This window comes from Peromyscus leucopus, chromosome X (assembly GCF_004664715.2).
Source record: "Peromyscus leucopus breed LL Stock chromosome X, UCI_PerLeu_2.1, whole genome shotgun sequence".
Lineage (NCBI taxonomy): Eukaryota > Metazoa > Chordata > Mammalia > Rodentia > Cricetidae > Peromyscus > Peromyscus leucopus.
The window spans coordinates 115,022,714-115,094,802 of record NC_051083.1 but is presented as its reverse complement, the minus strand read 5'-3'; the positions used below and the strand labels follow the sequence as shown (position 1 = coordinate 115,094,802).

Here is a 72,089-nt window from a genome sequence, read left to right as displayed (position 1 = left end):
AACCCAGGCTGTTGCCAAGACTATGGGTTGTTCTCCATGAACTGATGGCAAGGTCTCATTGCTGAAGACAACACCTACACAACTCATTTGAACATGGAGATGTCGAGCTGGTGTCTACATAGAGCCTTCATCCCTATGTTCTGTGCCTTTGGTACATGAAGGTACTCTGCAAGCTGCCAAAGGGGAAACATAAACACCAACCCAGGCACAAACCCTTTGATCTATATACTGATGTCCCGACTGCAAGATATTCATTCTAGTGCAATGGTGGCACAAAACTTTGGGGCATAACCAAACAATGTCTGATTTGACTTGAGTCCCACTTACTATGTTGGAACCCATACCCAAGCTTGCTTGGGTGATCAAAAGTCTGAGACTACATAGCCTAGGAACCTAGACCAAAACCAAATATACGGTGTAGCTAGAGTTTTCCTGCCTTGCCCACAGTCAGGAGAAATATTTGACACCCGCCAGTCCCACAGCCGCTCAGACCCAACCAAGTAAACACAGAGACTTATATTGCTTACAAACTGTATGGCCGTGGCAGGCTTCTTGCTAACTGTTCTTATAGCTTAAATTAATTCATTTCTATAAATCTATACCTTGCCACGTGGCTGGTGGCTTACTGGTGTCTTCACAAGCTGCTGGTCATGGCAGTAGCTGGCAGTGTCTCTCTGCCTCAGCCTTCTGCTTCCCAGAATTCTCCTCTCTCCTTGTCCCACCTACTTCCTGCCTGGCCACTGGCCAATCAGTGTTTTATTTATTGACCAATCAGAGCAATTTGACATACATACCATCCCACAGCAATACTGTTTTTTTTAAAGTGGCAATAAAATGACTCCTAATACCATTCTTCTATACTCATAGATCCATACCTTTTTTCAGCCGTCATCGGAGACACTTCCTCTTGCAGCAGATAGGAACAAATACAGAGACCCACAGCCAGACCTTATGCAGAGTGAGACCTTATAACACTCTGCCATAAATTGGATGTTTCCATCAAATCTCTCCCATCAGGACTCAGCAAACCCTGAGGAAAAAGAGGTAGAAAGAGGGTAAAAGCCAGAAGAAATGGAGGACACCAAAATAATCTTGTTGGGCTCTCTAAATCAACATGATCAAAGATCATATGAACTCACAGAGACTGAGGCAGTTTTCACCAGATGGGGTCCTAGGGCTAAATGGAGAAGTGGACACACACGCCCATCCCTAACCCAGATAGCTCCAATTGATAGGTACTTCAAATGAAAATTTAGTTTCCTCAAAGGAGTCTCACTGGGGAAACAACTACTCTTAAATGTGGGCTGCATTACCAACAGTATACGGTCAACAGAAAACAAACTCAATGACGTCACTAGAGGTTCCCTGTTTCATGTCATGTCAGGGCTTTTTTTTAATATATATAATTTTATCTTCTTTTTAAATTTTATTTTTATTTTTCTTTAAAACACACACACACACACACACACACATATATATATATCTTTATATTTATATTCCTTTAACCCTACAGATCTTTTGTCTATATATTATGTCTTCTAGGTTAGTGTTTTGTTTTTATAGGATTCCTAACTGTGTGAACAAGTTTGTTTTTACATTTATATCTGTTTCTTGTGCATTTTCTTGGTCTTTTTTCCATTTGTTTGTTTTGTCAAATTCCAATGTACTGTTTTATCTTATTGCATTTTTTTTTTTTACTATTATCCCGTAGAAGCCTGTTTGTTTTCTAAGGAGAGATAGAAATGGTGGCTCTGGATGGAAGGGGAGTTGTGGAGGAGTTGGAAGGAGCAGAGAGAGGGGTACCATACTTAGGTTAGATATATTGTGTTAGAATAAAAGCTATTCTCAATAAAAGGAAAAACAGAAAGAATGAGAGAAGAGGCTAGTGAGATGACTCAATAGGTAAACAAGTTTGCACCAAGCCTGATGCCCTGATTTTGATCCCTGAGACCCACAATGGGAAAAGAGAGAGCTGACTCCTGCAAGTTGTCCTCTAAACTCTACATGCACATCATGGCACAAATGTACCTCTGCCTACCCAAATAAATAAATCAAATTTAAGCTTAAGAAAATTACGTATGAGGATGAAAGTAAATATAATTACCTGAAAGGAGTCACATGGAAATGGAACTGTTTGGAGAACTATTTTGTGGTTTTAAAAGCTGTGAGTCATTAGCAAAGTTTCCCAAAGTGTGTTTTTCTTATAAGTATTGCACTTTTGTACCAATATGCTCTCATCTCAGAATTTTAATAAAACAGTGTTTGTAACACAAATCTTAAAGGGTCTTATTAATAAAAAACAAACCCGGAGCCAGGTATTGGGGTGAACGGTGGAAGATCAGAGAAACAGAACTAGCCACAGCTAACCTTACCTCGCCAATTCCTCAGCCGAGCTCATTTCCTCAAATTGGAAGCCTCTGTGACCTCATCCGAATGGCTCTCAGCTGAAATGCTGCTCAAAAGCCTAAAAGCTCAAGTAGGCTCTAGTTCCTGGTCCTCATGCCTTATATACTTTTCTACTTCTTGCTATTACTTTCTAGGATTAAAGGAGTGTGTTACCATGCTTGGATGTTTCCAGTGTGACTTTGAACTCACAGAAATCTGGATGAATCTCTGCCTCTAGAATGCTAGGATTAAAGGTGTGTGTCACCATTTTCCGGCCTCTATGTCTATCTAGTTGCTGTTCTGTCCTCTGACCCCAGATAAGTTTATTAGGATGCACAATATATGGGGGAAACAGTATGTCACCACAAGTGTTTTGTACTGTTATCTTTTGTTCTCTTAGAGGGTTAAATTTTCCTATTAGCTCTTGGAGATATTTTAGAAACTTCTTCAAATTGTCTTTATAAATAATTATATAATTTGCAAATCAAAACATTTCTATATCTTGTCTTCCAATTGTTATGCCTTACATATTTTATCATGCCTTACTCCAAGCTCTAGCTCCTCCATGAGAATGTTGCAAAGTATTTCTGAATGAGAGCACATCTTTGTCTTATTCTCAGTATTAGTGGCAATGTGTGTGATTATTTTACCAATGAACAAGATGCTAGCAATGGATTCATTAGGTCTTATTAACTGAAAAGAGTTCCCCTCTCTGATTATAATTAGTCTTGGCATTAGTGATGTGCCAGCCTCATAAAGCTAGTTAAATATATGCCTTCTATTATGGGGAAGTGAATAAAGACCATTCTTTAATGTTTTCATATGGTTTACAATGAAACAATCAGGGCATGGAATTTCTCTAAAGAAAGATTTTTGATAATTCAATTGTTTGCAATAAAAGACACAAAAGTAGAAGGAGGAGTAGTTGGGAAGAAGGAAAGAACCAGTGAGGCAGACAAGAGGGGAGTAGGAAATAAATATGATTACAATAAATTATATATGTATAAAATGCCAAGCCAAACCTGTTATTATGTATAATTAACATTTCTCAATAAAAACTCTAAAATACATTAAGGCATATTTAATTATTATTGTTTAAATTAAAATATAATTACATAATTTCCTCCTTCTTCTATGCCCCTCCTTCCTTTCTTCCTCTCAAATTCATGATGACTTTTCTGTTTTTTCTTTAATTTTTCATATATCTAAATGTTTTACCTATATGTATGTATACGCATCACATGTTTGCCTGGTGCCAGAAAAAGTTAGGAGTTATGAATGGTTGTGAGCCACGATCAGGGTGTTGGGAATCAAACTTGGGTCCTCTGCAAGAGAAACAAGTGCTCTGAACCACAGAACCATCTCTCCAGGAATCTCTTTTTCTTGGTTATTCCTCCTACTTTGGGCATTCCTTGTTTGCTGTAGCTCTTTATCTAGAGGAAGGGTTCTGTTTTGCTTTGTTGGTTTTATATTAACCACTGCTCAGCTACTATTTGCAAAGATTTCCTTTTTGACTAGGCATTTCATGTGAATAGAATCATACATATGAACCTTGTTTTAACATAATGTTAAGGATAATCACATTATATGACATATCAATAGGTCACTGTTTAAACTGCAGAAAGCATTCCAATGTACAGATAAGCTACATTCACTTAGTTCATTCATGTGTATACAGACACTTTGGATGTTGCCATTTAGGTATTTTATTTATTGTCATAAATGCAGTATAAATCTTTAGACATATGCTTTTATTTCTCCTCAGGATCTTCCTATTAATAAAGTAGTTCAGTCACAAGAGCTTAACTTAGCAGAAACGGCAAGACCATTTGCAAAGCAGGTGCAACATTTTGTGTTTTCATCAGCAATGCATGAGAGACTTAATTTTCCATATCTTTACGCATGATTTGTACAGTCTGCCTTTTTAATACATTTCAAAAAGTATGTATTGGTATTGTATCATGATGCTAATTTGAATTTCCATAATGATTAACCATATTGAGTATCATTTTTATGTGTATTAGCCAGTTATTTTCTTTAGAGAAAATCTGTTTAAATTTTGTATCTAAATTTTTATTATTTGTATTCTTAATATTATTACAATAGTTCATATAGTCTAGATTAAAATGTTTTAGTAGATATATGATTTATAAATACTGTCCTCCATGCCATATTTGTTTTTTTAATTTTATTAATGATGTTCAAATGTTGTTCATGTTGATGAAATATAACTTACTATTTCTTTCAATTATGGATCATGTCATTTGTGTTGTAGCTAAGAAATCATTTTCTGGACCAAATAACATAAAGATTTCCCTTTATACTTTATCATGAAGAATTTTGTGATTTTTACCTCTTAAATTTAGGTTTAGTGTACACTTTGGTGTAGCAGGAATCTTAGAAAGTCTTATTAATAAGATGAAACCCGCAGCCAAGTATTGCGGTGCACACTGGAAAATCAGAGAACAAGAACAAGCCACAGCTACCTCACCTCGCTGGATCCTCAGCTGGTCTTGTTTCCTCAGACGGGATCCTCATCCAGAATGGGTCTCAGCTGAACTGCTGCTAGAAGCCTGAAAGCTTAACCAGCCAAATGCTTAACCAGCCAAATGCTTCTAGTTTCTGGTCCTCATGCCTTATATACCTTTCTGCTTCCTTCTACCATTCCCTGGGATTAAAGGCTCGCTTTCTGGGATTAAAGGTGTGTGTTCAATGTGGCCTTAAACTCACAGAGATCCAGAGGGATTTGTACCTCTGGAGTGCTAGGATTGAAGGTGTGAGTGCCACCATTTTCTAGCCTTTGTATCTAGTGGCTGTTCTGTCTCTGACCACAGATAAGTTTATTAGGGAGCACAATATTTTGGGGAACACAATACCACCACACTTTGGAGTTAATATTGATGTATATATAAACCTAGGTGTGGTGGGTCAAACCTATAATTACAACACTCAAGGGGCTGAGGAAAGAGAATTAATGTAAGTTCAAGTCCAGAGTTGCCTACATAATAAATTCCAGTCTAGCTTGGAAAGAAGATCCTGTCTCCAAAACTGCGTATGATATAAAGTAAGTGTAAAGAAGTGCTTGTTTAAATAAATATTTTTTTTAGATTTTTGTCTTGTTTGCATTTGAGTATATAATTTTCCCAAAACTCATGTTTTGAAAAGTTTATCATTTTCCTCATCAAATTATCTTAGAATCTTTGTTAAAACCACAAATGTGAATTGTTTTCTGAATATTCAACTTGATTGCACTGACTTGCATGCCATTCTTTATGCCTATAACATACATTTGCTGACTGGGAATAAATAGTATATTTTTATATGACATTATGTAATTCTTCCAACTTTGTTCTTTCACAAAATCCCATTGCATATTCCAGGTTCTTTTATTTTCTTATAAACTTTTACTGTCAATTGGACAATATCTACCAAAAAGCCCTTTGAAAATTTGATAAAAATTATTTTGAAGGGGCTGGAGAGACGGCTTAGTGGTTAGGAGCACTGGCTGTTCTTCCAGAGGACATGGTCTCAATTCCCATTACCCACATGGCAGCTCACAACTGTCTGTAACTTCATTTCCACAGGATCCGATACCTTCATGCACATAAAATAAAGTGAAGCAAATTATTTTTTAACTATGTGCATATATGGGGGGAGAGATGTGCATGTGTGAGTGCAGGTGCCAACAGAGGCCAGAAAGGGAGGATAGAACATTGAGACATATTTAACTAATTGTTGTTTAAAATATAATTGCATAATTCCCTCCTTGCCATTTCCTCCTTCCAGCTTTTCCCATGCCCCTCCTTCCTTGCTTACTCTCAAATTCTATCCCCCAGAAATGGAGTTCCAGGTGATTGTGACTTGACTGACATTGGGTACTAGGAATGGAACTTGGGTCCTCTGAAAGAGCAGTATACTTTGTTAAACAATTAGTTGTCTCTCCAACTGTCTTTCATAAAAATTGCATTAAAACCAATATTCCTAATATCTCAAAAGATTGGTATGTATTCATTGTGCATGATACTGGATTTTATAGGGACATTTTCTTACAAGTATATAATGTATTTTGACAGTGTTCTTCCCCATACCTCCATCTCTTCCTCTTTTACTTCCCTTCAGCTCTTGTTGGTAACCTTTGTTTCTCTGAAAAGTTTTACCTCTTACTTTCTTTTTATACATACACATATGGTTTATGTATCTATATAAAATCTAGGATTCACAGATGAGAGAAATTGTGTAGTATTTATCTTAATTTGCTTAATATCGTTATCCCTGGTTGCATCAAATTTAACTTAATTCTTTATGACTGAATAACATTTCACTGTGTTTATATAGTGCACTTTATTTATCCACTCCTCTTGGACAGGCAGATAGGCTGGTTCTGGAACTTGGCAGTTGTGAGTAGTGTTGTAACAAAGCTTGATTCACAAGTGCCACTGTGATATGCTGCTGACTTGGAGTCTTGTGGTAAATACACAGGAGTGGTGGGGCTAAGTAGTATGTTATGGCTATTTTTAGTTCTTTTTCTTCCTTCCTTTCTATCTTTTTCTCTTTCTCTCTCCACTCTTTATTTCTCTCTCTTTCTTTCTCTCTTTCTTTCATTTCTTCCTCTTTCTTTCTTTCTTCCTTTCTTCCTTCCTTCCTTCCTTCCTTCCTTCCTTCCTTTCTTTCTTTCTTTCTTTCTTTCTTTCTTTCTTTCTTTCTTTCTTTCTTTCTTTCTTTCTTTCTAGAACCCATATACTGATTTCCATAGTGACTGTGTCAGATTACATCCCCACCTGCGAAAGGGTTGCCTTTTCTTTGCATTTTGTTGTTGTGGTGGTGGTTTTTTGAGACAGAGTTTCTCTAGCTGTCCTGGAACTCACTATGTCAATCAGGCTGGCCTTGAACTCATAGAGATCCACTTACCTCTGCCTCCTAAGTGCTGGGATTAAAGGTGTGCATCAGTATGCCTGGCTTTTTCTCTAAATTATTTTTACCAAAATTTATTGTTATTCTCTTTTGCTATGACTTTTCTCCTCTGATTTAGAATTTTCATTCCATTTAGAGTATCTGAACTGTTATATTCTCATAACAAGAATCAAGAAAAATCTTTCAGTGGTGCTGAAGGAGAGGATAAAAATAAGCAAAATTATGGGACAATATAAGACAAGATAATATGCATATGAATTGAATTTTCAAAAAATGGAACAACAGGAAAATATTGTTGAAATGGTCAAGAGTATTTTACAATTAGTGACATATAGCTCAAACTACAGGACGAAGAACACCCAGAGAACAGCAAGCAAGTTAAATGCCAAGTGAGCACCACACATCCCCAAGAATATTGAGTTTGCGAACATGAAACACAAAGAGGAAACCTTGAGTGAATACATGGAGGAGGAATGAAAAGCCGTAAGGTGGTAAGAGTTAAGGTGGATTTGTTAGAAAACAAGAGAGTGAAGTGAAAATGTTTAAACCTTCACAGAAATTATACCAACATCAAATTATACTTCCAGTGGAAAATGATTCCACAGATGTAAAGGCTGGCAGTCAGGAAGTACTTGAATTGGAATTTTGATTCCAGATGGGCTTCCATATAAACAAAGACAGAACCGTCTATTATTGATGACGCTAAAATTCCAGGTGAACCATGAATATGGAAATTTTCTGTTTCCTGAATCACTGTTTGAGGCCCTGAGTTTGATCCTCCTCATCATAAAATCATTTCCTTTTTTTCCCCTTATTTCATCTGGTGTTCAATTTTTATTCAATAGGGCATCATTCTGTTAAATTCTAATAATCTGTCAAGAACTGTTAAGCTGCAGTTCTGTGTTAGTTTGCTTAAGCTACTCTAACACCCCACTACCACAGCTCTCAGGCTGGCCAGGTCAAGATCGGGATGCTAACACATGTGGTGGAGCTCTTTCCCTAGTTTACAGAAGCTATCTTCTGTGTGTCTGTCCTTCCCTGGTGGTCAGGAAATGGGATCTCTTGTATCTCTTCTTATAAAGACACTAACCCTAGTAGATCATGGCCTGTCCACATCTTTCAACCTTAATTGCTGCCAAGAGGTCCCTATCTTCAAATACAGTTGCAGGGAGGGTTAGAGATTCAACCATATGAACTTTAGAGGGACACAGTCTTTTAGTCCAAAGCAAATTTCAAGGTAAATATTGCAAGAGAATCAATGTTAAATGTTCAAATTTTATATACCAGACAGAAAAATACAAGTTGATTTTCTTTTTGCTGTTGTTGTTGTTTTTTGTTTTGGTTTTGGTTTTGATTTTTTTTCAAGACAGGGTTTCTCTGTGTAGTTTTGGTGGCTGTCCTGGATCTCACTCTATAGACCAGGCTGGCCTCGAACTCAGAGATCCGCCTGGCTCTGCCTCCTGAGTGCTGGAATTAAAGACATGCGCCGCCACCACCACCACCACCACCCCACCACCTCACCCCACCCCACCCCGGCATAAGTTGACTCTCTTAGAGACTGAAACACTGTATTAATTTTTACTTTAAAATTTTATCACACAATTGGGAAGAGACAGAACTTGAGCTGCCTTTGAAATTTTTATTTGGTTCCAACAGGTCATAGTTTATAGATACACTACAGAGCTTGAAGTCAGTATTCACTCTTCAATACAAATCCGAAATTAGTAATTGAGAAAAATTTATTTACACTAACTTGTATTTACATGAATAGAATATCAAAATGAAGGAAGTGATAATCTTGTTTTTCTTTGTTATTTCTAGATCACACCTGGAACACTTTTGTCAATTTGTGGATACCAAATATATGAAGTTTATAAATATTCAGAATGGGTAGAGAAAGCAAAATTATGCCAAATACTGAATGGTTGAAGAAACTGTTGAGTGTTGACCTAGACAATAAAAAAAATTAAAAGTCCTATGATCTCTGATCTGAATCATGAATACACAAAGCATTTCATTTTTGGAAGTATAATCAGGTTAATTATAAAGGAGAACTTTAGGTCAGAGCTGTCTGAAGATGGGATTGTTTGAGTTAAGTTGTAATCAGATCCTGTCATTAAGAGCACATGAACATATGCTAAATAACCTGGAGGGATATTGGAGAAAGAATTTTGGTTTTGGTTGGAGACCAGACTAGAAAATATTACAACTTCCAGCTTGAAGAATTTTCAAAGGTTTGATTTTTATCTCATCCACAAGTGAAGTATCAACAATTGTCACATAGATATTAAATGTAACTATTGAGTTTCATGTGAAGTTTTCTTCTAATTGGGTAAAATGAGGCATGACTTAACCCTTCTATGACTTGTTTATTCTTTGTACTGGAACTATTCATTATCACTTCTCAACTTCAAAAGTGAGTATAATCCATAGTCTAGCCTATGCTTTGCACTAGATAATGCCTCGAAATTGCTAAAAAGTCCCAAAATGGAATCCCCTCAGCTTCCCTGCCATATATAAAATACACTATCTCACAGAAGACCTTCTGGTCCTCTGGTTCTTCCAATCTTTCTAGCCCCTCCACTGCAATGTTCTATGAGCCTTAGATATCAGAGTTGCAGGAATTGCACTATAGATGTATCAACAGTGTTTGAGCACCTCATGGTCAGTTCTGTGCATTTTGACCACCAATAAAATTTTAGAAATATGCTCACCTAAATAAGATCTGTACAATGACATAAGATGACATTCTAACGTGGATGGGGTGAAATTTCACAAAGCTTGGTCCTAGTTGAAGAGCTATAGGCAATTAATGGATGCTGAGAGATGGAAAATGAGTGTTCTACAAGGATGAGCTCCCAACAGGTGATCCACTCCCAAGTGGTCATCCCTAAACACACAAATAAGCAGCAGTAAATGGACTCAGCAGATTGTATTTATATATACATATGTGCATGTACACACACACACAATTAAAGATGAAAAGGTCATGAATTTAAGAGGAAGAGAGGGAGCAGAAGACTTGGAGGAGATGGAGAGGATAGAGGCCAGGGTATAAATTATGTAAATACAATACTCATGTATTAAAATCAAATATGTGGTGTTTGTCTTTCTAGGTCTGAGTTACCTCACTGAATAGATTTTTCTAGTTCTATCTGTTTTCTTGCAAGTTTCATGATTTAATTTTTCTTTATAGCTGTGTAGTAGGTAGCTATTCCAGCCTGGACCCTGGACGGTGGAGGTTGACTGAGCAGAGAGAGTGCTGGCCCATCCAGGTCTTGGGTCTCCAGATGCCTCCCTTGGCCCCGCCTCGTAGGCGTGACAGTTGCCAGAGTCTCAATGGGGGTTGGAACTTCCAGATCCAAGCTGGAATAGCTACCCACTACACAGCTGAGTAGTACTCCATTATGTATGTGTATCACATTTTCATTATCCACCCATCAGTTAAAAGACATTTGGGTTGTTTCCATTTCTTACCTATTGTGAATAGAGTAGTAATAACTATGGCTGAGCAGCTATCTACAGAATTAAATGTTGAATCCTTTGAGGCATTGAGGAGGGAATAGAGGGTGAATTTAGGGAGTCTTAAAAAAAAGAAAGAATTGTACCCTCAAAGATTTCCATTCCCCTTAGGGAGTCAATAAGAAAACTAAAGTTTGGAGAACTTGACGAGGCTCTATCTAGGATTTCACATAAGGGAAACTGGTTGGACAAGTGCAATCAAGTGCCCAAAGTCTAAGCTGTTATGTCTAATACTGAACCTTTATTCATCAAATTCTCTTTCTTGTGTCTCTATTTCTTTCTTTAAAAAAACCACAATTCTTCATTGATTTTGGGGGGAATCTCACATCATGTACCCCAATCCCACTCACCTCCCAGTTGCTCCATATCCACCCCTCATCCCTGCAGCATTCCCATAAACAACCCCCTAAAAATTAATTTAAAACAAAACAAACAACAATAACAAAAAACCCACCTTGATCCACCATCTTTCCAATACCTCTTCATTCATCCTAGTAGCATTGGAAGCTATGGTGTGTCACACAGGACACCACTCTGTCCAGTCAATCACACCCAAAAAGTGTTCATTGCAATGAAGTCATTGGTATGATTAAGGGCCTCTCGCACAGCATCATCATGGACATTCACCGAAACTCTTCTCAGACATCCTGTTGTTTCCCTGAGTCATAGAGATCCTGCAGTTATCTTTCCTCAGGACTAGTCCCTTCATGAACTCGAACATGTCATACATGGGGTAGATGTTAGGGTGGGCCAACCCAAGTCCCAGGATGTGGGTCTAGGTGGCAGCTGAGCTGGTCAGTCCTGGTCTCTGGGACTGCACTCCTCTAGTGAAGGGCAGAGCCTGCTCTCCTAGGCCCATGCTACTGGGGTTTGCTCTCTCACACCTGTGGTGAGGGTGGGGTCATCTCTCCCGAGTGTGTGTGGGAGCTCTCCCATGATGGGCAGGGCCATCTCTCCTGCTGCAGTGTCCAGCAAGGGAGAGGGACAGCAATCCCAGGGCCAATGAGGAGCAGGCTGGCTCAGCATGACCCTCAGATTTCAATACGCATGACATGGCTTCTATGCCCCCCTGTAGTAACATGGGCCATGGACATCGTCACAGACACCAGCTGCAGCAAGACTATCGACCCAGATATGGCCCTTGGCAGCAGCTCGGCTCCAGACCTCACCATGGCCCTGGTGGCAGCAGAGGCCACCCAGATCAGTATGGCCCCAGCAGCAGCAAGGCCCTCGGTTATGTTTCTGTTTCAATGAATTATGCCTTAGGTTCCTTAAGCAGAAACTTGGAAATCATCCTTGATAATACCATATTCCTTCCATGGAAAGAATTTCCTTCAAAATGAGAGGTGACATTCTTCTATTCCAATCTTCTATTCATTGGTACTTTCTTGCCCTAAAATGAATTTCATGTTCCTTGATATAGTGCCGAAAGTACTTGGTTATCTGGCATAAGCCTTTCCAGCCCATATCATCCATCGTGTGCTTCCGTTATGCTTTATGCGTCTGACATTCTTAAATCATTTTAAATCTTGCATTTCCTTCCTATAGTTTTGTTCACCTGCAGAGCCTTCTCTGCATGAGATATATTATTTTCTGAAGAGTTATAACATACCTTACAAGTTTTTCCACCTTCATGTTATTTCTTCGGAGAAACTATTATTACCAGCAATCCATTCTCCAAGTTGAAGCCTGATTCATTTCCTATGTTACACCAATAGCTTGTAATTTCCCCCGATGTATGGCCTTTTCTAAAGCACTTTCTCTCATATTAATTGCCTGCCTAACTGTCCGTTTGATGTATGAAGACAGAAAATTTTGACAAACTTGTTTGTGTGTGTTCAGTGATCAGTGCTTCACTTGGCACATAGTAGGCATACAATGAATACTTGTTAGATGACTAAAGGTAAGGAGTGCTATAAAATGAAAGGAAATTAGTGTCAGCATGAGCAAATAGAAATAAAATGGTTATATGCATGCTGGAGGAGTGGGTAGAAAAGAAGGGCATGCTGAATGAGGTCAGCGGAGCCGCCTGATTGTAATGTACAGGGTGTTTCTAAGAATGGTGGAAGTTAAAGTTGGAGATGCAGAACTGGGCTGAGTATAAAGGCTCTTGAATGCCAGTGTGATTAATTTTAATGTGACAAACAAGGCAATTAGGAATTCTGCAAACATGCACACATTTGTAAGTCTGTACTTCGGACCCCAGACACCTTATTTTCACATAGTGCTCCTCTCAGAGTACAAAGAGAAAGGAGCAAGGGCAGTGTTGCTGTTAGGAGGTTGAGTTTGGACAATTTTTTTTGGTTGTAGTTTTCTGTCAACACAATTGAGGTAGAATTTAGAATTTGCCAGCCAGGCATGGTGGCAAACACCTTTAATCCTAGCACTCAGGAGGCAGAGGCAGGTGGATCTCTGTGAGTTCAAGACCATTCTGGTCTACAGAATGAGTTCCAGACAGCCAGGGAACACAGAAAACCCTGTCTCTAAAAAACAAACAAAAGAGAAAACATTTTTTTTTTTTACCAATTGTAAGCATGCAGTTCTGTAAGGGTGCATCTATGAGACATGCAGTTGTCTTCACAGTGAAGATAAAGAACATTATACGTACTTTCAAAAGTTCCCTAATTACCCTGTGCTGATATACTGTATTCCCAACCCCAATCCCTAGCTCTCACCAACCTGTCCTCCACATGTATAATTCACCTAGGAGAACATCACATAAGTAAATTGGGCAAGATATAGTATTTAGTATCCAGCTTCACTCAGCCAGCACAATGGGATTTTGTTGTTGTTTTGTTTTAACATGATGTGATTCTGTTTATTTTCTTCCTATGTTACATTCACTTTCTTTATAATGAAGAGGTAAGCAAAATGCACCTTACAAAATTGGCCTGATGATACAATTAACAATGCTGGAGAAAGCTTTATGTGCCTCACAGGAAATATTGACACTAAATTTTATTTTACAAAAAAATGAGTTTCACCACAGCATTTTAAGACATGTACATTAGTGTATTTTGCTCATGTTCACCCTATATTATCTTCTCATGTCCAACTACTGTTCTGTTTTTCTAGTCATAAAGAACAGTTCTGTTTTCATGTCATATCTATGCATATATAGTTAAACATAGATTACACATATAAGTGAAAATAAGTGATATTTTTTTCTTCTCCCTACATGAACCCTCTTATTTCACCTCCTTTCAGTCCCTGTCCTCTTTCCAAAGAGTTCCCCCTCTACATTCACACTTCACATAATATTTCTGAGGTCCTTTGGGATCAAATGTGTCAATAGTTGCCCACCCCCTGCCTATCCACCCCCATTTCCCTTTTACTTTTTTTGTGCTGAAAAGTGTTCTGTAGTTTGGATGCAATACAAGTTGTCCATTCACCAGCTGACTGGCATTTGGGTTATTTCCAGTTTGGATCTATTATGAATAAAGTTACTGTGAACATTTAAGTAGCAGTGGTGGTGTGTGCTTGCTTGGCCCCTCAACCCAGAGTAAAGGTACCTGGCAAGAGATCAATGGGTCCTGGGAGAGACTACTGGACTAAGAACATATCAAGACTCCCTCTCCCTTCCCGCTCCGTAAAGTCTGGTTCATCAGCACTGCTAATGTTATTAGCAGTCACAAGTTGAAATAAAAAACATTTGAATTTTCACTGTTCTGAAGATTTTTCTAAGTGCAAATTCGTTGAAGTCATTCAGTTATTAGCGTCGACTCTATGCCCTTCCTATGTTCTCTATTTTCCTGCTTAAATTTATTTTGATATATTTCTGTGTTCCTTTTGCTCCTGTTTTTTATTTCCTTTATTCTTCTCCCTGTCTTTCTTTTTCTTTCACCTCATCCTTTCTATTTTCTCTCCGCATTCCTCTTTCCTTTCATTTGCTGTGTTCTAGCACAAAAAGTGACATTTACAAAATGTTTAAATCAAAGATGTGCCCAATTTGCATGAACTGTTACCTTAAGCTTTTTACATCCCAACAACGTATTCAATTTGCTTGTTTTAACAGAGGGGATACTAAGCATTCAGCTACCTTTCTATTTCATGAGCTCACAACGGTCAATTACACCTAATTTCCTATAGTGATTCTGAGAATTTCAGCTGGATAGAGCTTTTAGGGTTTGCTTTAAAGTGTGCAGTTGTTGATTCCCAGGCTGCATACCGCTGCCAATCCTTCCTGCCCCCATTACAACTCCTATGTTTGGACAAATTGGAGTCATTAGTATTTCAGGACCCTGGAATAGGTTTAATCATTCAGATGCTGGTGCTATGTGTTCAAACTTTTGTATTAACAAACTCCCCTTTTCTTTTCCTTGTTAAGTAGGAACCTGATATTTAAGCATCCTAGATTAGTGTTACAGGTGCAGTTTCAGCCCACCCATGAGGAGCTGTGTGCAAATTCCTGTGTCCAAAGCCAGCAAGCATTAGGGGGACGAAGGAAGTAAATTTTATAGCTTTATTAGAATTGCTTCTTTTGTACCTACTCCATTTTTCACAAGGCTTCAGCTTAAGGGTCTGTGCTGCTTAATTCATATTCTGTTTCCTTTCCCAGGGGCACGAAGCCGTTCCTGAAAGGCAATGTGAAGTGCGGTCAGCAGGGATGGGGGGCAGAATAGGCGCTTTCTGTGGTTCAGTCTTGCTGGCCACATGGGAGGAGGTGCAAGAACAAGAGTGAAATGAAAGGGGTTTGGGGGTAATCATGGCGTTCAGGGTATGCAAGGAAATAATGGCAACATCAAAGAGCCCAACGAACATCACTGTTTTGGTAAATTACTTTAGAGAAGAAAGAGGTAGGAGTCACAACAGGAAGAGAAGACTGTGTGTGTGTTGGAGGGAGGGGCGGTGGCAGATATGATGGCAAAGTTGAATTCAAAGACAATTTTTGTTTTCCTTTCCTCCTTGAGTATTTATATTTCCAGGCTAAACCAGCCCAGGTTTCTCAGCAAGGTTTTCAGATGCATCAGCAACCTGCTCTTTTCCTTCTAAATGCATGGTAGCTTGTGGCTGCTACCAAGATGGTCCCCATCACAGGATGCTATTTCATGGAATGCTTCAAGTACAAGTGTGCCAAGCACAGAGATGAGCTCTGCTATCACTCCCTTGTTTCCGACTCTATCTTTTTACTGATGCAGATGGAGATAGATTTAGTTTTCTGTACAGCCACAACACACAACTGAATAATATGGTGCTTCCAGTCCCTGAAAAGCACTAAATCTTTTTTATTCACATTGCTGCTTAGCCACATCTCATCCTCTTCTTGGACATCTGGTGTTTCTGACCCAAATACAGGATTTTCACATCCATGTTCCATATTTATGAACATTGAAAACAATTTTTGATGCGTTATTAGGCTTATTTCTGATGTTATTAAAATTATCATAATTTTTTTGTCAAGTAAATGTCCCAGTTTGTTTTGTTTTCATACTGGAAATTATGTGAATTTTTTTCTTAGAATGAAGGTGCAGATAATTAAGAATTCAAGGGCATTTCTATTTTCATAACAAGTCTTTAAAATGTAAATGTTCTCAAATCCAACCTGTTGACGAATTATAAATTTAAATTATTTGTTTTGCTTTCTGTTTTCTCTTGTCATTGGAAGACAATAGGATATGCTTAAATGTCCTCAGCCTCTTAAAATGGTGTAATACTGCAAAAACAAAAACAAAAACCCCTCAATGTAGATGTAACCAACTGTCTTATTAAATATGAAACACAGAACCAATGTAAAAGAGAAAGCCAAGAGGTAAGATCTCAGGGCTAAAACCTTACCCTTCCTCCTGCAGTGGTCCTACCTCTCCGAAAGAGAACTACTTCCTGTGTCTTTGTCTTTAATATAGTCATTCTGTTCTGCCTTCTCATTGGTTGTAAACCCAAACACATGACTGCCTCGTCATTGCCTGTAAGTACAGCCCTCCAGGTCTTAAAGGCGTATGTCTCCAATGCTGGTTGTATCCCTGAACACAGAGAGATCTACCTAGCTCTGTCTACCAAGTGCTGGGATTAAAGGCATGCGCCACCACCACCACCACTACCACGCTCTTGCTATGGCTCTAATAGCTCTGACCCCTGGGCAACTTTATTTATTAACATACAATTCAAATCACATTTCAGTACAAATAAAATACCACCATATTTCCCCTTTTCTATTTTAATAAAAAGAAAAATAGCAAAAAGGTTATAACTATCAAAAGAAAAACTATGTACAAAAGTACAATAACTATATACAATATATACAAGTAATAAATACCTAAACAATGTCTAGTCCATTTGTATTTGACAAATCAGAGAAAATAATTCCATTATCTATCCTATTTTGGTAAGTCCATAATGTATCTAATTCACTTTCTGTCCTAATTAATCTTCAACTATAACTAACTAACCTTCAACTATAACTAACTAATCTTCAACTCCCTCAGAGATCCAAGAAGGAAATATTAGCTAACAAAAATAAAAACAGGAAGTGCATGCAAGCCACTTCCAAAAAATTTCTGAGTTGACAGAAACAGCCAGCTGCCTGGACAGTCACCTGAGGTTTCTCCACAGTGTTGGTGCATCATCTTCAGCCTATAGGCTTAGCGTATCTGACAGACTCATTTGTGAAGTAGGATGTACTCAAGGTCAACAATTCAACCTCACATTGGGTCAGAGCAGTCCATGTACCAGAAATACCTGAATTTCACTAGTGTCATGTCATGATTCAGGATTTTTAATTCTGGACATTGTTGAAGGTTTTTTAATTTAGCTGTCCATTCTTCTTGGCTGTGTATATATGGTTTCATCTCAGCATCCCCTTCTTCTCCACATCCCTCTATTAAATGCCAGTCTACTATTGAGAGGCATGAGCTTTGTTACTCTTCAAGAATAACTGTTTCAGCTGCTGTTCCATTGCACATCAGAAGCCATCCGCCCACTGCCTGCTCAGCTGTCTTTGAAGAAAAGGGCACTGTACCTTTTCCAGATTGCGCAGGCCACTTCAGGGATGGTGCCATATTGTCCTGGCCTCAGAAGATGCCTTTTGATAAAGCCATATCCACACTTGTTTTGGCAAGAATCAGTAGTCCTTTGTTTCATGTTCTGTCTGTCCATTTTGTCCTGTTGATTCGAGGATACTTTGTTGTCCGGTGGCTAGCTTTTGCCACAATGAAAGTTAACTCCATATGCAGTTTCTTCAATGCCCATATTTTCTCTGAAGTAGATTGGTAGTGCCAGGAGCTGACATGTCTCAAAAAAGAAAAAATTCTAAGTTATTAAAATATTTTAAATGCCATATTCTGTGGATCTCTGAAGGGTTTGAAGATGACCTGTCTATCTAAAATATATCTGCTCAATTTTTAAAACATATCTAATATGACTACAAGTTCTATTGTAATGTCTAACTACTAACTTTCATTTCTTTATATCCTAATAGTTGGTAATAATAACATTCAAGGATCAGAAAATTGCATTACATTGTTAAATGAATGGTATAAATACAATTAGAAATATACATATAGCACTTTCTAACAATATCAATTTCAAATTTGTATACAATATAAAACAATCCAATCCAATGTAAAGTATTTAAAACTAGTAATTGTCCTTTTCTTTCTTTCTTTCTTTCTCTCTCTCTCTCTCTCTTTCTTTCTTTCTTTCTAAACAAGAACCACATCACAAACCAAACATCTTTCATTTTGCATATATATATCTAGCTTAATGCTTAGACAGTCCCAAACAAACATGATATATGTTATGTAAATGAAATGTACTAATGTACTTTAGAACATTTTCACATTTTCAAGTGTTTATGTGTACTTTCTGTGATTTTAACCTTGGAAAAGGTACAAATTATTTTGAGCCAAAATCAAAATTATATTAAATGAACCCAATTTAACTTTATTACCATGTGATGAATATAAGTTTTTGAAAAAATATCTGTTGTTGTTTTCCATTTGAATGATTGCTAACTGATGACATCAAGTTACAACATGATGTATTTATAAAATCACAGAATGCTCTTCTCATTTTAAGAAAAAAATGTGTATATTGTTAGCTTTTGTTTCTCTCCCCAAACTCTGAGTGCATACAAATTCCCACCAAACTTTCCCAAGGTAGGATACATAACTAGTTTATTTCTAGTTCTTTTCATTTGTTTCTAGTCCTTTATAACTACTAAGGATACTATTTAACAACATCGTTCAAACATATCTTAAACTGTTAATTCCATTATACATTATCAAGGATGTATTCCATATGGCTTATTAACATCCAGTCCAAAACCACCATTTCCTCAGAACAGATTGTTTTTCTGAAGTTAGATGCTGTGTAATAAGCTGGATAAGAAAAAAAAAAAAAGAAAAGAAAGAAAGATAGGTAGATCATCGGCTCCATGAACTCAGGTTTAACAGCATTGTGGGAAAGGCAAATGAACAAAAGGAGAAAAACAAACAATGGTAGCATACATAGATGAGGAATTATAATAAAAATAATAGCTATCATCAGATCTGACCTAATGGAAATTGAACAGTAGAACTAAAAGCAATTTTAGAAAACCTCCATAACTATCTTCCAATTCTTCTTGTTCCCATGGCAATTTTTCTTTTCATGAAAAGCTCACCATTTGAATTAATTGTTCCCCAATAGTCCAACTATTCTCTCCACCTAATTCTCCAAAATCCCTGTAACAACAGCATGTTTACCCAAACATCCAAGTCAGTTTAACTAACCAGCTAGTTAGCTCAGAAAAAAATGGACAAATTACATTATGACTTGACCATTGCAAGATGGTATTATGAACCTAGAAAGAAACTAGCCCTTAACTTGACTTTGGGTTAACACAGTCACTTGTGAAAACTGGAAATTATTTCTTTGACACAACTGGCAACCACATGAAAGATGAAAATATCAATAGAAATAAATGTGTATGAAGAGTAGAAATTTTTACTGCAGTGATTGAACTGTTGAGACATGCTATAATATATTGACATATATCCACACATACATGCATGCTCATTAATAAGCTAGTTTTGTTTTGTTTACTAGTTTAGTGTTTTAATTTTAAATAAATTTATAAAGAAAATGTTGTAAGATTACTATAAAATATCCAAAATAGCTTTATCTTAATATCTAAGTGCTGTCTCTATTCCCTTGTGTGTGTGTGTGTGTGTGTGTGTGTGTGTGTGTGTGTGTGTGTATACGTGAGAGATAACATATATTCTTTTTCATAGTTTGAGAGTTTCATACATGAATATATTGTGCTCAGAGTGTGTGTGTGTGTGTGTGAGAGAGAGAGAGAGAGAGAGAGAGATAACATATATTCTTTTTCATAGTTTGAGAGTTTCATACATGAATATATTGTGCTCAGAGGAACCCAAACCTTACTCCCTCCCCTCCAACTGTCTTCATATCACATCACCACTTTTCTCTCCAAACCTTGTGTATTTCTTTTTGAGTCCACTGAATCTGCTTTAGTGGTGCAATGTGTGCATGAGTGTAAGAGCATCCACTGGAACATGGTTGGGGGGTGGCTAGCAGGGGCCATGTCTGAAGAAGAAAACTGACTTTCTCTCCTACAGCAGCCATCAATTGCCAACATCTCACCTAGGAATGAGTAACATTTTATAATAATATATTTTTGAGCCATTTAAAATTAAATTGAAAATATAATATCTATATTACCCCCAAAGACTGAAAATATCATGTGTATTTCATAACAGCAAAGAATTCTGATTTTTAAAATCTTCCCTAAAATATGACCTACCTCAAATAATTTTTCTTTATTCTTGAGAATGTCCATATGTTTAAAATATGACCCATCTTTTTAATAGTGCTTTGCTAAATTAGAAACTTTTTTGCCAGAGTACAGGAATGTGAGAGGGAAAAAGAACATCAATAATAATCATCCATCCCATGAAAAATAAACAACACAACATAACCATTCTGTAGTTTTTATTTGAAGTTAATTTCTAGGACAACGTTACGGAATAATACCATCTTTTAAAGATATTGCGACATTTCTCACCTGGGTCATAAAATGATTCTTAAAACTCAGCACATAATAGTTGAATTTTTACAAAAGAAAAATATATTTCTTAGCTTTGATTTAAAATACAGTGAGTTTTGTCCATCTTTTTCCTCTCTCTTACTCTATCTTGTTCTTTTTACCCCCTAACATTTCAGACTTAGTGGTATCTGGCTTTAGCATCTCTTTGTCATTTCATATGTGTTCATTCACTCACTTGAAATAACAGATACTGAAACACAACACAGGTTTGGGAATCAGGTGGTCCAGTGTAGACTGCTGCTCACCCTTTGGCTACCTAGTGTGATCTTGGGCAATTTGCTTAACTACTCTGAACCTCGCTTTTCTCCCCTGTAGGGGAAAGAAAGAACAAAATGGGGTGCTAACAGTAATCAAAAAGTCTTTTTGCCTCGTTACTTTTCTACTGCTGTGATGAGACACCATGACCAAAGTAACTTTTAGAAGAAAACTGTTTATTGGTGTTTTCAGTTCCAGAAGATTAGCTTCCATGATTATCACGGCAGCGAGCATGGCAGCAGGCAGGCAGGCCTGATGCTGGCTATAGCAATAGCTAAGACCTTATCTTGAGGTGCAATCATGAGGCAGAGAGAGAGAGCTAAGTATGAATGGGCTTTTGAAACCTCAAGTCCATCCCCAGTGGCATACCTCCCCCAAAAAGGCCACAGTTCCAAACAATTCCACCAACTGGGGACCAAGTATTCAAACATATGGGCCTGTGGACCATTTTAATTCAAATCATTACAGTTTTCAAAGAGCTCCTGTCAATGCTGCACCACACATAATCACTGTGAAGGTAACTGAAAATGTATGTAAAATGCTTAACATTAAGGGCCTGGCAAATGGTGAGTGTTTAGCAAATAATTGATCCTAGCACTATTTGTATCTTAGGAGCAGAAGATGCATAAATGAATGTCCCTCTCTTTTCCTTGAAGAACTAAGCATGTACTGTTGACAGCTGCCATAATAAATATACTTCAGAAATCAGTTCATAAGTAATATAAGACTTTCAGTGATCCCCCTCAGCTGGAAAGACTTTTTATCTTTTACTAAATTCCCATGACCAGTTTATTTTATTTTTCTAATCAAATATTAGTATAGTATATTTTGTATTTTTATGTGTTTAAGTGACTTTACTCATTTCCAGGAGGGCAATGCCATTTATTAATCTTTTATTTGCCAATATGTTCATGGGTGGGATTTATAACTATTTGTGTTCCCTTCCTTATATTCTTTCTTGATTATATTCCATTAAACATTTGAGAGTCCCTTATTTGTGGTGGTTTAATAAAGTTTGATTAAATGAAAGAGCAGCAGCCAAGCATTTTAAATCCAAGAAAGCATATATTATTAAGAATGTCTTTTTTCAAAGCAATAAAATTTAAACTCTGTTAGTTTAATTACAAGTCATAAGAATAAATGTCCACTTCATTTGGAGCCTGTGCTAAGTTCCACTTGGTAACTTTTTGGCGCCATCTTACAGCTATTTCAAGTGGGATACTTTCATGGTGCACATATTTGTAAAATACTGTCATGCTGCACCCAGGATAGTTACAGAACTTCCACAGCAAGTGCTCCTTGTTGAAATCCAGGGTTATTAATAATGACAAGTCATTTAGGTGCTTTAATTAGTGTCTAGCACTATTTCCATTAGTTAATATGTATTTTTAACATCATAGTGGCCAATGAAAAGCACGTTGTAGATTTCCTTGGCACTACAATTTCTCCACTTGATTGCGTAGCCATGAGTTTTGTGGGATCTTATCTTAAAATTACAAGAAAAATTTCTGTACATAAAGGTCACATAGCTAATCAAAAGGCAGTTTAATGCCTTGAGTAAAACTTTTCTTCTACTACTTTTAAAGTATGTAGTTGGAATTCCATGTATTTCCCCCCCTACACATTTCTTTGTCTTGTCTACTGGACTTGTAATAAAGGGATTCAAGAAAAGGAATGATGATAGAGCCACCCAAAAGTCTATTCAGAGTCACCAATCTTTTTCATTATTAAATCATATAAACACATCAAATTGCCATGGTTTACAGCAAAAGTTAGTTCGAATTTTAGTAATATAACTGAGTACCTTCTTATATTAAGACATTAGATGATATATCTATACTGATATGAAAAATATGCATTGACTAATAAGTGAGAGTTTTCCATTTTTTTTTTACTGATGTATCCCCAAAACAAGAAAGCAAAGTATCTGTACAATAAATATTATTTTATAAATGCACAGGAGAATAAGTTCTGTTTACTTAAGATCTCCAAGCACCAAAATACTGTAAGCACTGAGGACTATTTTTAATTGTTTTGAATGTAGAGGTACCCAGCACCTGTTCTAATTTTTATTAGGCAAATCCCATCAGGTGCTTAGACCAATTTTCCACAACAATTCTGAGTATTTCTGAGAATTCATATGAGAATCTGATGAAATCACCTTTTGCATTTGCATTTACAAGAACTAATTTTGTTTTTCCTCTCCCTACACACTATATTTCCCCTCTAAAATATACTCCTGCAAACCCCATTAAAAGTTATCTGCTTAGATACACTGGAATATAAGACCCTGACTTTCGAATTACCAGAGCTCTACAAAGGACCAAAATTTTCATACATGACTGTTTAATTATGTGAAAGCCAAAGTGTAAACTGCTACATCTCCAGTTTTTGTTTTCCTTTGAAACAGAAACCTGAACTATGAGAAGCTTGAATTAGAGGGACAGGTGGACTGTCAGCTTAGAAAGTGGCCTCTAAGCCCTGTCCCTAAGGATCTGTGACCAGGATAGCATAACTAACGTCAGGACCAGTATTAGAAGCTGGAGAAGGACATTTTCTGTCTGGTTAGAAACCCTGCTCATGGATCTAGATTATGATCTGGCTGTTCAATTTGTCAGAAGTATAAAAATTTACTTAAAAGAAAGATATGCTACACATATTCCTTAATAGCTGGCTTTATCCCATATCCTCAGTCTAATTTCCAGGCATTCTCTTCATATACCACATGCCACCATACTTTCTAAAGATGCAAATTATATGGTAGAATGTCCAGGAGACATCAAGTGGGTAAGGAAGATGTTTTGGAGCAGGGAACTTGTAGATGCCTTCCTCATGCCCAGTGGTTGGGATACTTGAGTCTGGGGGATTTGAATGAAATCTTGTCTTCAGTGCTGTCAGAAATAAATGCTTTCTCCTTTATGCTTCCATTGTGTCTTGTCTGAAACTTTGTTAAAGCTTTCCATGCTTTGTATTCTATTATCCTTAGAAGTGAATGTGGACAAATCTCTCACTGGAGCATAAGCTTTGTGACTTTTCTTCTGTTGTCCTGGATAATTACATCAGGGCCTCATACCTGCTGACTACAATTGTTCCACTGAGCCACATTCCCAGTCCTGATTCATAATTTTGAACACTGCCTTTATTTCCCTATCTTTCTACAATACATGGCCATGATCAAACTGAATAGGTTTTTTTTTCTCAAAAAGATCATGCTGTGAGATTTGTGCTTGTGTAGATGTCCATTGAGATCTCTTTAGATTCTACTGTCTCTATCATTGTCCTGCCTCTACCCTTCACCAAAAGAAATGTGAGACACTACTTACTGTAAAGAGATAGATAGAGCATGATTGAGTTGTAGCAAACAGCGTTCTATATTCAGACTTAGCTCATAGTTATTGAATACTCATTTCACTGATGAGGAGATGGAGACTCAAATAACTTTCTGTTGCTTGCCAAATGTCACACGATTGCACAGTTAGTAAGCAGTTCTGCCAGGGCTGAAATTCAAACCCTCTGACACAAAGTCAAAATCCCTTTCAACAAATGCTGGGACATTTGGGTGAGCTCTGCTCACTCTCTGTAATTCCAATGCTCCTAGTTGCTTCACTGAATTATTCTGTGTATTTCGATCAGGCAAAAGCTGAGCATTATGAATATATAAGGCTGAGTTTATTGTTTCCATGTCTATTTATTTTTATTTTATTTATTATTCCATGACTATAATATTTTTCTTACTGTATTTGTTCATTCAGCTATTTAGTGTACTTATATTTTTTTTGTGTGTAGTAATTATTTTACTTTTGTACCTATCTATTTTTTTTTTAATCCTCCATATAGGGTTGTGGAGTTCTGACTGACCCTGATGTTATTTGAAGGAACATAGAAGTTGATTAAATCTTGATTTTCTACAAGATACCCTAGGGTTGCAGGTTAAAAAGGGTCTTGCATTTCTATAGAAAGCCCTGAGCTCTTGAACTTCTAGTATGAAGACCAAAGGCACAGGTATGTGCAGAAGCAAGTTGCTAAACTCCAAGCCATAGAAGCCTAAGCTACAATAGGCAAAAAGGAAAATTCAAATGATCTAAGTTCAAAAGGGGATGTTGTAAACAAGTATAGGAGTGAGCATTGTGATCCCAACAAGGAATACTAGACCTCAGAGGGTCCTAGAACCATGGTTTCCCCAGAGAAGCAACAGACAGAATTCAGATGTAGATTCAGCGTTTAGGAACTTACACATCACCCTAACAGTATGAAATGCCACTGGGCATTTTTAAAGGCAAACAGGAAAGCCTGTCAAAGATTACCACAAGACTCTGAGGAATGAATGAATGTGTTACTCTGAGAGAAGAAAACTGCCCCAAAATAGCACAAAAGAGGCAAATTTTACAGATGAGGACAAAATTGAAGATCAGTTTAAAAAGAGAATTATTCTTAAAACTTTCCCAAATTAAACACAATCTTAACTTAAACATCTCAAACCAAGTCTAAGGTACATAACTGTCCAAATCTTAAACTTAAAAGGAAAGGGAATCCTCATCAGCTTGTTCAGAAATAAAGAAAGGATTTTCAACAAGAAAACAGTAGGGTCCACAGCTGACTGTACTGGAGGAATGGTGGGAGAGATACTGAGTTGGAGCAAATTCTCCAGCTGAACTTTTTAGGTATGAAACCCCAAGTGAGCCATCTAACCTAGTCAACTGTCCAATTTGAAGAAGCAAGAAGTGTCTGAGACAGTCAATGTTACTTGAAGGCATTTTTTTTTTCAGTAAAAATTCTCAAACCACTGGATTTTCTGCAAGTAGTTCATGCCTAAGGAGAAGATGCACCAGGAGCTAAGTAACTAAATTTGCCTATAAAAGCACGTTTTAATATAATTTTAAATATTGTTATTATGATTAATAACATTTTACTTATGGTGATTTGGAGAAATAATGTAAAAATATACAATATTTATATTTACAAGTTTTACATTTCACTCAATTACAGTGAGTGGTTATTGTTTTGTGTATGTACTTATATCAATGTACACACGTGTGTGTAGATGTGTATACATGTATATGTAATGTACTGCATAGGAACAGAACAAATGAAAAGAACATATGAAGGGATAGAAAAGGATGGATGAGTGACTATAGAAAGATATAGTAAGATAATTCAGGGTGGGTGACATGAGACAGTAAAATGTTATAGATTAGATAAATGAATAATTTTATTGTCAATTTAAATGCCATCTACTATATAAAATTCACAGATTTATTTTGCAGAAAGTCTTTATGTTCTTTTAAGGTTACATGAATATTTTAGAAATTTTGCTCACCTTTGAGCCTGGAACAGTGACAGATACATATAATAATAGCACTTGGGATACCAAGGTGGAAGATCTTGAGTTCAAGATCAGGCTGGACAATATAGTAAGACCTCAGAGGGAAGAAGAGGGGGAGAGGGAAGGAGGAAGACTAAGAGGAAGAAAGAGGAAAATTGATGAATTTTTTCTGGGGAAAAAACTGGACATTGAAATATTGCCTATAAAACGGCATTTTCAGAATCAAAATATAAACAGTGGGTTATGTTGCCATGATGTTTTTAAATTGTTCATTTGCATTGCTCTTGCAATTTAGACATCTCTATTTAGCTTCAATTATATAATTGGTTAATCATACAATAAATGGGATAAAAGAACCTAATTAGTGGCTTCTACACTTTCCTCTGGACAACTGATTAGAAAGAAATAGAAAAGCCCAGCCGCACATTCCTAAGTGGCATCCCCTTCTCATTCCCTAGCCACCCTCATGAAAATACCAATCATTTTAACACACTGAAGGCAAGGCTGACTCTGGAGCAAAAAAACCTGCTTCCCTGGCAACAGCATTACGAAGAATCCTGCCTGGTTCAGACATAAACATCTTCTAGAACCCTTTCTGTCTGTCTGCCCACAGAGGGGTGGGGGGGCTCTTTGTCTTCTGAACCATTAACTTCATTCAATCCAGAAAAAGGCAGCTATGAAAACACTTCTATCCCAGCCTTAAAACACTCCTGTATTTTATGTCTGTGTTTGCATCAATGCTCTCCCAATCCTGATGTACTCAGATGCAGATGCATACTGTTCCTCAAATATACAAAAAGGCATTGGATGATGCCAGGAGGTTATGTTGTGGGGAATGGTAAATGGATCAAGCAGAACCTTGTGGCCAGTGATATTGAAGCACAACCAAATGTCATTTGTTCTGTGCAAACTTTGAACAAATTGCTCTTTTATTTATTGTCCTTTTATTTACTATTAAACCTTCAGCTAACTTCACCCAGGCAATCATACTTACTTGGTGCCTGGTATGCACTACCGAGTGGCCTGATCATGCAAGCTTCTTTCTAAAGCCACATGGCTTGCAATGAGATCTTGGATTAGACAAGTTTCAGTTTGGGGTCATTGCTTGCATTTTATTTATTCTGTAAGGTTTCTTGCACAGTCCTGGAAACACCCTTAGTTACAGCTTCCTCTTGTGGTGGTATTGTGTTCCCCAAAATATTGTGCACACTAATAAACTTATCTGGGGTCAGAGAACAGGACAGCCACAATATTAAACATAAAGGATAGGCAGTGGTAGCACATGCCTTTAATCCTAGCATTCCAGAGGCAGAAATCGCTCTGGATCTCTGTGAGTTCAAGGCCACATTGGAAACAGCCAGGCATTGTGACACATGCCTTTAATCCCAAGAAGTGAGCCTTTAATCCCAGGGAGTGATGGCAGAAGGCAGAAAGATATAAGGCGTGAAGACCAGAAACTAGCAGCATTTGGCTGGTTATGCTTTCAGGCTTTCGAGCAGCAGTTCAGCTGAGATCCATTTGGATGAGGACTGAGAGGCTTCCAGTCTGAGGAAACAGGATCAGCTGAGGAATTGGCAAGATGAGGTAGCTGTGTCTTGTTCTGCTTCTCTGATCTTCCAGCATTCACCCCAATGAATGGCCTCAGGTTTGATTTTATTAATAAGACCTTCTAAGATTCCTGCTACATCCTCTGTTGACTCTGTGCCCTAAACTTTACCCTTAATAATGAAAATATTTGACAAATGATATGTTGAAACCTGGGCTCTGTTAGTTCACCCCAACACCCCTCTGCAACTCACTCTCCTCAACTGCAAAGCCTAGCCCCTCATCTGGCCTTACTGCTGGAGACTACCCTTTCTGGTTAGGTGCCCTTGCTGTTCTGAAATTGCCCCCTGATGGCCTCATCTACACTGCACTTCCTCTCCACTGCAGAAAATGATGGCAGCTCTAATTGTCTGAGGAATCAGGAGGGTGTTGGCTAAAATGTATTTTCAACCTTTGAATATGAGGGAAATCCCATTGGTCTTATACATTCTTCAGGTGGCTTACCACCACAATGAAGTGGAACAGGGAGAGGGAAGCACAATGCTTTTAACTCTCCCGGAAATGTGTAAAAACTACGTGTGTGTGTGTGTGTGTGTGTGTGTGTGTGTGTGTGTGTGTGTGTTGGGGGGGGCGAGTGATGGAAAAGTTCTTGTTTGAAAGTGGAATTCACTGTCCTAAACCATAAACCTGGAAGAAGCTGATTTTTTTGGAGTAATTTTTAAGAAAAGTTCTCAGGGTGGGATGGGGTGTAATGGGGTTGGGTGGGGTGGGGTGGGGTGGGATAAGATGGGTCTCTCCTCTGGTATGCAGCACTTCTATCTTCCATGTTTAAAATCCTCTGACTGTGACACATTTAAAGCTATCATCCAGGCCACTGAGTGAGGGGTTGAGATGAGATGGGCACACTTGTTGTTTGTGTGTTGGCAAGCTTAAGTGTATCCCTGTGAAGAGGTATTTTGCCCTATGAGTCCCTCCTATTTGGGACAGTACATAAAAGAGCAATTTGTTCAAGAAGAAACAGCAACAAAAAGACATCATCACTTTATCCAAAACTTGATTATGCAGAATCTCTGCAAAGCTATCCTATGACCCTTTATTATTACTTTTTGCTCCTTAAAGCTCATCTAGAGCTTCTTGTCCACCCCTCAACACCACTGTGTGAAATAGTCTGTTTTCCTTGTTTTATCCCCTCAGCCTCTGTAGCTCAGAAACACTGTCTCTCAAATCTGCCTCTACACATTATACTCCCCACTTTAACATACTTAAGATGAGCTCAATACAGTCTGGTGTTTCCCAGGTACCTTGGAATCCCTAGGAACTCCTGAGAAAGGACTCTGAAGTTTTTGTAGACAGACCTCTCTTCTAGTGCCAGTGCCTAAGATCTGGAAATGAGAAGGAGTATGGGTCAAAGATACTTTCTAGTTTCACCACTTCTGAGAAGATAACTGGGTAGGAGCTCCCATCCAGATTACCAGATCTAAGTGCAGAGAACAAGATGGTGCCTAGGCATTAACCACCAGGTTAGTCATTCTCAAAATAAACCCTGATAATTCCAGAGTAATAAACCAGGAGAGGAAGAGGAGGAAGAGGAGGAGGAGGAGGAGAGAGAGAGAGAGAGAGAGAGAGAGAGAGAGAGAGAGAGAGAGAGAGAGAGAGATTCACTACCACAAAGCCATAGATTAGATTCCTGATAGAAAAGGCCCAGCAGAGTCAATGTTAAGATAACTTCATCTCTCTCAAAGGAGCCCTACCCTCCCACCCCTCAGACCCTGTTGGCTTCTCCTGCTGGGCCACTTGAGGTTTCTTCAGGGAGGTCAGCCAGAGAATGCTTCTCTTTCTGCAGGCTGCAGGGTTCAAAACCTATGAGGTAGCCTAGAGACAAAGATTCTGGCATCTCAATTGCCAGCCATGGTCTGAATGAGGGGCTTCTATGAAGCCTGAATAATAAGCATTTTCAAGACTCCATAGTGTCCCAGAGCAAAAGGCTAGAGTGAGTGCTATTTGCATGCATGCAGCTCCAGGACCTTCTCAAGATTCCACAACCAGATGGGTTGATTCTGGGCTCTAGATTCAGGATGCTGGTCCAAGAGTACAAGCTTCTGCCCCGGGACTTGCAGAGAACTGGGGAACAACACATTACCTTCTTCTCACATTATTAACAGTGCATTTGATTGGTGATTTTATAAGGCACACTGCCCTTTCCCACCTGTGTGTTTTTGTCATTCTAATTGTTCGATGTGGAAGTGACATAAGGTAATGGTTGAGAATATGGAACTCTGTGTACAGTTTGCCTTGATTTGAATTCTAGCTCTGTTACTGAACTTTAGACAATTTGCTTAATATCTTTTCAGTTTCTTAATCTGTAAGATGGGCTTCTTAATGATAGTTACTTCCTTGGGTAGCTGTGGGAATTAAATGAGGTGAAACTGATATACTCAGTGCCTGGTACTATCATAGTATTTGAAAAATTTATATGGTAGAACTGCATGTGGTTGGCCCAGGCTTTTAATTTCAGCACTTGGGAGACAGAAGGGCTCAGATCACTGAGAATTCCAAGCCAAAATAGTCTACACAGTGAGTTCCAAACCAGCCAAGGATAATTGTCTCCAAAAACTATTGATATGGTGTTTCCAGTCTCACAGATAGTAATGGTTATTCTCATGCCCCAAACAACACATTTGTCCAGCTTTGTCTCTTCAAGTGTTCAAAACCCTTGCTCTTTGTCTTCCCTGAAACAAGTGCCCTAGTTGATGCACAAAGTACCAGCAACCTATTTGCACTTCTCAGAGCACAGCTAGCATATCCAACTTGCTGCTCTTCTCAATTGCAATGCACTCAGATTCTCAACACTCCTCTGTCGCTTACTACTCATTCTCTACCATGAGTTATGGTTCCATTACAGGCTCTGTAAGAGGAACATCTCTCTGGATCTTCAGAGCCCAGAACAATGCCTGCCACAAAGAGCTACTTAACAAGCACATGCTCAATTAAAGGCTGTTTGCTATGTCCTTGTACCTAGGTAATAATTTTATTTAATCCTACACAGAAATTTGTATGGTAGTGGGTTCAATTATTATCTCTACTTTTCAAGTAAGAAAAATGATGTTCAGAGAAGTTAAATGATTGTTCTCGAAATCCGTATTTATATTTGTATGGCTAATCATTCCACAACAATCTGCAATTTGAAATGCCACGAAGGACCTAAGAATGCCAGGAACCTACATCTGTCATCCTCTGTTTCATGAAGCGATGCTATTCAAATGGCTTCATTAAAAGCAGTGTCTGGTTTTCCCATAGTTGCTTTTTGAAATGAACTGATTTCCATTAGATTATTCGAGACATCTTATGAAGGTAAAATGCACGTGAAGAAAACTTTGGCTATTTCTTATCAATTGTTCACTGAGCTCATTAGTTGCCATACTTTAATTTCATTACAACAGCTAGAGTTAGTGTCTCACCCATACATTATCATTTTTTTAATTCCCTCATGAAGCCACATGGATGGCTCAGTGGGTAAAAGTTTTTTCGGCTTGAATCTAATGACTTTACTTCAGTCCTCAGAATCCACGTAAAAAACTATATGGATGGCGGAAGTTTGTAATCCCAGTGTTCCCAAAGGGAGCTGGGAGGTGGAGACAGGAGAATTATCCAGAAGCTTGAACACCAGCTGGACTGGAATAAGCTGTGCAATGATAGACACAGTAAGAGAGACCCCGACTCAACAATTCGCAAGTTATGAACAGAGCCCTGAAGTCATGTTCTGTGACAAGTGCCATGGCTTGGTAGCTCTCCTTCTCTGCCCCTCACACATTCACACACAAAATAAAATTTGAAAAATCTTTTATAATCAACAAATTTTTCAAAACACTGCTCTGTATCCTCAAAACCATACTACTCGAAGGCAGTTAAGGAGGAATTTACAGATTAACAATGGTAAGTAGAAGTGGCAATGGCCACGGATAGCACATGTTGAGAACCTATTGTGTGCCAGGCCTGAGAGTACTTAAAGATTTACTTGAGTTACCCATTAAAGCCCTATAAAGCAGGCTCTTTTATTTCATTTAAAACACAGGGGAAGTGGACCTCCTAGAATTTAACTCACTTGCTTGGGGTCACTCACACAGCTAGTAAATGTAGACCCTGAACTGAAATCTGAAAGGACATGTCTTTAAAGCCTGGGCTTTTATCCCAAACTGGACTTTGAAGATTGTCCAAGTTACTAACCCTCCGAAAGCGCCAGTTTCCTCATCAGAAGATATTACTGATTGCTGTGAAGGTTAGAAATGCCCAGGGCCTGGGTCAAAAGTGCACACAATAGGCGTTTCAACTATTGTGTAGACATTTATGAATGCGTGAGGACAGTTAAGGAGCAGATGAAGACCTGAAATCGCTTTAAAAGCACTGGAGAGCTGGTGAGGTGGATCTACAGCTTCAGCTGTCTTGGAAGCTGGCCCTCTCCCTCCAGGATACAGTGACCAAATGAAGCTCTGAGCGACAGGCGGGGGGGGGGGGGGGGGGGGGGGGGCAGGGCCTGACTCTGGCACCAGCAACCTCTGCAGGGAGTAGGGAGAGAGGCGGGGAGCTGGGAGGGGCGTTCCAATCCTGGTCATCAGAGGACTGCAGGTGCTAGGCAGAGTGGCTGTAGGTGGGTTTGGGAGCCAAGCGAAGGAGGGGGAGGAGGCAAGGGCGGGATAGCAGGCGGGTGGGGGAGAGAGGGAGGCGGGGCTCAGGGCCGGAGAGGCAGTCCTTAGACAGCTCTTCCCATGCCCGGCAGTTTGCTGCATCTGGAGGAGCTCTCTGGAGAATCTCCAACCTCGGAGCGGGCCTTCAACTACCGTAAGTACCTGCAAATGAGCGCATAGTCCAGAGGCTGAAGATTAATTACTGGCCACAAAATCCTAAACAAAACCCCGAAAGAGTCCCCCTGCTGTGATTAATTGCCGTAAATCAAACTGCTCCCCAGTCTTTCCCCCCACCCCCTTCCTCTCTGTCTTTCTCCTTCTCTCCCCCGATCGCAGCCCCGCCTCGATGAGAATCTCTGGGAAATGTAGATATCTCTTCTTTCCTTTCTCAATCTTCCCTCCAAACCCTAAGCAAAGCTTGTTTGTACCCGGCACCCTGCGGAGCCCAACCCCTTTGATTTCTGGAGCCCTTAAAGCTATGAAGGGGGCTAGCCATTAGATATTTCGGATATATAACCCTCGAAAACACTGCGACGCTGCCTAATGGTGGGGAAAGTGCCAGGGGTAGAGTACAAGGGGACCCTTAAAAAAAAAAACCGGCCTCAACTGCCTAAGTTGGGGGTGAGGTGAAAGGGCAAAATGGGCGTGGTCAATTTTGAACCTCAGGGTTGTTCCCAAGTTCCCTGGGCATAAAGATTTATCATCTTGGCTGAAGTGATATGATACCTTAAAAAAAAAAATCCCCAAATGATTGAGGAGTGGTCAGCCATGCTGAGAAATTCAGCTTTTCTGACTCACTCCAGTTGCCAATAGACAAGGCCCTGATGTCTGTGTGGTAAGGCTGAATCCTCAAATGGCATTTCCTGGGTGCAATCCCAGGTTGAACTCTCCTAGCACAAAGAACCTAGCTTCCCCTACTAGATCCTGGCCCAGTGCTCCAAGGGGAAACAGTGCAACAGGGTGGTGTCCAAGCTTTGGCCTGGCGCTGAGAAAATTGGGGACAAGAGATTCTAGAAATTGAGATGGAAAGAGTCACATTAGGGTGCTATGCCAAACGTATACCCCTCTGAAAAATGGGACAAAATACACCTGTTTAAATGAAATGTACACAGCATGCCTGGCACTGTACACGTTTTTTCTGTAATCCGAACAAGGCTAGCACATGTTATTTCCCCACTAACATAAGAAAAGTTCAGAAATTAAATTAAGCATCCTTCAGTACAAATAAATGAAAAACAGGGCCCACCTCTTCTTGAATCTCTCCGCGTCAACTTGTTGTCTGCTGCCAAGGTGTTTTGAAAATCTATCTTTCCGCTCCTCCATTTTGTTCTCTCTTACCGCTAGACCATATCAGAGGCTGTCAGTCTACGGGAAGTTTAGAGAAACAAAGTCATTTTCTTTCTCTCTTGTGGAAGCTACCCATACCTCATTCCAACTGAGCTAGGGTCAAACAGCTCAGGTCAGGCAAGGTTTCGTACTATGAGTAGATATTTCATGAAGGAGAATTCGCTGGAGTTTGTGCTGTGGGGATACACCTTCCCTTAGCAAAAGGTCACTTTGCAGCGAGAGGGGAGAAGATCCACTTCATGTATATGGAATATGTATGGTTGGTAATGACTTCTGGGAAAATGAGAAGACCTCTCGGAACTCAAGTATCTTTGTTACGTTCCTTAAAATTCAAACAATCCCATTTTCTTCAGAGGTAGTGAAAAAGCTGCTTAGACGCTAAGGACAAGTTCTAAAGAGGGATAGTTTACACTTTTATTTACTATCTGGGCAGCTGGATTAACCAACACCTGCTCAAAGTAGGGTATTAAGTGTTGGGGTTAAGCTACAAGAGTGCCCCAGAAGCACTCCTTAGAAGGAACAGTCCTTCTAAGGAAATGGGTGGATGATGGAAGATGAAGATGGGGTGAGAGAAGGTGCTGCCTCTGGATATTTTAGTGTCAGCCATGGAGTTAAACATGAACTTTAAATTTTATTTAATATTTTGACTTTCAGCAAATTATGTATCCTTCCTAAACTCCATTTGCCTCAGCAACAAAATGGGGGCAGCAGTAATTCCTTCTTTACTAAGTCGTTGGATGACTCCGGTGTGTGTGTGTGTGTGTGTGTGTGTGTGTGTGTGTGTGTGTGTGTGTGTACGTACACGTGTGTGCTTGCTTGTGTGCAGATATCTGATTAAAGGATCTTAAAAGATGAGTCTTAGCATGTTCCATTTTCTCCACTCAGTAGGGGTTCTTCTGGCTTGATTAAGGTCATTTTCTGTGCCTTTGGAATCTCAGGGACAAATAAACATTTCAACAAAAATAATGTCTTGGATCCCAGGAAAAGATCTTGAGAGGAGAGATGGGCAAGTGCAGAAAAGGGTCAAGGCAAGGAAAGCAACAAGTGGCCTTATTAACAAGCTAGGTTCCTGTGAACCAGTGGAATGTAAGCTTGTCAAGAGTAATGCAGTGATCTCACCTCAACTTGAAAGAGCAGAACTAGTCCCTGAGCAAGAAAATTTCTTCTTTTAGATTCTACTATCTTTTAAGAAGCAAACCTTCAAGACTTGGAGTACACATCCTGCACCAGAGGCCCCACAGCCCTGGACAGGCCAGAGCAGGGGGCCATGATGCTTCGGACCTTCACTCTCTTGCTTGGTTGCATTTGTAAGTACAAGGAAGGACTGAGAAGCAAGTGACCCTGTTAAGAGAAGTTCTTGTGAGCAGACTCCTGGGGGATGTGGAAGAGATTGCTGAGTCTCCCTTTTACCATTTTCTCTTTCCAGGGCTCAGTCTAGGTATGACCTCAATGGGTAAGTGCCTTCCTGCCTGAGATTATAAGGAACTAGCCTGTCTGCATGGCCTTGAGATACCCAAGCAAGATTGGTCTGCTTGGAAATCAGAGCTTCTTCCATCATGACTTGCTTTCCCAAGAACTGTGAAGCATTGCTTTTTCTCTCATTAGAAGGCAGCTCATTCCCCTGTTCATTTGGATTCCTTGAACAAATGCCCTAGCATCTCTGTCCCAAACCATTATATGAGCAGACACTCCCACCCCCTACAGCAAGGCAAAAGTCAGCATATGGGCGGGTTAGAGACAATTTTCAGGCATGCTGTGAGGCACTTTGCGGGAGGGAGAGGACTGACTGCTGGTATCTTTGTGATTTTGGGGAATAACAGCAGAGGAGTCTCAACCAGAGCTTTGGATAGAATCCAACTACCCCCAGGCCCCTTGGGAGAACATCACACTTTGGTGCAGAAGCCCCTCTCGGGTATCCAGCAAGTTCCTGCTGCTGAAGGATAACACTCAGATGACCTGGATCCGTCCTCCTTACAAGACCTTCCAAGTTTCATTCTTCATAGGTGCCCTTACTGAGTCCAATGCAGGTCTTTATCGGTGCTGCTACTGGAAGGAGAAAGGCTGGTCGAAACCCAGTAGAATTCTAGAGTTAGAAGCACCAGGTGAGAGGACAAAGCTAGATACTTCAGTATCCTTTCCCACTCTTAGGACTCAAAATCACCACCTCAGAGAAAGGTTTGTTGAATTACTTCCAATGCATGCATGTATGTGCTCCATATGTGGCACCTGAGTGCCTACTTTGTATCAGGCAATGCATGTAGAGGATGCAGCTCTGGAAGGCTGGGGCAAAGAAGAGTGGTTCTGGGAAGGCTCGTCTAAAGCCGAAGGCTCCTGTCCTCAAATCAAAGCAGCACTCTCCTTGTTCTAACTCAAATCACTTCATTCTTTCTTTACAGGCCAACTTCCCAAACCCATCTTCTGGATCCAGGCAGAGACCCCCCCTCTTCCTGGATGCAATGTTAACATCCTCTGTCATGGATGGCTTCAGGATTTGGTATTTATGCTGTTTAAAGAGGGATACACAGAGCCCGTAGATTACCAAGTCCCAACTGGGACAATGGCCATATTCTCCATTGACAACTTGGCACCTGAGAATGAAGGGGTTTACATCTGCCGCACTCATATCCAGATGCTCCCCACTCTGTGGTCAGAGCCCAGCAATCCCCTGAAGCTGGTGGTGGCAGGTGGGTGTGTCTATGGCTGCTGGCATCTGACAATTGTTATCCCAGGGATCATGGCTGGTTGAGCAAAATTTATGATATTACTTGCCTCAGCCAGTTTCTAGGCCCTGCAAGATTGGTGAGGCAGCCATTTGACATGTTCCTGAGCTCCAAATTAGAATCACACATACTTTAAAGCAGATAACCCTTTGGCCTGTTTGTGAGCCTAGCCATCTATTCAGTAGCTTCATCTTATCACAGGTTTGTTGTTCTTTACTTGTAGATTACTGTTTATTCACTCATTCATCCAATATTTATTGAGCACCTAATATGTGCCAGGCATTGCCAGTGCAGTCTTAAAAATGATTCCTTAAAAATTGAAGTGTATTTGTGGTGATTATATTTAAGGGTGTAAAGTAGAATGAATCATTATTCTTACTGATGAAAAATAAACAAATGACAAAGAAATTGATAGTTTATATTTTAGAAATGGCTTGAAAGATTACTTTGTCCCATATCAATAGAGCCAGTAAAGGCAGCACCAAGCTCCAAACACAGAAGGAAACTCCTCCAAAGGTCCAAATACTAGTCACACACTCCAGCTTCAACTCCTCTATCCCATGTCCTGGATAATTCCAGATGGAATTGTCTACATTTATGTAATTTCCACAGCAAGCAACATAGATCCAGGGAAATTGTGATGCTACAGAAAGTACCCAGATTCCTAGTTCCATCCGTGACACTGCTTCCCTGTGTGATGTTGAGCACGTCATGTCACTTCTCTGTGCTTCTGTTTTCTCCATTCTAACCCAGGATAACAGTATCTGTCCAATCTATTGTATAATGCCACTCTGTGCTTCAGTTTCATGATCTGCAAAATCGGTATAAGAGTAATGCCTACCTCACAGGGTTGTTGTGAGGATTTACCTACATAACATGTACAGTGCCTGGCATATAAGTTCTCAATAAATGGTAGATAATAATTTTATTAATATAGCTTTTTCTTGAGGATCAAAGTACAAAGGACTGCTTAACTGATGTATACTGCTTAACTGGTATATATGGTGTATATGGATACCTTTCCAATGTAGATCCCACTAACACATATTTCTGCAATTAGTGTTCACCAGTATTTCCCACTTGTTTGTTAGTGTTATTCTGGCAGGGATTTAATATTCTTTACACTCAGTACCCTTAGACTGGCATGATTCACGACTCATCCAAAAAGCTTCCATGAGTATATGACGGGGCTGATCTTACCATAGTGGATGAATTGGTGTGCCTGAGATTTGAGTGGGGGATAAGATGGAGTCATGTAGAGCTCAAGTTTATTAGTACAACCACCTTAGTAAAACAACCCATGGAAATGAAGGTAGGCCCCATTACCAGATCTCATTGGCTTACTGCTTATTGCCCCAAATCTCCCTCCCTATTGGCCTCCTCCAGCCTCATGTTTTGAGGTTGGGAGTAGGATTTTAAGGTAAGATTAATGTGTTCAGATGTTCTTATTAATATTTCAGTGAAAGTTTTACTCAACAAGATGGAATCAAAGTCATTTTTATAGGTGTGGATTTTCTGCCTGTGGGAAGAACTGTATTTGTCATTTCAGAGACCCAAAGATACAGGGCATTATGAGTGTAGACAGTCCCCTGAGGCAAGCACCTATACTTGGCTGAGCTCACAGTAGAGCTAATACAGTCAGATGAGAGGGAAAGACTATAAGTGAACTTATCCTTGATTACATATGCAAGGAGGCATAAATCTAAGGAAATAGGAGGGAAGGCTACATTCCACTTACCACTTTTGTCTGAAGAAGCTAGGAGACTAAAAATAGACTAGGGAAGAATTGGCCAAACTGTAACTTAAGGGTCTCTTCCCTTCTAGGTCTCTACCCCAAACCAACTCTGACAGCCCATCCTGGGCCCATCCTGGCACCTGGAGAAAGCCTGAGTCTCAGGTGCCAAGGGCCAATATATGGAATGACGTTTGCTTTAATGAGGTTGGAAGACTTGAAGAAATCTTTTTACCACAAGAAGCCAATAAAAAATGAGGCATATTTCTACTTCCGGGCTCTGAAGATCCAGGATACAGGGCACTATCTCTGTTTTTACTATGATGGGTCATACAGAGGCTCACTGTTTAGTGATATCCTGAAAGTCTGGGTGACTGGTAAGACAGGGGTGTGCTATGGAACAGGTCATAAATCCTCATCTGATTCCCTCTCCCTCCTTGCACCTAGTCACTTGGCCACGGTTAACAGTGGGTGGAAGGAGCAGACTTTGGTCAGCTTAGTGGGGGATTTGCAAAGTGCAAATGGGAAGACAGAGAAGGAAAATAGCCCTAAGTATTGGAAGGAGGGGAATGTTCTACCATTGGCTATTTGTGTTTTGGGTCTCGTCCTAGACACTTTCCCCAAGACCTGGCTACTTGTTCAGCCCAGTCCTGTGGTTCAAATGGGTCAAAATGTAAGCCTGAGATGTCAAGGACTAATGGATGGAGTGGGGCTCGCACTCTATAAGAAGGGAGAAGAGAGACCCCTTCAGTTTCTGGATGCCACCAGCAACACTGGCAACAAATCATTCTTCCTCAAGAATGTGACGTACAAGGATGCTGGCATTTATAGCTGTCAATATTTTCTTACCTGGAAGACGTCCATTAAGATGGAAACATACAACACTGTGGAGCTGATGGTTGTAGGCAAGTGATCCCAACTGGCTTTAATGTTATTGTCGCCTGTTTGCTTTTATCATTGTTGCTATGCTCTAAGGGGATCCTAGTGGCTCTTGCACTTTCTTAAAGCAATGAGCTAAAAAGAAAACACTAGGAGGGTGGTGTAGGACTTTCTACATCCTTCAGGGACCTTCTCTCAGGACTCACCTTAAGCCTTACCTCTCCACACGACCCAGACCCACTGTGACTCATGAAAAAAATTATTTTCCTTCAAGCCAGGGAGATCTTACAGGTATGAGGTCTTCCTGATTGAAAGTAGGAACCAGTAGTGTTTAGAGAACCAAGGAGAGGGGGGAAGAACTCTAAACACACAGGCTTGAAGTCAATTATCAAATGTAAGTGAAAAGAAAGAGAATCCCAAATGGGGAGCTCAAAAACATTTGGCAGGGGAGAGGGTGCTTAGCTAAATGTCACTCTAACTGTGGTCTCTGGATTGGTTTCAGATAAGCCCCCCAAACCCTCCCTTTCAGCTTGGCCCAGTTCCATGTTCAAAGTAGGAAAGACCATCACCTTTCAGTGCCGAGTATCTCATCCAGTACTTGAATTTTCTTTGGAATGGGAAGAAAGAACAACATTCCAAAAATTCTCAGTAGATGGAGGAGACTTCATCATCACTGACATTGAAGGACAAGGCACAGGGACCTACAGTTGCAGCTATTATATTGAGACACACACTAACACCTGGTCACAGCACAGTGAGCCTCTGCAGTTGGTGGGGCCAGCAGGTGAGAGGATAACTTCTCATAGGAATATCCTTCCATATCCTGGGATCCTAAAGTAGTACCCAGAAATATACAGGACGGGGAGTGCGGGCTTGGAAGTCAGGACCCATGTGTCTAGGCATACTTCCTTTGGTGTCCTACAATAATTCAAAGCAGTGAGCAAGATATTCTGAAGACTCCATGAAAAGAAAGAGCACATCTATCCCAAGCTTTCCAAGTAACCAGCTCCTCTCCCCCACCATGAATTTATCTGTCTGACCTTATCCCCAGCAAGACTTTCGCTTCTGGTCTTCTCTGGTCACAGGCTTCCTCACCTGGAATTCCATTCCAAATGAAGCTTTCAGGATGTCCTTATCTATCCAGATTGTTTCCTTGCTGCTCCTAGTGCTGTGGATACGGTGGAAATGTCGGAGACTGAGATTCAGGTAACTGTCTTCTCTCTGCCTGTTATTTCCCAAGGAGCTGATTGTGTGCTCACCTAGTCTCCAGAATGGGCTACTCCCCAGTGGCAGTAAGCCACAGGGATGCACTCTTAGGTTTCTCTCAAGCCTCAAGGCTTTACTGGTTAAGGCATTCCATTTGTTTCTCTTTCACCTTGCAGAGGGGTCTTTTCCCAAGCTGGAAAGTGGAGTCAAGTATAGTTTTCAGAGGCTACAGAAATAATCCAAACCATGTTCCCTGACCTCTATACCTCCTACAATGCCCCAAATCTCTCCTTAAACAACTCTGTCCACAAGACATTATAGATGTCTTCCCAATAGATATGGTGTGAACATGCTCTCTTGTAAGGATCTATGCTCTTCTGTCTTCCAGATTATCTAATTCCCATCTCAGCTTTTCCAATTTACCCTCATTCCACACACACTTTCAAGGGCTAGAGCAAATATTTTGGCCCATTCAAGGTTCCTTAGAAACCAGTTTTTCTGTTATTCTAGATTCCTATTATCTGTGCAAAGCATCCTCAGAATATAGTTTTAACATGAATAGGTATTTGATAAGACAAGATATAGATCCTGAGAATCTGACTCTTTCCTCTAGCCTGAAAATTGCTCAAAAAATCCTCCTGCTATTTGATTCCAGTGTCCTTTGGACCATTGATTTTTCTCCTTAATCCCCATGGTTTTCTAAGGCTATTCCAGTTGGCAATGTAAAGAGAAATGACAGATCTTGTCCAGGCAGGCCTTCACCTAAATGTTGTGCCCACTTCCCTCCACCCTCTGCTTCTGGGTGTCCCTTTCTGCCACCTTTGTGTGTCTGGGAAATTTAATACACAACGGATGATCACTACGACTATGTGTGTCTGTGTTTCCACTGAGATCTGAGGGATAGAGTGCCAGGGCAACAAGTGGAGAGCCACCTATGGTTTCTGGAAAACAAAACAAAACAACAACAACAACAAAAAGACAAAAATTAAAAAAAAAAAACCACCCTTGGAGTTTTCAAACAGTTTCAGTGAGATCAAATTTTACTGTTCTATAGATTCTACCCTAAATTCCATATGCTTTAGGCTAACCTCCTATTAGGATTAAAAAAGATATAACTTCATGTGTCTCACCCTACTCCAAGACCATTGCAGCAAAGAAAAATATCGGAATCCAGATTTCATAGAGAGCAGCTTGAAAAGTTGTTTTTCTGACGAGGAAAAGGCTAAGATTGGCCACTGTTTCCTAAGAAAAAACTGGCAATTGAACTTTGGCTTTATACCTCCTAATTGTACAGCAAGCAGAGCCCAACAACAGTGCTCCACATTTGTGGTCACAATCTAGGGAGTGGGAGAGAGATACCACTCTCTGACAGGCTTAGCTCGGCACTGACAGGCAGTCTTCTGGTAATTCATCAAGGCTGCCTAGGCAACCCTTCCATAACAAAGGCAGGTGAGGCAGGTCAGTCTGAAGACCAGTCCTGCCATAGGAACAACTGCTTCCAAACTTAAACTTGATGACTGAGAAACACTCAAGGTTGCTCTTTCCACCCCCACACCCAACCACCCAGAGCTGCTGAGCTCCAGGGGTTCTGAGAACTGGAGATACAAAAGCATTTCTCCATCTGACATCTCATTTGCAACCTAATCAGGGGCCATGGGAAACTGATAAAAAATATATACTGTGGGAGGGCCAGCGATGAGGAGCATGCAGGTCCTGAAAGTGCAAGGGCTTTGTAGGTGGTTAGTGCCTCAAAAAGAAAAGTCATCGGTGTCAGAAAAGATCAGATCCCATTATCCTGGCCATACCCAGTCCCTATTGGGTAGTGAATAAACCAATGACATAAATTGCCGCCCCCTTCTCTCCGCCCTCCCCCTAATCCCAGCAACTCCTCTCATCTCTTTTCTGGTCTCACTAGAGAAGCCTGGTTGTTGGGAACAGCTCAAGGGGTCGCCATGCTCTTCATACTCATGGCTGTTCTTTGCTGTGGTGAGTACAAAGTGTTGGGCCAGGAGTCTGGCAGCAGGCTTGAGGGTGGTCTTGGTGAAGAGGGGGCAGAGGCTGACAACAGTTTCTTTTGCAGGACTGTGCAGTGGGGCACTGGCAGAAGAGATTGGTGAGTTTTTTCCTGCTCCAGACTGGGACATTCCTCTCTGGAGATCCGAAATAACTACAGAGTGTCAGTGTCAGTGCCCAGGGAGTGACTGGTTGGGAGGGAAGGACAGCCAGGAAGGGGCACTTGTTAAAGCTACTGGCAAAATTAAGCCTCCAACTCTATCCTTCTGCCTGTAAAAAATTCCTTCAGGCTCCTGCATTTTTGTGAGGCTCAGCTGAGACATCAGCTTCCCCTTTCCCCAGCACCTGAAGAAAGACGCAAGATAGCAAAGAAAAGATTTTGGCTGAAAGGGGCGCAGGGGGGTGGGGTGAGGAGCTGGGTAGGGGCTTCAGTAGAAAGGAAAGGGGGGAAGGAGAATGCCAGGAGGAAGGCTTCATTAACTCTGCTGTTTCTAGAAATAATCATGCCAACTCCTAAGCCTGAACTCTGGGCAGAGACGAACTTCCCTCTGGCCCCGTGGAAGAACTTAACCCTCTGGTGCAGAAGCCCTTCTAGCTCAACTAAGGAGTTTGTGTTACTGAAGGACGGGACCGGGTGGATTGCAACTCGCCCAGCCTCGGAGCAGGTCCGGGCTGCCTTCCCCCTTGGCGCCCTGACCCACAGCCACACCGGGAGTTACCATTGCCATTCATGGGAGGAGATGGCTGTGTCGGAGCCTAGTGAAGCACTTGAACTAGTAGGAACAGGTAAGCGAAGACAGAGGATCCTCCCGGAGTGATCCCCAGTGCCCCTGGGACCTCTTAGCGGCTAGGAGGAAAAGATGGGGGAGGGGTGAGGAAAAGAGTGAGAGGAAACCGATTTGGAAACTCAGGGCTCCTCAGAATGCATTTCGTTTGTTTGTAAAGTAACTCTGAGCGTCCCATCTTGGGCACTTGCAAACTTTTGACTCCCTTGTCATTCCATTTTGGTTTTCTAGACATCCTTCCCAAACCTGTCATTTCGGCTTCCCTCCCAATCCGGGGCCAGGAACTGCAGATCCGATGCAAAGGATGGCTAGAGGGTTTGGGCTTTGCTCTGTATAAGAAGGGAGAGCAGGAACCTGTCCAGCAACTCGGTGCCGTTGGTAGAGAAGCCTTCTTTACAATTCAAAGAATGGGAGATAAAGAGGAGGGCAATTACAGCTGCCGCACACACACCGAAATGCAGCCCTTCAAGTGGTCTGAGCCCAGTGAGCTCCTGGAGCTTGTCATAAAAGGTAGAGCTGAAAAGAGTATGTGAGGGAGGAGGGGCTGAATGTGCCTGTTGGACACTCCTATCACCCCCACAAATTTTGCTGCTGGTACTAGGAGCCTGTGTCCAATCTTAGAGCCAGGCAGGCGTGGCGCTGGGAGTGCCAGGACCTCTGGCTGCACGATATTAATAGACATAATTGTTATTAATAGCTTGGGTTTGTGGAGGGTGATTTAATTTTTCTGATTTTTTTTCCCATTGATTACCTCATTTAACTATAGAGGAAATCCTGAAGAGAGGTGAAGTGGGTACTATTTCCTTCGCTTATCCACATGGGCAAGCTTAGGCTCAGAGAACTAATTAATAGAGTTCTAAGGCAAGTTTACCCCTTCAACAGCCTCCCTTGCCTGTTCCAGTGACAGTGATTTGGATTCATCTAGAGGCAAGGAGAGACTGGATGAGGGATACCTGTAAAACCAAACAAAAACATTAATGCAACTATTTATACAAATGCATATAGAGAACAGCTTCCCCAAACCAACATTTCCTGTATTTGTTTCCTGTTTTCTTGATTTGGTTTTGTACTGTTTTGTTTTTCTCTTCTAGAAGTGTACCCGAAGCCTTTCTTCAAGACGTGGGCCAGTCCTGTGGTCACTCCTGGTGCCCGAGTGACTTTCACTTGCTCCACCTCCCATGAGCACATGAGCTTCATTCTTTACAAGGATGACAATGAAATTGCATCAAGTGACCCCGCCTGGGGAACTCCAGGGTCTAGTGCAGCTCACTTTCTGGTCATTTCAGTGGCCGTTGGTGATGGGGGAAACTATAGCTGTCGTTATTATGACTTTTCCATCTGGTCTGAGCCCAGCGACCCTGTGGAGCTAATTGTGACAGGTTAGGGAGAGGGGAAGTCTTGGTGGAGATAGTATTGACCCTAGGAGAGTGATTGGAGGGGCTGCCAGCGGGAGGGGAAGACATGTGTTCTGTAAAGGACACAGCAACATTCTTGGGGTAGTGCTCAGCACATGATGAACTGTCCAAGGAGGACAGCTGCTCATGTTATCATCACGAGAAGAGAAGACAAAGGAGTCGGGGGGAGGCCAGAAATTCACCTCTGAAAAAAAAGTAGTGTGGTAGATAGGGGTGGCCAATTCAAGAACCAAGCTCAAGTTGCCTGCTTTCTAAAATAGTTCTTTGAAGCTTGGCCTTGAGCTTTGAGTTCAAGGTCTGCTTTTGCCTGAACTGAGCTGTCAGGGATTGGTGGGCTAGATGGCCCTCAGAGAATTGGAGAAAACCTTGAAATGTCAGGTGCATGTTAGACAGCCATTACAAACGATTGTTTCAAAGGGTGTTTAACGTCATAGGAAAGTGTTTTTTAATATAAACATACCAGATTCTCCAACTCTGAGTACAGTGGGTCTCACTTACATAAATAGTCTCAGCTCCAAGGACATAGTCATGTGTTAAAACACAAGTGGGAAAATAGTTATATTTGAGCTGGTAAAATTATGTTTTCTTCATTAGTTTTTTATTACATTTTCTAATTTTCCACAATAAACATATATCATCTCCCATAACAACATTATAAAGGCTACTTGCAAAATGTGGGGAGCAGTCTTTCCTTATATTATAATCTTTTCCCTTTTAGAATACTACCCGAAACCCACTCTCCTGGCACAGCCAGGCCCGGTGGTACTTCCTGGGAAGAATGTGACACTCCGCTGCCAAGGAACTTTTCAGGGCATGAGGTTTGCCCTCTTACAGGAGGGTACCCATGCTCCCTTACAGTTCCAGAGTGCTTCGGGGACCTCAGTTGACTTCCTCCTCCACACTGTTGGAGCGGAGGACTCTGGAAACTACAGCTGTATCTACTATGAGACAACCATGTCGAACAGAGGCTCATACCGTAGTGTGCCCCTTATGATCTGGGTGACTGGTAAGGACAGACAAAACAAGGGGTTGGGATAGGATCAGTTGGAGTATGGACTAAGGGGGTTGATCTCTTCTAGGAGGGCAGGCCAAACTATGGAGGGGATTCAAGGAAAATCAATTATCGTGGTGTGGGAGTAACAAGGTTGCATACTTACACCGTATTCATCATTATTCTCTTTCTAGACACATTCCCCAGACCATGGTTGTCTGCTGAGCCTAGTTCTGTGGTCACTATGGGACAGAATGTTACTCTCTGGTGCCAAGGACCAGTTCATGGAGTTGGGTACATTTTGCACAAAGAAGGAGAAGCCACTTCAATGCAGCTTTGGGGGTCTACCAGCAATGAAGGAGCATTCCCTATTACCAATATATCTGATGCTAGCATAGGTCGTTATAGCTGCTGTTACCACCCTGACTGGATCAGCCCTATCAAGATACAGCCTAGCAACACTCTGGAACTCATAGTCACGGGTAAGGGGATGAGATTGTGAAGTGGGCATTGTAGTGTTGAAAGGATCAGATTGACTGGCTCATGAGAGACTAGGGGAGGTCAGGGAGGAACAGACTCCAAAATGGCTTCTCTCTGATGAGCAGTTCATTTCTTGCAGGTTTACTTCCTAAGCCCAGCCTGTTAGTTCAACCTGGTCCCATGGTAGCCCCTGGAGAAAATGTGACTCTTCAATGTCAAGGGGAACTTCCAGATTCAACATTTGTCCTTTTGAAAGAGGGGACTCAACAGCCTTTAGAGCAACAGAGGCCAAGTGGGTACAGAGCTGACTTCTGGATGCCAGTGGTGAGGGATCAGGATTCTGGTGTCTACAGCTGTGTTTATTATCTGGATTCTGCTCCCCTTGTGGCTTCGAATCACAGCAACCCCCTAGAGATCTGGGTGACTGGTAAGGTTCTGAAACCCAGGAAACATTTAGATTTTGTAGTTTTAGGCCTTTTAAGGGCTAAGAATAATACAAGAGATGGCTGGGTTCAGGGCCACTTTGTTTAACTCTGTGCTCTTGTTTTGGTTGCAGACAAGCCCCCTAAACCTTATCTGTCAGCCTGGCCCAGCACTGTCTTCAAACTAGGGAAGGACATCACCCTTCAGTGCCGAGGACCCCTACCAGGAGTTGAATTTGTGCTGGAACATGATGGAGAAGAAGCACCCCAGCAGTTCTCAGAGGATGGAGACTTTGTCATCAACAATGTGGAAGGGAAAGGCATTGGAAACTACAGCTGCAGCTACCGTCTGCAGGCCTACCCTGACATCTGGTCAGAGCCCAGTGATGCCCTGGAGCTAGTTGGAGCAGCAGGTGAGTGGATAATCCCTCCAGGAAAGTTCCTGTCTTGGTGTTCCTGAGATTTCCAGGACAGCCCACACAGAGATAGGTCAAGTTAGGAGACAGGAAGTTGGAACCCTCAAGTGCATCACACCTTTTGTAAAGATGAACCGAAGGTAGGGGTTCAGGTGCACTCAGAGATACGGAATAGATCCATCTAAGGTCTCCCTGCCAGAAAGGAGGTCTGCGTGTCTCCGCATGTGCACCTCGACTGAATTCCTTCGACAGCTCAGTACATGGCTTGCATAGTGACTCTGAGGAGGTAAGAGAGGACAACATAATATTAAAAGGAACATTGCTATGCTAAGTTCTGATTCCATTTATTTATATACCACAGGGCCTGTTGCTCAAGAGTGCACTGTAGGTAACATTGTCCGAAGTACCCTGATTGTGGTGGTGGTGGTAGCCTTGGGGATAGTGCTAGCCGTAGAGTGGAAGAAGTGGCCTCGCCTTCGGACTAGGTAAATACTCAGCTCAGCTCAATTCCAGAAATGGAGTGCTGCTGGAAAGTTCATGATAATTACTTTTCTGGCATCTGAGCTCCACCCTATAATATGTTTTCAGGACCAGCCCCCATTAGTTTTCTATCTTTTTTCATTATACAGGGGCTCTGAGACAGATGGAAGAGACCAGACCATAGTCCTTGAAGAGTGTAACCAAGAAGGAGAACCAGAAACCACCACCAATTCTCCTTCATCTGCCTCTCAGAGAATCTCAGCGGAACTGACAGTCCCAATATAATTATCCTCTCCTTTACAAGAGGTTTCCTCACCTATCTTTTGCTTGCAGAGGCCTGGAAATCCAACTTGCTTACCCTAGAATTCAGCAGCATTTACTGCTTTTTGAGTCTAGCCACCTGAGTTGGGTCAAGAGGATTCTTGGAGTGGCAAGCTCTACTAGGTCAAGCTGTTTCCCTTACCCCTGTAACTCCTCACCATACTGATTTACTGGTGCATGAAATTCTATTAAAATGTATTCTTCTGAATAAAGAGAGTATTCACTATTTAACTGCAAAAAACCATGGTAGTGGTCTTCTTTTGGTCTGTTTCCCACTTACAACTCAGCGGAAATGATAAGAGGACGTGAGAAAGGAGTTCAAGGATTTGGTGGTGGAGGAGGGCCGGAGGGCTCCCAAATTGAGCTTTGCAACTTAGTTTTAGATGTGTGCACTGAATACAGTGTTCTGTTGCCCCTCCATCCTGTCCCTGCATGACAATGTTCTGTTCAAGTCAAACATGAGAAGAACAAACACTGAAGTTACACTAATTTTTTTCCACTATGTTGTTTTTAGATTCATAGGCTTTCAAACAGCACATCCAGCCCTCTATAGAACTTTGAAACTGGCAAAGAATGTCTTATGACACTTAATAACAACCATAGAGTATTAACTAATTCAACAGTAATTGTGAATAATTAATAAAACCTGATATTTCACCCCCTATAAAGAAAGTTCATTTTTCCAAAGGTGTGGGTCTCTAGTGGTGGAATTTCTGGAAGTGAGGAAGCAGTTAGCATGCAGGGGGACCTCTTAGTGTCTACTCCCAGGACTCAAATTAGAACTGGCTCTTACTTTTAACCTATGATCTTTTTTTCCTGCATCAACACACACTTTGCTTTATGGATGGGAATTTAGTACACATTAGTGTGTTTGATTGGGGAGGGAGGGTTACCTAATTCCTTGAACCTTGTTTAAAACCTCAGAAGAATTGATTTGTGAGTCCTAGAGGAGGTCACGACCCCTTCACATATGACCCTAAAGTTCCTTGCCCCCCAGTACTGTGTAATTCTAAGCAAACATTGTTCAATAGAGCAATACACAAGGGTTGAGCACACAGTTAGTTATTTAACCCTGGGTACAATAAAGTTTAGAAAGTAACTCTTATATCCTTGCATTAGGAAACTTATTTATCCTAGAAGTTAATGAAAAAGAATGCATCCCTTTCCCCTTAATCCTTAAGAATAAAACATGCTGAGTATTATAGACTAATTTGTATTAAGCTCTGTGGAATGTAGAAGTACACAGTCCCACTCTGATTTCCATTTGATGAGATTCTATTAGTTGCTTACACTAATTTCTTATAGTGTTTCTAAAAATCGCATTTACATTTGAAAAGTGCTTTTACATTTGAATCCAGCCAAACCTAATTGTTGCTTTGTGCTGAACATTACTCTCTGCCCTCAAACTCTACATAGTTAACCCTCAGTCAAGCTGTGCCTTTTGAAACTGGAAGGAGGCCTGTCCTTAGTCCTTGGTTTTAGGATAAAAAAAAAAAATCCTTTGATGGGGCCTGGTTATGTTTTCTGATCTTTAGATATTTCAAAGTGTATGTTGTCAAGGTCAGTGACAGAGCTGCACAAGTTATCAAGGAATTATTTGATTGTTCTAGCTGTTGAGAGAGGGGGGAGATTGGGGGGAGAGTTGAGGGGGAGAGAAAGAGGAAAACCTCAGAGAGACACAGACTGAAATTTAGAGAAGCCTCCAAATTAGAAATACAGGACCTAAAAAACTAAAAAAAAAAAAAAAAAAAAAAAAAAAACATGCCAGAGACTCTTGTGAAATATCCACATTGAACCTGGGGTCTCTTGTGTCACCAAGGTTCAAAGAGAGGTACTCATGTGCAATCAGGAAAAAGCCCCAGAAACCTTGCCCTGAGAAACAAACCGTGAGAAATATTGTGACACTGGCCTCTAAGTTGGCTTTCTTAAAACACTCACACACACTGTTCTTTCACTGAGACAACCCAGTTCTGCAAGAATTAGAAGGGAGAAAATAGTTGTCAGTTAACTATGAAATACTTAAAGACAAAGAGTCGCTCTGGAATTTAACTTTGCTACTCCCTGTCAAAGCTATGTCAATGAATTAAGTATCTATTTATAATGCAGGAGTCGTCACAAACTATCTCAATGAATTAAATATCTATTTATAATGCCAATGTAGCTTGTTTCTGACAATTCTCCTCATGGTCTGTTTTTTCAACCTGGTTGCCATGGGAATCAGTCCCTTTACCCCTGGCTGGCCTCTAATCATCACCCAGCATCAGGTAATTTCTGGGAAGTGGAATCTCAATTAGGGAACGAACCTTTACAGGAGAATTTGTCTCTTCAAAAAGAAAATCCAAATGCCTCTCCCAAGTATGAGAAAATAAATGCAAATACCTGCTGATCACTGAGATTATACACCGTTGGCTCCAGCATCCCAAATATATGAAGATGGTCCAATACAGGATCTCTCCTTTATAGCCATACTGATGTGTAGACCGTCTATTTTTGCACATCTCCAGGTAAACATGAAACAGTTTGAGAATTTCCAATTGGTCTATAGATCCTCTATCGCCTGTATGTATCCCTTTCATACTTATTGGTCCTAATTCTGACTCAAGTTGTAACCCAGACTAAATCCACAACAGTCCTCCAAAATCTAGAAAGTGGGAGTTCGAATCCAGTCAGTCTCCATCAGCAGTGGTATCAGAGTTCAATCAACTTCCATTTAGAAATATGTTTGTGCTATTAGTTCTCAATTATGTAGGTTCCAGATACGACAGAGTTTATGTCTACCTCAGTGCTAACAGACTCAATCAGAGCAGCACTTTAAAACATTTGAAATATCTGTGTGTTCTACAAATGCATATTGGCTATTTTCTATATGTCACACATTGCCAAGGGCACTGGATACAGTTTTGAGTGAAACAGATAATCCCTGCCTATCTGGTGTGGGAGGCAAATAAGTATTATTGGTAATAAGTTATATGGAATATTGCATGGTAATAAGGGTTGCAGTGAAAAGTCAAGCAATGAACAAAGCCTCAGGTTTATTCTGTGGGAAAGTCGCTACAATTTTTAAAAGATGGCTGGGAAGATCTGAGAATTAATATTTAAGTTATGGTTTAAAGGACACAATAGCACAATTATTAGTACAAGTCTCTAAGCAAAGTATGTTCTACTCAGAGGTAAACATGGGTGTAAAAGCTCTGAAATGGGAGAACTACCTCATTTTTTTTCTAATTGTAGGTGAGATCATGTGGCTAGAGCAGAATAAGGAGGCATGTAGAAGCAGATACAAGACCGAGAGGCAATGGGAACACAGCCAAGAAAGACCTTGGACGTCTCTATAAGGACTTTGACTTCCACTCTGAATGAAACAGGAAGCCACTGGAGTTAGATTTAAATAAGACTATCTAGCCTTCTCTGTGGAGGGCACCAGGGTGGGAACAGAGAGATCTCAGAGGAGGCTACTGTAGTGATCCTGGAAAGAGGGGCTGTATTAGGCTTGGATGGTAGCAGAAGGGGCAGTGAGAAACAACCAGATTATTGATTTCTTTTGTGGAAAGATACAATGGGAGCTGCTGATAGATGGAGTGTGGGGTGTGCTCTGCAAACATTTCTATTAGAAGAGAGAAACATTTCATGCGCTGCCTCACTGCTTCTATCCCTGGTTCATTTTCATTACATCCTCAAGAAAGACTTTTCCAGTGCCTCCCAAACCAGGACAACACTTTTGGACAGTTTGTCAATGTTTTTCATGGTCCATCCAGAAACACTGTCAACAGGACATGGTCTGTTGTGTCTGCAGAAGCCCAAGGAGTGCAAGGGCTGGGGAACAAATACTGAAATGATTACTATCTGAGATCTCTGCTCACCATTACCACCGCCTAAAATTGCATTAATTTCAGATAGGCAGTTCACACTGTTGCATCATACAAATTACGTGGTCAACAATCCTTACAGGTTTTCTTTTTCCACACAAGCTTTTGACAGCTCAATTATTTCTTGTCCCTTCCTTATGCACATGACATGGTTGGCAATTGAGTTTTTACCTAAAATATTAAGAGCTGATATTTACTCCTGTTATATCTTGATTTGTGAGCCCTAGCTTATAAAAATCATATATTATTATTTAGTGAATCCTTTCTAGATATCTTTATATGTGAACTCATCCACCTAGCATGAAGCTCCTTGTCACTATCCCTGGTCACATGTAACCTGGAAGCAGAACCACTAAGTTACATATTTCAGCCAATCAGCTCATAACCAAAGATGGAGCTGGAAATGAAATTGCATTTCATCTTTGACTGGACTTGGAATTACCTGGAAGGAAGACCTCTGGGTTTGGGAAGGTGTTCCCATCGAGCTTTAAAGGAAGAGGGAAAACTCACCCCTAGTGTGGGTGATACTATCTCATGATCTGTGAGTCCCAGACCAGATAAAAAGAATAAAAGGAGAAAGAAGGCCATGCAACAACATTCCTCCTTCTCTGTCTCTTGGTTTACTGAGGCTTTTAGAATCTCGGACAAATGTCACCACTGCCATGAGTATCACCATGTTGGACTGTAGCCTCAAACCCGGAGCCAATGGAAACCAATCCTTCCTTAAGTGGCCTCTTGTCAGATATTTTGTTACAGTCATAAGAAAGGCAAAGTAATACAAGCTGCTTCCCAAAGCAGATTCCCCCATACTAAACTTCAGATAGCATGGTACCCAGAACAGAATGAAGGTCCAGGATTTACCAGTTTGACCCCCTTCCCAGTGTGTTATTTCATTCAATTTTTTAAACAGCACTCACATTCACTTAGCATGAAAGGCTCTCCTTTAGTGCTTTACATTTATTGAGCATTTTGATCCCTACCACAAATGTTAGCAGTAGGTCCTATCACTATTCACATTTCTGACAAAAAAGGAAACAGACGCACACTGGAGTTAGGCAAGCTAGTAGGCCACTCAGCTAGCAAGTATTAGGGACAGAATTTGGACCCACGCAGTCTGGCTCCACACTTCATGCTTGTAATCATTGAGCTATGCTGTCTCAGGTTTCTGTGAGATCCTGACCTTGCACTCTCAAGGGAAGGAAGGGCCTCAGCCCAATTCACAGTCCACTGCCAATGCAAAACCTGCAGCCCTCCTGTGAGAATGCACACTCCCTTCCTCTCCTTTCCCTTCTTCTTAACAGAGGCTGGCTTCTAAGCTTTACAGAGGAATCCTTCCATAGGTTACCAAACGTACTCTTGATCGTTATACTTCCCTCCCAGGAATCCATGCCTCTCTGCTCTGCTGCAAACGAAATTCTTCCAATTCTCCTTTCTAGGGGAATAAAACGATGCTGCAACTATGGAGAGACAACATGCTGTGATGAAACCCATTTTCTGAAAAGCCCAGAGAAGGCAAAGCCGTGATTGGTGGTAGTAGGGCTGGGGAAGAAACATGTTCCCTGATGGCCCTCCCTGCCCTCAGCAGTGGGCCTTTAGCCGGAGCTATCATATCCTGTAGCAAAATTAACTCTCTGGAATTCTAGCTCAAGTTGTGTTTTCAACTGATTGTGGTCAGGATTTGTGGGAAACGGAAGCTACTCAGCTGGTTTATTGGTCTATCACAGGTTACTTTTGTTGTAAAGTTCATGTTGCCTTTTAAAAATTACAACAATTTAAATTGCTATACAAAGTATGAGGACTTTAGCACGGTATTCTCAAATGGAGTTTCTTGTTGTTGATCTCTTTCTCCCCGCTTCTCTTCCATCCCTTCCTCCCACATTGTTCCCTTCAACCCCCAATAGCCTTCTTCCATTTTCATGTCACATGTGTTCTGTGGCCCTCCTCCCACCATCAACACCTCTATTCTCTCACCCATGGTCCCCTTTCCAGTTTTATGACCTTAGTTCAGGCTGGCTCTGGACTCAGAATCCTTCTCCTTAGCCTCCAGGGTGTGCCAGCCTGGCTCCCTGTGTAGTTGTGGGTGACTGAGACACTGCATGTGTCTCATGTAGAGTTAAATCATCTATACACTTATTTTAAGCCTGTAGGGGGAAAATAACTCTTATTTCTTCAGAAGGCCATCTTTGTATCCTAAGAAAAAGTCGAAGAAGAATCTATGTGAAATAATCATCTAGTACAGTGGTTCCCAACCTTCCTAATGCTGCAAACCCTTTGATACAGTTCCGCATGTTGTGGTGACCCTTCTCCAACCACAAATTATTTTTATTGCTACTTTATGACTCTAATTTTACTCCTGCTAGGAATTGTAATGTAAATATCTGATATGCAGGATATCTGATATGTGGCCCCTGTGAAAGGGTCGGTCCACCCCAGAGGGGTTGAGAACTGCTGATTTAACAGAATGTTCAATAGGAGTCAGAATTCATTTTGAACTTGAGATAAGTCCTGTAAAGGCTGTCAGCTGTTAGGAAATTTGTCATAACTAGCTAAAAGGTGTTAACAGTGGCCCCACCCTTGCAATGGACAGGGGAATGGAAGAGAAATTAGAAGAAGGAAAATCAACAAAAAGAAAAAAGAAATTACGTTTTAAAATGCCATATCAATACTATGAAGGGCTGATCCTCACATAGTGGGCAAATCAGGATTTAGAGAACACAGGCTAGAGTCAAAACAACTATAACTTTCAAAAGGCAGCATCTTACACCCTACATTCCACCAGCCAGGTCGGATCTCTTTGGGGCTCCATCACCACAAAGCTGGGAAGTAACACAGAAGCCAGAGTGGGGCATTTCCAGTTCAAACTGCCACATACAGAGAATGAGCCTTAGACTTGGAGACTCAAGAGGTCACACAGATGGCCTACAGAATATCTAAAGAGCATTTGAGACAACTCAGCTTGAACCCTTCTGCAGCAGGAGTGGGAAGGCTTATTACCTATAGGTGTGGTTGCCCCTTGAGTTATCAAGCATCTATAAAGGTGAGAAAATCCTTGTAACAGCTCCAGATTCCATACTCATTGCCTCATAGAACACGTGGAACATGAAATTCTTTCTTCAGTCATTGATTTTCTAAGCCTATCTTCCTCAAGTACAGTAACAAGGGAAGAACAATACTTAGATATGCTTTCATCAATTTTAGAATTTATTTTTCTTTTTATTAGTTTTTTAAATTAAATTGTCAACTCTGATACAATGTACTTTATCATCCTACTAATGTGGCCCCATGATTTCAACCACATGTTTAGTGATCATACTATACTCATACAAAGTGGGATTAAATAAAATTTCAAGTTAGCTGGAAACACTAGGCCTTTTGTAGGAGTCTTCCATTCACTCTGAGATTGTACAGTTAATTTCAAGACTGAAGTACACAACTTTGTGTTTTCTCCAACCACATTAAAATAAGAGTAGTGCCTCTTTGTTAAGGTCTTTTCCAATAGCTTTGTGCCTATACTTACACCTAACCTTGATCAACACTGAACCTTTAACCATGTATCTTCCTGGTTTACTGTGGTTCACTAATTCCACCCATTCTGCATATGACCATTCAACAAGTTAACCACTCAACTATCAATATAATCAACTACTTCTGATTTTTCCAACATGTCTGAAAAGGCATTGTAGAAGTGTTTGCAGAGACCTTGGAAGTCCAGGTAAATGTTTTTGTGGTTTTCTCTTGGAAGCTCATCCAACAGGAAATGAGTCTAGTCTGGTACAACTCATTCTTAATGGACCCGTGCTGCTCCCTGGCAATGAGTGAATGTCCTTCCAAGGGCTTAGAAATCATCTTCTTAATCATCCAGTCTAGAAGTTTGCTGGAGATCTATGTAAAACTGACCAGGTGAGCATTTGAAAATTTTTCTTCCTTTGTGGAGAAAAGCATAGCTTTATTTGGGCTGATGGTGTCTTTCTCCTAACTACCAAGTCCTCAAAGAGCTTACCAGATAGACAAACAACAACAAAATAAAACAAAAACCCCAACAGTACTAGATGGACACTATAGGTGATGTCTATGCTGTTGCTGCACAGACCATGATTTGTGGAACAACATTCTAGATTATCTATTAGACAACCTGGCTTACACACATGATTCCTTTCAAGAACTTTAAAAATTTCCCATGAAAGACTACCCTGAAACGAACTATATCAGAATGTCAGGTCTTGTCATCTTACAGTTCCTCCCTTTATTTCCATACACAGCTAAGTTTGAGAACACTCATGTAAAACTAGTTGAGTTTTGTCTTTGACTACTGATTTCTCTTCAGACAAGGTGTGGGGAACATTTCCCATGTGCTGGGCATGGTGATGTGTTGCTGGAGAGCTTCTCTCCAGGTTCCCCAAGCCCCGCAGTCCCACAATCCACATATAAAATAATCACTCAGACACTTATATTACTTATAAACTGTAGGGCCATGGCAGGCTTCTTGCTAACTGGTCTTATATCTTAAATTAACCAATTTCTATAAATCTATACCTTGCTACATCGCTTGTGGCTTACTGGCATCTTTACATATTGCTTGTTCTGGTGGTGGCTGCAGTGTCTCCCCCTCCTTCTTCCTGTTTCCCCAATTCTCCTCTCTCCTTGTCCCACCTATACTTTCTGTCTGGTCACTGGCCATCAGTGTTTTATTTATATAGAGTGATATCCACAGCAGTGATGTATAGTGATATTGTGTTCCCCAATATATCGTGCACCCTAATAAATTTATCTGGGGTCAGAGAACAGAACAGCCACTAGACAGACATAGAGGCCAGAAAATGGTGGCACTCACACCTTTAATCCTAGCCTTCTGGAGGCAGAGATCCATCCAGATCTCTGTGAATTCAAAGCCACACTGGAAAGAGCCAGGCATGGTGACTCACACCTTTAATCCCAGGAAGTGATGGCAGAAAGCAGAAAGGTATATAAGAAGTGAAAACCAGGAACTAGGTGGTTAAGCTTTTAGGCTTTTGAGCAACAGTTCAGCTGAGATCCATTTGGATGAGGACACAGAAGCTTCCAGTCTGAGGAAACAGGATCAGCTGAGGAACTGGTGAGGTAAGGAAGCTGTGGCTTGTTCTGCTTCTCTGATCTTCCAGCATTCACCCCAATACCTGGCTCCAGGTTTGTTTTTATTGATAAGACTTCCTAACAATTCATGCTACAGTGGTACACACTTGTATTCCCAGCACTCAGAATGGGGAGGCAGAAGGATCAGAAGTTCAAAGTTATCCTTTCCTACATAGTATGTTTGAGTCCAGTTTAGGATACATGAGACCCTGTCTCAAAAACAAAAATAAATAAACAAAAACGAGCTTGGGCAAGAAACTCTAATTAGACTCAGTGGGCCACACACACAAAAAGAAGACATGAAAATAGGAAGTGACTTGTTGAGAATTAAAGTTCATTATATAAATGTGTGAAATTGTCAAACAATAAATTAAACAAAAACCAAAACAGAACAAAATTCCTTGTTCTTTCAATTGCTGAGGTGCATGTCCTTGCATGTGGCAGACCATGTGTGGTCATGCTTTCAGGCAAACTGTTGTTAACCAAACAAATTGGACGTGCTTTAAGATATTCCATTTCAATGTTGATGATTTTTAGGGTTAATGGCTTTCCTAGTTCTGTGAGCTGCAATAATTGAAAGGGTAGAAGAGTAGCATGTGTGGGAGGAAGGACAGGGAAGAAATCAACTAATATTTTTCCTGTGGATCATTTTATATAACACAATCTTTTATAGAACAAGTTAGAAAATTCCATAGAAATGACTAGGTTTTAGTTTGGTTCAGGCATCCACAAACCTCAGTATCATATTTGTCTTTTTATCAGTATAAACATAAACATAGAATAAAATACATTTCATTTCTTGGTAGTAGGAAAAGGACAGGGGCTGGGCTAGTCACAGCAAGTGAAAGAATGTGAGGTGCAGAACATAAAATCTAAGACCCCAAGCAAATCATTCAAAAGTAGATTCGCCCATGAAGGTCCCCTGTCACAAAGCTTAAAGATCTGCAAGAGGAGAGAAGATCCTTGTCACAGAGAGCAAGCACTAGATTGTATGGAACTCAAAATTTCTCAGTTGAGCAATCCTGACAGAAACCTTCTGCCTGGTAGCCAAGCAAAGGGATGAAGCATATCGGTGTGCAGGCGGAGTGTGTGAAGGGCAACAGTTTGGCTGGCACCCCAGTCAGGGGCATACCAGAGGGAGAGCAGCCAAGGAAGGCGAAGCTCAAAGAGGAACAAAGAGCAGACTGGATGGTGGCAGGTCTCAAAAAAGTTCTAGGCAAGATTCCTTTCTGGGTAGCAATTCTGGCTGGCGCCAGACCTGACAGTCCTTTGGGACGGCATGGAAAAGGGCCACATTGAAATCTTCTGGTAGGGTCATCGTTATTATATTACCAACCAAGCTACCACAGGAGAGAGTTAACTTTCCACACTGGTCACACATAAGAGGATTTAAAACTGAAAGCCCTGGAAGGGAGAATTAGTGGTTCCTCCGTACTTTTCAGTGAAGGCTCGGTCAGAAAATTTGTCAGTCATTCATTCCCTTCTGGAGAATTTCTGAAGACAGAAGCAAAATGAGACAACTTTTACCTTCATTCAAAACCCACCTTGGCCCCCTACTCTTCACCCAACTCAGCATATGCTCCACTCTTCATCCGCTTCAGACCTCAAAAACAGCCCTTTGTGCAGAAAGGGGAAAATACCTTGCACACAAGGGTGACTACAGGATCCAGTTATCAGTTAAGTATGGTAGAGCTAAAAACCAAAACAAACAAAAGACGAGAAGAGAGGAGAACATATTTTTCACCGTAAAGAAAGGACAAATTATTTGAGGAGATAGATGTAGTTAACATTAGATATACACGTATCATCACTCAACATCAGTATGTATAATTTACATGTTTTATATGTCCATGAAGTATAAAACTCTCAAAAATAAACAGCACAAAACTTCCAAACTTCTTGAATCACTTAGTATCTCTGCTACAGGGCTAAAAATAGTTCTTAGTCTATCAGCTGCTTGGCTCCCTCCTTTTCTTCTATGGGCCCTTGGATTCCCGAAGTTCGCTGTGAAGCTGTCCACTCACCCTCCCGCAAAGGCGTAGATCCACATGTCTGATGAAAATCAAGCAACACACCCTTTTGAGAAGCTGGGTATGGAAAAAGTCAGTTTTGGGGTGTGGGGAGGAGCTCCAGGTATGAATCATTCACTTTGCCACTTTTCATTTGTATGTGTTTGAACATCTTGTTAAAATTCTCCCAAAGGAAATCTTTTCTTTATGTAAAATTAGAGTGAATAATGATAGCACCCATTTCAGATCCCGCCTCTTGTTTTTAGTATAAACATCTATGGACATCCAGTGCCTAGCACACAGTATGTAATCAATAAATGGTAGTATTAATTATCTTTTCTACAGACTTCTTTATTAAAGACCACAGAGAAAACAACAGATGAAGTTGGATGCTACAAAGTTACAACAGATTTAAAACGGAAATGTAAGGGAAAAAATTATAAATATCTCAACCTGAGATAATCACTGAAGCATGAATAGAAGTAACCTTGAGCTGTCTCTCCCCCCGGGTTTGCTCAACTTCAAGGGTTTGCCTTTAATTTATCATTAGACTATAGCCTGGGGTAGAGATTAAAGTCCCTGGCCTAAAAGTCACATAAGCCTGTGACCTTGCACAAATCCCTCCGTTTTTCTCAGCTCAGTATCCTCATCTACAGGAAGAGGACAATAGGAGTACCTGGTTCATAGGGCAGGAAAAATGCAGTGGGCTGAACACAGTGTGAGGGGAAAGCAGGACTATTTGGCTTTCTCATGTTCATACTGTCTTAGGATTGCTGAATCTGTAGTTTGTTGTCTCCACACACATTTATGGAGGCCTTTCACCCTCTCTTCACACCTGGGTGCTACTATGCATTCTGGGAAAAATTGAGCTGACTTATTTGCCACCAGCAGTTTAATTTACTTCAGTCACACCACCAAAGAAGACAGGAGCAGAAGAAACAGAGCTCCGAATCTGTAGGAGACCCTTGGGATTTGCTGAGCGTAAAAGAAAGTGCAGGATGGGAGAAGACATTGGAAATCCTTGCACTTATATTTTCTTGGCCACAAACTTAAACATGCTGTTAGCAGAGTGGTTCCTGCCATGAGAAAAGGTGTGTTAACTCTGTTCCTCCCCCTAGTGGTAGGGCCTGGAGATAATCAATTAGAGACAAGATGAGGAGTGGTAGTGGGGATAACATGCATGGCTTCCGGCCACCATAATAATTAATGACAATGAGAACATTCTTCCGCAGATGTCTGTCAGGGAAGAAATAAAAACAATAATAATGCTATACAACAACAATAATAATAGGAATAATTGACAGGCTCTCCTAAGAAGAGGCCCAAATTTATCAGAGGACTCATGGATAAGAATGAGTAAGGAAAATTCCATTAATATACCTAAGGCTTACAAAACATTAGTGGATTTATAAGAACAGGGGATAATCATGATTATAAAAACTTATATTTATTAATAGCTCTCTATGCATCATGCTCTGTGCTAAGCACTTAATATGCATTTTCCTCAGAACCCTATAAGGGCCATGCAGCTTAGTAAGATTAAGTAACTTGCCCTCGGGCACAGAGCTAGCAAGTGGGAAAGCCAGTATGAACACACAGTTGATCTGATTCAACATCTACACACTTTCCCCCTGTACTGTGTGGTGACAATGGAGGAAAAGGGGCAGACCTAGCTGGATGGGACACCTGTTTGCCTCCCAGTCCCTCAGCAACAAATACCTGCAGGATTCTGCACACAACAGATTGGTTACCATGGGAGCCACCTGCTCTCCACGGCCTTTTATTACCAGTTTTGAACCAGGGGTCTTCTGGAAAATAGAATCCTCAGTCACCTCCAGTAGGGTGGCAGGTTCCCTACTGAGAAGAACAGTCTGGTACCCAGACAACCAGGTGTGTCATCTTCTCATAAATGTGTGAATTGAAAGACATGAGGGAAATTCCTACTCCCTAATTACTAATGCTTGAAATTGGACCTTTGGAACATTCTGTCTTTTATTAAAATGCAAATACCTGTTTTGATTCATTTACACCACAGTGTGAATCTTTTAGTTCATCATTTTCATGAAAACTATTCTCTGAGATTTTAGTCTAATGTAGTTAGCATCGCAAGCAAAGCACTTCATGCTCTGCACTTCTGGTTTCCATCTTTAGCTTGTAATTTCCACTGCCCATCGGAACATCCCCACCACTTCCCAGCTCAAAGAAGTTCTTTTCTTTTGTTGTTTTCATTTTGTGGCAAGGTCTCTTTCTGTTGCTCGGGTTTATCAGGAATGCACTATGTAGCTCAGGTTGGTCTTGAAATCACAGAAATTCTCCTGCCTCAGCCATATGTGAATTTGTGTGTATCCTGTGTGTATAGGAGCCCATGGAGGTTAGAAGATGGCATGGGATTCCCTGGAACTAGAGTTACTGATGTGAGTATTAGAAACAGCACACACGCTAACCACTGAGAATTTCTCCAATAGTCAGAGCAGTTCTATATATATTGCACTGTACTTGCAACAGTCCTTTTCAATTAATTCTTAGTTATCAGTCCAAATTCCATGCCCTTAATCATGACAGCTTTGTAGTTGGCTTAGGCAACTATCCTTTGTCCTGTTGGTAAAGCCTACTTTATCTCTCTGGTTTTGTATTTGTGTAATGATGCATATACTATACCCATTCTGTGTAATACAGGTGCCATGTATTCTATTTCACTTGCATGGGATCAGTAATAATAAAGGAACATGATTAAAATATGCAGACTGAACAAGATTAAGAAGCATCAAAGGGACTGTGAACAGTTTATTGTTCAAGAGTTTGTTTTGTACATATTTGAAAATAACTATGTTTTTTTCTTTGCACAGATAAGACAGTGCTGTTTTTAATCTTGTTTGATGTTTCCATGTATCTTGAAGGTCTTCCTATATCTGTATATCAATATATCAAGATATATCTCAAATTTGTTATGTAACATACCTAGGGTAGGTGCATTCTGACTTCTTTACCTTTCTAGTTCACTGTCTTTTTTGTCCATTTCTGCTGTTTAGGTTCCCTGTTGTTCTTGTTTTTTTTTCCTGCTATTAGAAACATCTGTGTTATATCTTCATATTTACTTGTTTACATAAATATGACTCTAAGATCAAATCTTCAAGCTAAGACAGCTGGATTGAAGGATATGGATATTTACAATTGATAAATATGGCAAATTGTCCTCCAAAAAGTGTAGCTTCAATTTGTGTTCTAACCAACTACACCCGAGAGTTACTCAGTTGCTATGCACCCAAGAACAGTTTACTTAACACACACACACACACACACACACACACACACACACACACACACACACACAACTTTCTCACATGTTAAATTTGAGAAGGGAAAATTTTGTCACTACTCTGATTTTTCTTAAACAATTATGCACAAGTCTGAGTAGGATTTTTATGTTTACTGGACATTAATATTCCATGCTGAAATTCTTTACCCAATTTTCAGTAGTTTTTCTCCCCTTAGTGACTTGTGAATGTTATATATATATTTCTTTAAAGTATCTTGCCATCATGGAAGCATCACATGTCTCTTTCTTTGTCACTTGCCTTTAGATGTGCACATGTACTATCACCACAGAGAAATGAATAGATGGAGTTAAACGTGTCAGTCTTTCCCTGTATCCTACAGGGGGTTTGTGGCATCTTGGTTTGAAAACTTGCCTTCATATTATGTGAATAATCACCATGTTTTTTTCTTTTAGAATATGTAAATTATTATCAGGTGCAAGGGGTTAGGAAGGGGTCGTGATATGTCATCTGAATATCTATACAGTTGTCTAACCACTTTAAGGTTTTTAACATTCTCTTTTCTCTCCTACCAGATTCTGAGTTTCATCAAGAAAAGAACCATACCTTATGAATTATTGCAACCTTATATCTAGCACTGTACCTGGCACATCACAGTGCTTACTGAAGACATGTAGAATCAATGCCAGGGAAAGACTGTTTTAACTTCCTCTGTGAATAAAACCTGCTTAAATGTAATTAATAGCCTATATGTGTCATATTTTGCTAAGTCTACAGCTGACCCAGTGGGAGCCGTTCTCATCAGCTACTGCCTGGTACCTATAACCTCTTATCCAAGCTACATGATTAAAAAGACCAGGTAGATGTGTAGATGTGATGAGTGTCTAATTAAATATTACCCTTCACAGTAAATCGAAACAGAATGAATCTCCATCTGGCCAAGAAGCCCCCTACTCCATAATTACTAGGACCTGAAATTCTATCTTTAGGACTTTATGTCCTTTATTAAAATGCAAATATTCTCTTGAGCTACACATTTTTATTCACTCACATCACAGTGCAGATTTTTTGCTGTCTGATTCAAAGCAATACATACCACGCACACACACACACACACACACACACACACACACACACACACACATACACACACACACACACACCAGCAGCAACAGCACAGCACACAGCACACACAAACAAGTCTGTAAAAGCATGTTTTGAGAGGAGGATAGAAACAAGGAGGAGCCATCATCAAGGAACAAAAGAGGCATCACCAAGAGGCAGGGCAACAGGAGAGGTGCATGGAGAAGGTCAGTTCCAACTCATGTTATAACAATGGCACTTTAATGTACCAAGATACTTAATCACAAAATACATCATCCTGTTCACCTCTCTCTGAACCTCAGCAATCTAAACTCTCTAGGCTTATTGGACATATTTGTAGGAGGCTATTTCGATTAGATAAGTTCACATGAGTCATTAAGGGCTAATTTCTTGTGTTTCTGAGAATTTTAGCTTAAAAGAGTATTTTGGTATTATGATTTTACTTTGAGAAGCATAATAGCTTATTCTAGTGTCCAACATGCCTTCTCATCCATTGTTGACTTCAAATTTGACATCTGTCAGGGTACAAGTACTTTGAGAAAGAAAGAGGTAAAAGAAAATGTCAAGATGAATTTCAGCATGATTGTGATTTGGGGATACAAGACATATACTGTAAAATCTGTGTCCCCAATTTTGCTAAGCTGGAAAACTAACCCACAAATTTTAAAAGTCTTAAATAGGTAAACTTGAGAGCCTGTTCAGCTTCTAGGCAGAAACACCTTGGGGCTTGCTGTCAATGAGCAATGGGGGTTAGGAAAGTCATTTTCCTGGTTTATTAGAATCTTTCTCTTTGGGTCCAAAACATTCTTCACATGCCCTGGTCACTTCAGGCTGAGCTTCTTCCATCACAAGTTGCTTTTCATTTTCTAGTTTGTATGAAAAATTGCATATAAAAGTCTGCATGGGCCTCTTGTTTATTGTTAATCTATCCCCAGAGTTGAAGGGAATCAAATAATGAATGGACTATGAAATTAAGGGAATGTACTTATTAAAGGTGTAAATTCAATGGAAGGTGCCATAGCTAAATTAGTACCCATTCATAGCTTACTGAGAGTTAGTGTGAGAGTCTTCTGTATAGAACCTCTGAGAGCAGTGCACAAAATAGCAAGAAATAAAAATGACAGAACAGAAAAGGGAATAGGATATTGAATCCTTCCTTGGTGGTGGAGTTGGTTTACAGCCAGGCTTTAAAAGACCCCCAAACAAGAAATGAGTAATACTCCCAAAGTGTTCAGTTTTCCTCAAATTCATCTAAAATCTGGTCAGACATGTTACAACTTCGAAGTCATTTATTAACAACAACAACAAAAAAAAAGAGTTAGGAGGAAAAAGAGAAAGAAGAACAGCAAGAGAAAGAGGAGATGTTGATATTCATAAATCACATTTACTGAGCATCTATTTTATATACACTGTATGCATTGTAAATAATTTAAACAGAACAATAACTCTAATGAAGATCTAGCCCTTCTTTTAATTGGAAAGAGAAGGAAATTGGGGCCAAGCAAATTTATTAACCTGCCCAATATCACTCAGTAGAACACCAGGGCTGGGTCAATAAAGCCACTTCTAAACTGTCGGCTAACAACAGCAAGTTTCAGCTATTACCTTTGGGCCACACAAATCCCAACCTGGGCCCATTTCTCAATCACAGTTACCCTTTTGTATTTTGCTATTACTGTTTGGGTCCTGTTCCTCTATATCCTTTGGGGTCAGCTCTGAACTTTATCTTAGCCCCTTCCTCCTCAGTTAACTAATACAGACCAAATAAAATAAGGTAAGAACACAACTCTTGCAAGCCAGGCACTTTCTCATTTGTTTTTCTACTTTAACCTACTGGTCTCTGATGAAAAGATTCCAGTCCCCATTTGACAGATTGGAAAAGCATGGCCAAGATGAGTTGAGAATATATTTCAGACAAGTCATAACTTGGATGTGGGTCTGCTGACTCAGGAGTTTGAAAGAACATGAGACATGAATAATTTAAACTGTTAAGAAAATTTGCATATTAAAAGGAGACTTCCATTTATTCAAAGGACAAATGACTAATATTGGGAGCTTCATGAAGAAGAAAAAGGCAGATGAGACATAGGCTTTAAGATAAGATGCCAAAGGGTCCTTTTCACATGAATCGAAGCAGGCAATTGCTCATTGGTCCTCTGTCGCCCTCCCTAACATGAGCAAACTCAGCCCCAGCAAGGTTGGTGCTGCCACTGAAGTGCTGATTCCCTGCTAGCATCATGCTGTATATTATGGCAGAAATCCAAAAAGTCAAACTCAGTGATCTTTTTCCTGGCTCAGTCTTTCCATAAAAATTGGAACTTTAACACACGTTTGAAGAGTTAAACAGAATAGCATGGTATTGGCAAAGATGTCTTGGAAGAACAGGTGCACCCTGAAGATATAATGGGGACAAGTAATACCATTGTCCTCCCATCCAGTGATGGGGACTACCATGGAACAACACCCTCTCCTTTGTCACCCTAACACTTGATGAGTCATTAAGCTCTTTATTTCTAATTTCAATAAATTAAAAGAAGAACTCGGGCTTTCTAATACAGAAAATTATATTTATCCAGTCACTTAATGAAAAATGCATCATTGAAGCTTTGCAGTACCTAAGCACTCAGAGCACTGTAGATTAATTTTATTAAGTTGTTTTGCCTTCAGGATACCAAGCATCTACTCTCAGTTTTATTAGATGAGAGCCCATCAGGCGTGCATGTTAATTTTATACTGAATCTGAAATTTTTAGATGCAAATCACTTCTCCTATTTCTTTAATGAAGCTGCTATGATACTGAAAAGCAGTCTCTCTGTCCTCACCCAAATCCCCTGTCCAGTACCACCTTCAATATGATCTGATTCTAGAAAAAAAAGTTCTTTGCCTTCTCACACCCATGCCCTGGCTGTTCTCCACTATAAGGTTTTGGATTTGTAGAAAGAACTGAAAATGTATTGTTATAAGTTTTAATTTTAAAAATGCCCTTTAAACATTCCTTATAAATAGAAGCTTCAACAGTAGGCTTCTTTTTACAAATTATTTATTTTTTTGAGATTACAATTGCATCATTTTCTTCTTCCCTTTCCTCCCTTCATATCTCCCATATACCTCTATTTGCTGTCGTTCAACTTCATTTCCTCTTTTTACAGCAATTGTTGATACATGCAGATATATATATATATATATATATATATATATATATATATATATATATATCCTAAATGTATAAATACAACTTGCTTAGTCTGTATACTGTTACTTGTATGTGTGTTTTCAGGACTGAGCACTTAGTGTTGATAACCAATTAGTGTTATCTTTCCTTCGGAAGACCACCTCTCCTACTCTCAGCATTCCTTAGTTGCCGGTAGTTCTTTGTGTAGAGTTGAGGCCTCATGGGCTTTGCCCTGTTCACATTTGCATGCCTATTGGTGTCCTTCTTGTTCAGCTCATGTTTACGCAGTTGTGTCAGTGAGGCTTTATGGATGTAAATTCTGATATTGCTGGAAAACACAATCTCACAACAAATTCTCTAGTCCCTTAACACCTACAATTGTTCCACATCCTGTTCTGCCAAGTTCTTTGAGCCTTAGGTACAGGAATGCTTTGTAGATGTATCCATTGTTATTGAGCTTCATTACTCTGCATTTTGATTGGTTGTGGTTTTCTGTTATGTTCTCTGTCCTTGATGAAGGTATATATACTTAAGGTGTAGTTAGGAATCATGCCATTTTAAGAAAGTGTAATATAGGTTTCTTTAATCAATACTTTGTGAAGATAATCTGCATACAGAGATGTCCAATAATTGGTACATTCTTCACTCCACTTAAGTGCATGCATATGTTCATGCCAAAAAAAAATCTTTGAAGGTGAACTAGTGTGACTACAGCTCACGTGTTCATCTGGAACCTCCAGCTCACTCCTGCTTGATCCAGAAAGCCCCATTCCCCTCTCTCTCTTCAAACCCTGCCCTCTCAGAGAATCTCCAACACAGGAAAGATGCCAACAAGCCCAGTTCCACATTCTTGGCAGCTGCAGTAGCTCCTCCCCTGAAGTTACCAGCAGCCCAAGACTCTGCCCAAAGTGGTCTGCATTTGACCATACTTGGGCCCAAACCCAGCTTGTGGAGAACAAGTTATCACCCCCTCTCCTACAGGATATATAAGCTCTCTGTTTTAGTTCAGGCATGTGACTTCTTCAGCCCTGGTCACAGGGGCTGGAGGACTCACCCAGGAGTTGCTTTGCTCAAATAAACATGTTCTTTTGATTTTGCTTTTTCAGTTTGGCTTGATCTGGATTACTGAATCAACAGAAAAACCTATTATGAGTTACAGGAAACATATTACTCTGTTAGAATCAACCAGTTCACCTCTCATGAATATTCAGTTATAGATTGTTAAATTTTGTGCACAGTTTCACTGTTTATATGAATATCTTCATTGGAAATGCTTTCTGAGTTTCAGGTGCTTCACTAGTTGGAAGAGAAGAAGTGTGACAATAATTGTCCTTATCCTATAGGATGTCACTAAAAGTAGACTAGGCTTCCATATCTGGTTTCTTTCCCAGCATAGATCACCATAAACATCAGGTAAATATAATTGAAATCAACAAATTCACAATAAAATCAAAGTAAGAAGTGTAGTTGCATATTATAAACTTGAGTAGTCCCTTTGAGTCACAAGTAGAGAGTTAATGGAGAAAGGCAAAACCTAAAGCATACATAGCAAAGGATGGATAAAGAAGCTGGTTATGCCTCCAGATGATCTCCATGCCAGAGACAGTAAGTAGAATGTATGTCTCAAGGGGTAGTGGAAGCAATCATTTTTGTTATGACACAACATTTTGAGCAGTCGAGTGGTTTTATGTCTTAATTTTCTGCCTAAACCTATTAGGAAAATAGCAGCATAAGTGCCCGCCCCCTGCCACCCATACTAGAGTAATTATTATGAATTCTTGGGCTAGATAAGCAAGACAGGGACAGTGCAATGGTTGGCCATACCCAGGAGAAACAGGAATTACTGATGCTCAGAAGATAACTATTTAAACATTCCACTCAGCAGCATGTCATGCCTTTTCTCAAACTCTTGATGAGTGTGGGCTGTGACAAAAAGAAATGGCATTTATAAGCAAAGTGAGAACCTGTCAATCCAGAGTGAACAATAAGCAAAAATCAGCAGACATTTAGTAGAAACCAGTACTGTCAATTAGAGACTTCAAATTCAAGAATTAGAACTAATGCCCCCAAAATAGATTAAATATGTTAAGGATGAACAAAGGAAAATGAAGGGATAATGTTGAAGAAAGACACAATTCTTTAAATAAAAACCACATAGCAATTTCTAAGAAAAAATACTTAATTTTCCTAACACAAAATAATACTATATAATATGAGATGACATTTAACAGAATTACTCTGAGTGATCATTATGCATATTATTTATGTACTGGAATAACATTGTACCACATAAATATGTACAATGACTCTGTATCAATTAAAAATTAAATATATATTTAAAAGATGTTCGTACTTAAGGCATATCATGATGGAATTCCACAAAATGAAATCTGTGAAAATTTCCAAAACAATAGGCAAGCAACCTACATAGAAATAAGAAACAATCTAATATCAAGCTGCTGTGGGACGGTTTGTATGTCAAATTGCTCTGATTGGTCAATAAATAAAACACTGGTTGGCCAGTGGCCAGGCAGGAAGTAGGTGGGACAAGGAGAGAGGAGAATTCTGGGAAGCGGAAGGCTGAGGCGGAGAGACACTGCCAGCTGCCGCCATGACCAGCAGCATGTGAAGATGCAGGTAAGCCACCAGCCACGTGGCAAGGTATAGATTTATGGAAATGGATTAATTTAAGCTATAAGAATAGTTAGCAAGAAGCCTGCCACGGCCATACAGTTTGTAAGCATTATAAGTCTCTGTGTTTACTTGGTTGGGTCTGAGCGGCTGTGGGACTGGCAGGTGACAAAGATTTGTCCTGACTGTGGGCAAGGCAGGAAAACTCTAGCTACATCAAGCTGCACACCAACAATGGCCAGTATTAGCAAATGATAATTATCCTCAAATTTATGAGAAAAGTAATTTGAAAGCAACAATATTATAGTAAGAAAAACTAAAATTTAAGTATTATGGGAAGGGCAGTTGCAGAATGAAGACATTTTCAGACATGCAAAGACAGTAATCTTATGAATTGCAATTTATCTTGGAATGAATTACTGGGAGACTATATTTTAACAAAATGAAAAATCAATTCAAAGGTCTGATTTAGAGTAAAAGGAACTACAGTCATAACAGAAACCGGTAAAAGTTATAAGTAAATTAAAATAATTATTATTGTAAAAACAATATGAAATTTGTTAAGTTTCAGGATGACCAAAATGGGGAATTATGTGGCTTAGGAGAAAAGAAAAAGGGAAAGAAAAATGTTACTGTGGTTATGATCCTCTTCCAGAATGAGGAACTAAAAGATCATAAATTCTAGAAATAATGGGTAGTAAATGTTAGGAATTTTTGATAAACTAAGGTAAACACTAGAATGCGGTATTTTTGTCTAAACAATACTACAGAACAGAAAGGTAAAGTAGAGAAACACTACCATAATTTGCACAGAAGGAAAAATGAATCATGGTAGTAGGAAAGGTAAGCCAAGATGACAGAGTTAATCAAATACTAATAACCCATACTGGATCATAACAGATTGTCATTCTCTATAGATAAAGAGATAATCTCAGATGGAGCAAGTAAGAGAGCTCTAACTATGTCCTGTTTAGTAGAAACAATGGAAGAAATTGAACTAAGAAAATTTCAGAAAGAAAATAACCAATTAAAGTATGTATAACAATGTTAAAATCATGGATGTTAAAGCTGACAAAAATTGTAAGAGGCTACAAGGAACATTCCTTACTCTATTAATTCATTAGATAAACACAACAATAATGAAAGTATTTATAAATGTACAAATTTGAAGTAAATGTAGATAAGAAAACAAGAACTCATCAATCGACAACACCAAGGGGAAACTTCCATATTGTTCTCTCAGAAATCAAGCAAAATATGGAGTAAAAATAGTAACAAAGCTGAAAGTAATCTAGGTAATACAATGCATTTGCTACAATATATATGTATATGAATACATGAATGTATCTAATAAACATACATATAGAACATCCTCAGAATTAGACTTTGTGTATAAAGTTACATAAAAACCTCAATAAATTCAGAATAGTAGAATAATTAATCCTATATGCCCTGAATGCATTAAACTAAATTATAAATTAGTGATCAGAGTAAGATATTTTAATTACATTTTATGTATATTTAAAAGTTGCTTCTTTATGACTCTAGAGAAAATAAATCATGAAAACTGAAACAGAAAACTATTGAGAGATGAATATAACTGAAATTACAGTACACCAAAATCTGTGGAACACAATCAAAATAGCACTCAAAGGAAATGTAACTTAAGGAAATGAATGAGAAAGCCTAAGATGTCAGAGAAAGAACCAGATAGACTCTTAATATAACCTAAAAGCATAAACCGAAGACATTTTGACAAACATTAAATAAAAAGGAAGTACTAATCCACAATACTGGGAACAATTTATGTGGAAAGGCCACCCAAACAGACAAACATTTGTGGATGCCTGTGGAAGAAAACCAGATGTAAATACAAATAAACAATTAATGGAAAAGTTGTATACACACACACACACACACACACACACACACACACACACACACACACATATATATATATATATATATATATATATATATATATATGTTAAACTTAGCTAGGTATAATTTTAAGACAATAACAATTCCAAAGTCAATAATGAGTTCTTTTCTAGGCAGCATTAATTGTTAAAATTGACTCAAGAATGCTTGATCTCTCCAGGCATAGATCTACTCCTTAAAAAAGACACAGGGCCCCAAAGTTCAGAAGGACACATTCTATCTCATCTTCAGGAAACAAAGCATTTTCCTGCTCTATGAAATATAGGGGAAATATCCTCAATGAACACTGCAAGTCTAGCAAGATTTTATGCCAAAAATTAGACAAACATAGAGGGAAAAATAAAATTATGTGGCCAATATTGCTTATGAAGATACATGCAGAATGCTAAATACAATATTAGCAATTCAAATCCAGCAATGTATTAAAAGAAAAATACACCATGAGTCATGACCACTAAGGATTTTCCCATAAAATAAATATGGCTTATATTAGGAGACTTATTAATGCAATTCATGATATTAACAGACTGACAGATAAAAATTATATAATCACATCAATAAATGCCCAAAAATTATTTCATGAAACTTAGTATTCTCAACATGACACACATCATTCTACAGACCTTATTTTAATATTAATAAAGCATTACTGTTTTCATTCAGGAGATTGAAGATACAGTTGAAACACATTATTTATCAAGTTATGTTCTTCCTTTTTTCATTTATTTCTATTCACTTTACATACCAACAACAGATCCCCCCTCTTCCCTCTTCCCAACGCCCAGCCTTCCCCCCTCCAACCCAACCCCCATCCCTACATTTTCCAAATCAAATTCTCCCATGGGGAGTCAGCAGAGCCTGGCACACTCAGCTGAGGCAGGTCCAAGTCCCTCCCCACTGCACCAAGGCTGCACAAAGCATTACAACCTAGGCACTGGGCTCCAAAAAGCCCATCCATGCACCAGGGATGGATCCTGATCCCCCTGCCTGGGTGCCCCCCAAACAGTTCGAGGTAATCAACTGTCTCCCGTATCCAGAGGGCCTAATCTAATCCCATGGGGACTCCATAGCTATTAGTCCACAGTACATGGGTTTCCACTAGTGTGA

At 40.0% G+C, this 72,089-nt stretch overlaps 2 protein-coding genes across 5 annotated transcripts; both read left to right on the top strand.

Moving 5' to 3' along the window:
• Nucleotides 1-32,731: 32,731 nt before the first annotated feature.
• Nucleotides 32,732-39,726, top strand: LOC119086625 (immunoglobulin superfamily member 1-like). Of its 3 annotated transcripts, none has more exons than XM_037198956.1 (7): nt 32,732-32,822; nt 35,188-35,322; nt 35,442-35,453; nt 35,836-36,117; nt 36,412-36,699; nt 38,560-38,844; nt 39,079-39,726. In XM_037198956.1, the coding sequence occupies exons 2-7, from the start codon at nt 35,283-35,285 to the stop codon at nt 39,378-39,380; spliced, it is 1,209 nt and encodes a 402-aa protein (XP_037054851.1). In that variant the 5' UTR covers nt 32,732-32,822; nt 35,188-35,282; the 3' UTR covers nt 39,381-39,726. The 3 variants fall into 3 exon arrangements, with proteins under 3 accessions (XP_037054851.1, XP_037054850.1, XP_037054852.1); XM_037198955.1 differs by having other exon boundaries at nt 35,442-35,468; XM_037198957.1 differs by lacking the exons at nt 38,560-38,844; nt 39,079-39,726 and having other exon boundaries at nt 35,442-35,468; nt 36,412-37,658.
• An 82-nt stretch (nt 39,727-39,808) lies between these two features.
• LOC114710164 (immunoglobulin superfamily member 1) lies at nt 39,809-48,113 on the top strand. 2 transcript variants are annotated; one of them, XM_028894253.2, is made up of 13 exons: nt 39,853-40,130; nt 40,432-40,552; nt 42,468-42,538; nt 42,633-42,665; nt 43,061-43,351; nt 43,582-43,860; nt 44,442-44,729; nt 45,484-45,771; nt 45,951-46,238; nt 46,376-46,663; nt 46,793-47,071; nt 47,436-47,559; nt 47,704-48,113. In XM_028894253.2, the coding sequence occupies exons 1-13, from the start codon at nt 39,890-39,892 to the stop codon at nt 47,837-47,839; spliced, it is 2,727 nt and encodes a 908-aa protein (XP_028750086.2). In that variant the 5' UTR covers nt 39,853-39,889; the 3' UTR covers nt 47,840-48,113. The 2 variants fall into 2 exon arrangements, with proteins under 2 accessions (XP_028750088.2, XP_028750086.2); XM_028894255.2 differs by lacking the exon at nt 47,436-47,559 and having other exon boundaries at nt 39,809-40,130; nt 47,704-47,831.
• The last annotated feature ends 23,976 nt before the right edge of the window (nt 48,114-72,089 follow it).

What these genes read in the sequence shown, in the direction of transcription:
- LOC119086625 (XM_037198955.1), top strand. Translation starts at nt 35,283, where the DNA reads ATGATGCTTCGGACCTTCACTCTCTTGCTTGGTTGCATTT. An exon ending in TCTAGGTATGACCTCAATGG is followed by an intron (nt 35,469 to 35,835) that starts GTAAGTGCCTTC and finishes GGGGAATAACAG; the next exon opens with CAGAGGAGTCTCAACCAGAG. An exon ending in CCTGAAAGTCTGGGTGACTG is followed by an intron (nt 38,845 to 39,078) that starts GTAAGACAGGGG and finishes GTCTCGTCCTAG; the next exon opens with ACACTTTCCCCAAGACCTGG.
- LOC114710164 (XM_028894253.2), top strand. Translation starts at nt 39,890, where the DNA reads ATGTTCAAAGTAGGAAAGACCATCACCTTTCAGTGCCGAGTATCTCAT. An exon ending in CATGGCTGTTCTTTGCTGTG is followed by an intron (nt 42,539 to 42,632) that starts GTGAGTACAAAG and finishes TTTCTTTTGCAG; the next exon opens with GACTGTGCAGTGGGGCACTG. An exon ending in TGGCCTCGCCTTCGGACTAG is followed by an intron (nt 47,560 to 47,703) that starts GTAAATACTCAG and finishes TTCATTATACAG; the next exon opens with GGGCTCTGAGACAGATGGAA.